The 61,495-nt window shown below is 45.0% G+C and overlaps 1 protein-coding gene across 1 annotated transcript; it reads left to right on the forward strand.

The window, feature by feature from the left end:
- Positions 1-5,316: 5,316 nt before the first annotated feature.
- On the forward strand, positions 5,317-44,129 carry LOC149433195 (vomeronasal type-2 receptor 26-like; the record flags this gene model as incomplete). The annotated part of the gene is made up of 3 exons (XM_089664530.1): positions 5,317-5,544; positions 26,828-26,951; positions 43,123-44,129. Coding segments are annotated over 3 exons (1,260 nt in total), but the record flags the coding sequence as incomplete, so codon positions are not given.
- Between the last annotated feature and the right edge of the window lie 17,366 nt (positions 44,130-61,495).

A 61,495-nucleotide genomic window follows, 5' to 3' on the forward strand; every position in this document is an offset into this window, starting at 1 on the left:
TGTTCCTGTTTAGGTTGTACTCCACTGTGCGTGCGTTTGGGAATCAAATCTATTGGCGCCCTTGTCGCTTGCAGCTGTTGATCACTCCATTCAGATGCATCGTCATTCAATTGGACATCTGACATAGGTTTGGGAGTCATACCTATCGGCATCCTTCCTGCTTGAGGTTGTTGATCATCCGGCTCAAACGCATTGTCATTCATATATCCAGCTTGTGAATGTGACGCTTCCATATTGGGGAAAACGGGAGTGTGGTAGGAACCATCCTGGTTTAGAACAGGGAGAACTGGGTATATGCCTTATTTAGGCCTTCCGGGTGTAGCAAGATGGCTGCTAGCAGGAAGTGTACTGGGCAGGGCAGGAAGTGACAACACAGGTGTAGCAAGATGGCTGCTAGCAGGAAGTGTACAGGGCAGGGCAGGAAGGGACAAAGCAGGAGTATCAAGATGGCTGCCATCAGGAAGTGCACTGGGCAGGGCTGGGGTGGTGGGCATAAAGTAAGTGTTAGACAAAGGGCAGGGCTGTCCCTCCCCTCCTCCACCCAGGGCTGTCCCTCCCCTCCTCCACCCCACATTCCAACATAGGGCGGTGGTTTTAGCAAACTTGAAATTACAATTTTGTGATACAAATACATTATCAATTGCCATTTTCTTGAATTTCTTCCAACTATCCTTCTTTATACAACACTTTCCAGTTCTGTACAAAACTTCTGTCACGTTCAGCAAACCTTCATCACATAACATTCCTCTCTGTTCCTACAATGATTTATGCCAATCCTGACCTTCAGCTTACAAACTTTCGCTACTTTAGATAACTTTTTAACTGCTTCACTTCCTTCTCTCCTTTTTACAATATCACATACTAATAATCCTTTCTGTGGCTTGACTATCTTCTGACCCATCTTCCCCCCTCTCTCTGGGTCACCCAACTTCTCACTCTGTTCTGTTCTTTCACCTTAGTCTCAGCTAACGGTTTCAGAGGCAGTGAGGGCAACTATTAGATTAATATCCCTATTCCGCTGCTTTCTGTCTTATCTCAGAACAAACACTAATCCACAAATACACTCAGAACAGGACATTACACCTGCCGCCCCTTGCTCCGTGAAGCCTCAGCAGCTGAACTAAACCCTCAGGGGTCTCACACCGTCAACCCCGAGTCACCGTCCGTAGACGCTTGTTGCAAGGTTCCGTCTTCCAGGGGCCCACAGCTCACCTGGTCAGGACACTCATTGCAACATATTGCAAGGTTCCGTCTTCCAGGGGGCCAACAGCTCACCTGGTCAGGACACTCATTGCAACTTATCTATCAGTCTACTGAGTTATCACAGTCGCACAGGACGACAGACACTGAACAAATACACAGTCAGCAGAAATCCAGTGGCAGGTTTGTTAAACATCCCCAGGCGAGCAATAAAAATTACCTGCCGCTCTTGATGACCTCTGGAAGCCGACAAAACTGGCGCCAAGGCTGGACAGAAACAAATCGTACAGTGGTAAGTATAAAAAGTACCTACCGTACTCTCAGGGGTGCGCAAATCCCTTTTGGTCTGTCCTGGCCAGCCGCTCAGTCTCACGTGCGGACTTCCATCGGTCACAACCTGGGGCCCCGCGTGGGCGCCAGCTAAAAAGGTTGGGAGAACCACAATCGGGCTCAGGGGTAGGATTTCTGCTGCTGTTCCTAATTTTGAGATATGAATTGCGTGCACGCCGGAAATAATTACACGGACAACTGTCCAGTACAACCACTTTCACTTCATCTCATCTCTGTTTATTGCAGGGCGTTGCTTAACCTTTTATACATAGAAAACAATAGAGTATACGTCACTATTACGTATATACAGTCACATTCTCAAAGGCACTATTGCTTGGTTGAAATATAGGAGAAATGTAGAAACTTGATGCTTGCTTCTCATCCCATTATCTCTGTTCACTCCCCTTCACATTCCCAAAGTCTAAGTAAAAGGTCCTCTCAGTGCGAAGGGAGGGGTTGTGAGTATCGCTCTGAACAAAACAAGTTAAGGAGGACTGCAAAGCCCAGCAGACAAAATATATATATATATACTCACAACACATATATTTAGAAATATAAAAAAGTATAAAAGTAAATATGTATAAAATGTATATCCTAAACAGGAAACAGAATAGGCATTTTACCAAATCCATCACAACTGTATGGCGGGTGGGAGGTTGTTAAAGGAGATGTATAGCCAAAGCTACATCTCCTGTGGAGCGCAGGAGTGCAGTTAGGTACCATCCAGGCTATGAAAAGATCCTGAATGTAGGCTCAAAATCTGTCCTGAAGCCTGGGCTGGCAGCTGGATGAGCTGCTCAGCAAGCTGCTGAGCAAGCTGCTCCCACCCCTCCACAGCCCAATGCTCCAGTGAGCTATGAAGAGGCAGAGCAGAGAGCCGGAGTGGACCAGAGAACTGAGAGATCAGCAGTGTACGATTGCTCAGTTTTGAGTGCAGAACCAGAGGAGACAAGTGAATATCATTTTTTTTTCAAGAATCCCATACTTCTCTTTTACCTTCATTTCAGATGGGTAGGGATGAGCTTGGGTTCACTCCAAAATGGAAGGAAGCCGATAGTGTCTGTCTAATGAATATTGACTGCCGCTTTATGTACTTGTAGATGTGTCGCAGGGAATTCCCCGGCTGATTGGCACAACAACTTCCTTCTGACCTCGGCTGAGCCCATATTCATCCTTAATGATGGGTATACAGTAGGAAATGAAGCATCGGGTCCAATTCCTCCTCAGTAGGGGCCAACCTACAGTCATCTCACAAATATCACTGATCTGATTGGTCAGACCATGTACTGCCAATTTTGTTTCTCTGTTAGGCAGTTCTGTGTTATTACTGTAGCTGGTTGTAGCGCAGACCAATATAATAGCCTGACTCAACAATTATATATGAGTCTAGTATGATATCCTCTTCAGTACTTAGATTTGCAAGCCCAAAACTAAAATACAGATCAGAACTTTCTATAACTTCGCAGAGGACACAGACTGTGTCCAGTGAATGCGCAAATACAGGCAAGTGGTCGCAAATCGCTGTCAGCCTCCCATTGTTTTCAATGGGGCTTCTGTTCACAGCTATTCACAGGGAATGCTGGGTGTCCCAAATATAACTAGTGGCCCATTTGCAAGTGTGCATACACACTATATTGCCAAAAGTATTGGGAAACCCCTCTGAATCATGTGATTCAGGTGTTCCAATCCCCTCCATGGACACCGGTGTATACAATCAAGCCCCTAGGCATGCAGACTGCTTCTACAAACATTGGTGAAAGAATGGGTCGCTCTCAGGAGCTCAGTGACTCCAAGCGTGGTACCGTGATAGGTGGCCACCTGTGCAATAAGTCCATCCATGACATTTCCTGGCTACTAAATATTCCACGCTCAACTGTTAGTGGGATTATAACAAAGTGGAAGCAACTGGGAACAACAGCCACTCAGCCACCAAGTGGTAGGCCACGTCACATGACAGAGCGGGGTCAGCGCATGCATGCATGGTCCTCTCCTCATTCTGACAGTGAGTGAGAAGAGCAGTAAGTGGCATTTCTCAGGGGGACATCACAGCACTGATCATTAGTGCCCCAATGATCAGTGTAGCCCCATCAGTGCGCCCATCAGCGCCTATCTGTGCTGGGTTTCAGTACCTAGCAGTGCTGGCTATCAGTGCCCATGAGTGCTGACTATCATTGTCTCCTCAGTGCTGACTGTCAATACCCATCAGTGCTGGCTACCAGTGCCCATAGGTGCTGGTTGTCAGGGCCCATCAGTGCTGGCTATCAGTGCCCCAATGATCAGAGTAGCCTCATCAGTGTGGCCAATAGTGTCCATCAGTGCCTATCTGTGCTGGCTTTCAGTACCTTGATGTGCTGGCTATCAGTGTCCAACAGTGCTGGCTGTCAGTGCCTCCTCAGTGCTGTCTGCCAGTGCCCATCAGTGCTTGCTGTTAGTGCCCACCAGTTCTGGCTATCAGTGCCCATCAGTGCTGACTATCAGTGCCTCCTCAGTGCTGGCTGTCAATGCCCATCAGTGCTGCCTACCAGTGCCCACCAGTTCTGGCTATCAGTGCTCATCAGTGCTGGCTATCAGTGCCTCCTCAGTGCTGGCTGTCAGTGCCCATCAGTGCTGGCTGTTAGTGTCCACCAGTTCTGGCTATCAGTGCCTATCAGTGCTTACTATCAGTGCCTGCTCAGTGCTGGCTGTCAGGGCCCATCAGTGCTGGCTATCAATGCCTCCTCAGTGCTGGCTGTCAGTGCCCATCAGTGCTGGCTGTCAGTGCCCATCAGTGCTGGCTATCAGTGCCCATTAGTGCTGGCTTTCTGGGCCTGTCAGTGTTGGCTATCAGTGCCTCCTCAGTGCTGGATATCAGTGCCTCCTCAGTGCTGGCTATCCGTGCCTCCTCAGTGCTGGCTGTCAGGGCTCATCAGTTCTGGCTATCAGTGCCTCCTCAGTGCTGGCTATCAGTGCTGGCTGTCAGTGCCTAACAGTGCTGGCTATCAGTGCCCAACAGTGCTGTCTATCAGTGCCTCCTCAGTGCTGCTGTCAGTGCCCATCAGTGCTGTCTATCAGTGCCCATTATTGCTGGCTGTCAGGGCCAATCAGTGCTGGCTATCAGTGCTGCCTCAGTGCTGTCTGTCAGTTCCCACCAGTGCTGGCTATCAGTGCACATCAGCGAAGGAGAAAAATCACTTATTTACACAGCTTTATAACAGAAACTAAGAAAAACTTTTTTTTCAGGATTTTTGATATTTTGTCGTTTGTTTAGCAAAAAATAACCCCCCCCCCGAGGTGATTAATACCGCCAAAAGACATCTCTATTTGTCTAAAAAAAAATTCTAAAAATGTAGTTTGTGTACAGTGTTGCATGACTGCACAATTGTCAATCAAAGTGTGACAGCGCTGAAAGCTGAAACATTGGCCTGGGCAGGAAGGGCCCATCAGTGGCCGGGAGGCGAGGGGTTAGACTGGTGCATTTTACCTTGACAGCATATCATTCAGAAAAAACAATTGGGATGAATGATAGACGTGTGGATGCTGAGATCTCTTATTACATACAAAATGATACTTACTACTGGTGACATCACCGGCTGAGGAGATCTGATGGAGTTTACTGAGTATTTCTACAAAGTCACCGACTTTCCTTTCAGTGAAGCTGGAAGGATTATCTTGGCTCCCTGGATCTTACACCTTGTGGTGGGGGGAGGGGTGGAGAATGACTGAATCCTCCAAGATAAATGTTTCTTTCCCTGTGACCAATGTATTTTCCCCGATTAAAACTGAACTTTATGTATTTTTTTTTTTTAGCTGTATAACCATTTCAAAGCGATTAAATATTCATTTGATTCAAATGATTCAGTGTCATTATTTAATGAAGACGGAGAATTGGTTCATAAGTACAAAATAACAAATTGGGTTCACGAAGATGACTTGAATATGGTCTATAAGGACGTGGGGGACTTCACACCCTGGGCTCCGGAGGATCGGAAATTAGACATCGACATCAATGCCATAACATGGACGTTCAGCAATGGGGTAGGACCATCGTAGAAACCAAGACTCATAATAAAGAGAAAGCCTTTGGGATTCAATGAACTTCCACTTTGCCCTCCAGAGGATTTACCACAACCCCACCCCCCCTTCCTGACAAAAGTCTTTTTTTGCGATACGGCGCTGCGTTATTTTAACCACTTCCAGTCCGGACACTTTCACTCCCCTTCCAGTCCGGACACTTTCCCCCCCTTCCTGTCCGGACACTTTCACCCCCTTCCAGTCCGGACACTTTCACCCCCCTTCCAGTCCGGACACTTTCACCCCCTTCCAGTCCGGACACTTTCCCCCCTTCCAGTCCGGACACTTTCACCCCCTTCCAGTCCGGACACTTTCACCCCCCTTCCAGTCCGGACACTTTCACCCCCTTCCAGTCCGGACACTTTCCCCCCCTTCCAGTCCGGACACTTTCACCCCCTTCCAGTCCGGACACTTTCACCCCCCCTTCCAGTCCGGACACTTTCCCCCCTTCCAGTCCGGACACTTTCCCCCCCTTCCAGTCCGGACACTTTCACCCCCTTCCAGTCTGGATACTTTCACCCCCTTCCAGTCCGGACACTTTCCCCCCCTTCCAGTCCGGACACTTTCCCCCCCTTCCAGTCCGGACACTTTCCCCCCCTTCCAGTCCGGACACTTTCCCCCCTTCCAGTCCGGACACTTTCCCCCCCTTCCAGTCCGGACACTTTCACCCCCTTCCAGTCCGGACACTTTCCCCCCCTTCCAGTCCGGACACTTTCCCCCCTTCCAGTCCGGACACTTTCCCCCCCTTCCTGTCCGGACACTTTCCCCCCCTTCCAGTCCGGACACTTTCACCCCCTTCCAGTCCGGACACTTTCACCCCCTTCCAGTCCGGACACTTTCCCCCCCTTCCTGTCCAGACACTTTCCCCCCCTTCCAGTCCGCACACTTTCACCCCCTTCCTGTCCGGATACTTTCACTCCCTCCCAGTCCGGACACTTTCACCCCCCTTCCAGTCCGGACACTTTCCCCCCCTTCCTGTCCGGACACTTTCCCCCCCTTCCTGTCCGGACACTTTCACCCCCTTCCTGTGCGGACACTTTCACCCCCTTCCAGTCCAGACACTTTCACCCCCTTCCTGTCCAGGCCAATTTTCATCTTTCAGTGCTGGCAATGACAATTGCGCGGTCATGCAACACTGTACCCATATGAAATTTTCTTGCATTTTTTTGAGACAGATAAAGCTTTATTTTGGTGGTATTTATTCACCGCTGGGATTTTTATTTTTTGTTATATAAATGAAAAAGTCCAAAGATGTAGAAAAAAAGTGTTTGTCTTATAAAATTTAGTAAATAAATAATCTTTCTTCATAAATCTTGGGCAATATGTATTCAGTTATCTTTTTGGTAAAAAAAAAATGACCCAAATTAGTTTATAACAAAAAATTATAATTTTTCCAATTTTTGTTTACATTTCTATTATATTTCTTTATATTATTATTTATGGGTTTTTTTTTTTTTTTACATACTGTCACCCTAGCAGTACAGTGTCACCATAGTGACACTGTACTACTTGTGGGGGTGATGATTTTTTTTTCCTTTTTTCACTGATTGCTATTAAACCAATAAAGGCTGTAAAAGCAATCATTTCTCCTCTGTGGCTGTCACATGGTACAAGTCTGTTGTGAATAGCCTTGTACCATGTGACGTCTGTGATCATTCACAGATTTCACAAGTAGTAAGCAATGATGTCAGAAGTCTTGCTTACTACTCTTCATGTGAGCACTAATTGACCAATCAGTGATCACATGATCGGGACCTCACACAGAGGTCCTGTACAGTGATCGGTGTTCCGCTGTGTCCTCAGGACACAGCAGGCACCAGATCGCGGTGCTGTGCGCTCCCAGGGAGTTTGCACAAGCAGGAAGTACGGCTACCTGTCCCTGAACTGCTCCCGTCCAGCCGTTTATATACATGGACCGGTTGGCAAGTTGTTAAATGACGCTCACTCATGCAACGCTGTACATAAATTACATTTATGTCCTTTTTTCCCCACAAATGGAGCTTTCTTTTGGTGGTATTTGATCGCCATTGCATTTTTCATTTTTTGTGCTATATACAAAAAAAGACCGACAAATTTGGAAAAAAAAACCAATATTTTTGACGTTTTGCTATAAAACATATCCAATAAAAAGATAAAAAAATAAAATTGCTTCATAAATTTAGGCAAAAATGTATTCTGCTCCATGTCTTTGCTAAAAAAAAATAATCCCAATACATGTAACATTTTCTTTTCCTGACAAACAGAGCTTTCTTTTGGTGGTATTTGATCACCTGTGTGTTTTTTTATTAAAAAAAAATGACAATTTTGAAAAAAAACAAACAAACAATATTTTTGACTTTTTGCTATAAAACATATCCAATAACAAAATGTAAAAAATCAAATTGCTTCATAAATTTAGTCCAAAATGTATTCTGCTCCGTGTCTTTGCTAAAAAAAAAAATCCCAATACGTGTAAATTAATTGGTTTACGTGAAAGTTATAGCGTCTACAAATGGCGGTATATATACTGGAATTTTTGTTTACATTTTTTTTATACTAGTAATGGCGGTGATCAGCGACTTATAGCGGGACTGCGGTGGAATTCTGACACTGGGGGGGACTGACTAACTGCCAATGACATCCCCAGTGACACCAATACAGTGATCAGTGCTAATAAAAAGCACTGACACTGTAGCGGCAACTTTGGGAATACCAGGTAAACTCCGGACATGAACTTGAGGAAAACAAGCTTTATTAGCCACCTGGGACCTAGCCAGACTCATGTCTGCAAAGCTAAGTGGCTTGAAAAACATCTCATAGGGTATACATATTAACAATTACGTTGCAATGCATATTTTTCCTCTTTGACTTTCTGTACATTCAAAAGGCTTTCTAAACCATGCAAAATATAGCCTTGAATACCAGCTACAGAAAAGAATACCAGCTACAGACTGGAACACATTACTTCACAGGAAATAAGGGAGGGGGGAAAGTGAGCTGGTGACCTTGCTTTTGCAAACAGAGTCTGCTAGAAATGTTAAAGTTTAAAGGGGAACTCTGCAATATTTGGGTGCTGCCACAATACTGTACTAATGGCACTGGGCAGGAAGGGGTTAACATGTGGGGCGACCAAAGGGATAACTGTGTGCTGTTTTACATTGTGTGATGTGTGTTGTACTTGGGAAACATGCTGCTTTGTATCTCTCCGCTGTGCAGAGAGATACAAAGCAGCATGTCCATGCTGACAGGAGAGAGATATGTGTTGTTTACACACTGGTCTCTCTCCTGTTAGCTTTCCCGATGATCGCTGAGTGCCAGCCGGGAATCGCTGGCCGGGACACGGTGATTGACATCCCTAACCACCAATAGCAGCACGGGTAGGGCGGCGCACGCACCCCCTACCTGGAGATGTAAATCATGAATATATACGTGATTTTACGCAGCTGTGCCGCCCTGTAGCAGTACTTCTGCTATAGGGCGGAGGAGAAGAGGTTAATGAAACACAGCCCAATACTTTGTAACCGCTTCCGGACCGCCCCAAATATTTATACTGCAGGCAGGCCGCTCAGCTGTGTTGGATCATTTACATATATATGATCCAGCATTTCCGAGAAGAAGGCGCATGCGTGTCAGTTGATCAGCATGCTTGGTCAACGATTTATGGCCGAGACCCATAGGTTGGCTTAGTGAATCACAGCACAGAGCTCTGTGTTTGTTACCAACACAGGGCTCTGTACAGAGAGCAGCTATTTTTTTCTCCCTGAAAAGCAGGGACAAATAAGTCCAAAAATGCGGTTTACTGCGTTTTTCAGCTTTAGAGCGCTTTTACAGCTAAAAAACTCCACTAGAAATCCACAAGTCCTGGGTTTTTTCCAGCCAAAAAACAGCCCAGCCAAAAAACGTTGATTCCAGTCTATGTGTGTATGGACACATAGGATAACATGCTGGGGGGTTTACTGGCTGTAGAAAAAAACCTCAAAAGCCAAAAACAGCCGCTGTAAAAATGTCCCGTGTGCATGAGGACTAACCAGTATTGCGTCATAGCGGTGTGAATTCAATATATATATATATATATATACCATCATTTTTAGACATTATGGGGTAGATTTACCAAAACTCAGAATCTGGTGCAGCTGTGCATGGTAGCCAATCAGCTTCTACAATAATTCCGGCTTGTTCAGTCAAGCTTTGGCAATCAACCCTGGAAGCTGATTGGTTTCTATGCAGAGCTGACCCAGATTTTGCACATTTCATTTATAGTAAGTAACCCCCTATATCTTTCACACAAACCAATTCATTTACACTTTTTTTTACCAAAGACATGGAGCAGAATACATTTTGGTTTAAATTTATGAAGAAATTTGATTTTATTATTTTTTTATTGGATATGTTTTATAGCAGAAAATAAAAAATATTGGCAGTATATAATAATAATAATAATAATAGTAATAGAAAGAAAAAAATAAATAAATAAATAAATACCACCAAACGAAAGCTCTATTTGTGTAAAAAAAAAATAATAATATAAATTTCATTTGGGTACAACGTTGCATGACCGCCCAATTGCCAGTTAAAACAGCGCAGTGCCAAATAGCAAAAAAAGTCCTGATCATGAGGGGGATAAAACCTTTCGGAGTTGAAGTGGTTAATGAATGAACGGTATATAATTGACCTCAATGATGAATCCAGGCAGGGCCACTAGAGTTCATTTTGATACTGCCCTAAAATAACCTCTCAAGGGCCACTTCACACTCCATGCGTTTCAGTTTTTTTTTTCTACATTCAAAATGCACAGGAAGTAGGTGATACGGTTTTCAATGTCATAGTTGACATCAGTGCTTGCAGTTCCAGTGCGTTCCGGATGCAGAAAAACAAAGTAGAACAGGCTGCATTTTTTCTGCACAGAACTGTAGTGGAACGCAGTAAAACACTTCCAAAACGCATCACTACATACAGGAGCGCACCAAAACGCACCAAAAACGCACTGAAATACACTTGTCCCTATTTAATTTGAAGAAAAAGCGAGGGAGAAAAATGAACTGTAATGCATAAAAAACCCTGGAATACATCAAAAATGTGCCAAAAACGCGCAGGCAAAAACGCACCAGGAACACATCTGGACTGGGTTTCTATAGTGTGAACCGGCCCTAACAGTGTAGCACAGCGGAATGCAATGCTCAAGTGTTAAAAATGTTCCCGAAAAAAATAATAATAAAGTGTTCTTTCTTTTTTTCTTTTCTATTTTTGGTGCATTTTGTTGTCTTGAAGAGGTATTAGAAAATGTGAAAAAAAACAAAAAAAAACAAAACAAATAGCAATTTTGAAAAATAAAAGATATTTACACAAGTATGGTTCAAATGTTAGAAGTTCAAGTCACGTTTTTCTGTTTCCGTGTCGTCCAGAGACCACGAATAGACACAAAATACAATGGAAAATGATGGAGAAAAAAAAGGAAGGGGACAAAAATGTTATCATCTGTTTTCTCATTTTCTGGGGTATTTATTGTTACTTTTTATATTTTAACATCACATGGCATGATCACAGCCACTGAATATAATCCACATGAATGGGAGCAGCTACGAGTACTTAATTCCCAGCCCCTACTGGACCTCCAGATACTATTACTGAACCCCCCACCCCTACTGGACCTCCAGATACTATTACTGAACCCCCCACCCCTACTGAACCTGCAGATACTACTACTGAACCCCACACGCCTACTGAACCTCCAGATACTATTACTGAACCCCCCATCCCTACTGGACCTGCAGATACTACTACTGAACCCCCCACCCCTACTGAACCTCCAGATACTATTACTGAACCCCACACGCCTACTGAACCTCCAGATACTATTACTGAACCCCCCACCCCTACTGAACCTCCAGATACTACTACTGAACCCCCCACCCTTACTGAACCTCCAGATACTACTACTGAACCCCCCACCCTTACTGAACCTCCAGATACTATTACTGAACCCCACACCCCTACTGAACCTCCAGATACTACTACTGAACCCCCCACCCCTACTGAACCTCCAGATACTACTACTGAACCCCCCACCCCTACTGAACCTCCAGATACTACTACTGAACCCCCCACCCCTACTGAACCTTCAGATACTACTACTGAACCCCCCACCCCTATTGAACTCCCCACCCCTACTGAACCTCCAGATACTATTACTGAACCCCCCACCACTACTGAACCTCCAGATACTATTACTGAACCCCCCACCCCTACTGAGCCTCCAGATACTACTACTGAACCCACCACCCCTACTGAACCTGCAGATACTTCTTCTGAACTCGCCAACCCCTACTGAACCTCCAGATACTACTACTGAACTCTCCACCCCTACTGCACCTCCAGATACTATTACTGAACCCCCCACCCCTACTGAACCTCCAGATACTACTACTGAACTCCCCACCCCTACTGAACCTACAGATACTACTACTGAAACCCCACCCCTACTGAACCTCCAGATACTACTACTGAACTTCCCACCCCTACTGAACCTGCAGATACTATTACTGAACCACCGACCCCTACTAAACCTCCAGATACTATTACTGAACTCCCCACCCCTACTGAATCTCCAGATACTACTACTGAACCCCCCCCCAACCCTACTGAACCTCCAGATACTATTACTGAACTCCCCATCCCTACTGAACCTCCAGATACTACTACTGAACCCCCCACCCCTACTGAACTCCCAGACACTACTAATGAACTCCCCACCCCTACTGAACCTCCAGATACTACTACTGTACCCCCCACCCCTACTGAACCTGCAGATACTTCTACTGAAGTCCCCACCCCTACTGAACCTCCAGATACTACTACTGAACCCCCCACCCCTACTGAACCTGCAGATACTTCTACTGAAGTCCCCACCCCTACTGAACCTCCAGATACTACTACTGTACCCCCCACCCCTACTGAACCTGCAGATACTTCTACTGAAGTCCCCACCCCTACTGAACCTCCAGATACTACTACTGAACTCGCCACCCCTACTGAACCTCCAGATACTATTACTGAACTCCCCACCCCTACTGAACCTCCAGATACTACTACTGAACCCCCCACCCCTACTGAACCTCCAGATACTACTACTGAACTCCCCACCCCTACTGAACCTCCAGATACTACTACTGAACCCCCCACCCCTACTGAACCTCCAGATACTACTACTGAACTCCCCACCCCTACTGAACCTCCAGATACTACTACTGAACCCCCCACCCCTACTGGACCTCCAGATACTTCTACTGAACCCCCCACCCCTACTGAACCTCCAGATACTACTACTGAACTCCCCACCCCTACTGAACCTGCAGATACTACTACTGAACCCCCCACCCCTACTGAACCTGCAGATACTACTACTGAACTCCCCACCCCTAGAGAACCTGCAGATACTACTACTGAACCCCCCACCCCTACTGAACCTCCAGATACAACTACTGAACCCCCCACCCTACTAAACCTCCAGATACTACTACTGAACTCCCCACCCCTACTGAACCTGCAGATACTACTACTGAACCCCCGACCCCTACTGAACCTGCAGATACTACTACTGAACCCCCCACCCCTACTGAACCTCCAGATACTACTACTGAACCCCCCACCCCTACTGAACCCCCAGATACTACTAATGAACTCCCCACCCCTACTGAACCTCCAGATACTACTACTGTACCCCCCACCCCTACTGAACCTGCAGATACTTCTACTGAAGTCCACACCCCTACTGAACCTCCAGATACTACTACTGAACCCCCCACCCCTACTGAACCTGCAGATACTTCTATTGAAGTCCCCACCCCTACTGAACCTCCAGATACTACTACTGAACTCCCCACCCATACTGAACCTGCAGATACTACTACTGAAGCCCCCACCCCTACTGAACCTCCAGATACTACTACTGTACCCTCCACCCCTACTGAACCTCCAGATACTACTACTGAACTCGCCACCCCTACTGAACCTCCAGATACTATTACTGAACTCCCCACCCCTACTGAACCTCCAGATACTACTACTGAACCCCCCACCCCTACTGAACCTCCAGATACTACTACTGAACTCCCCACCCCTACTGAACCTCCAGATACTACTACTGAACCCCCCACCCCTACTGAACCTCCAGATACTACTACTGAACTCCCCACCCCTACTGAACCTCCAGATACTACTACTGAACCCCCCACCCCTACTGGACCTCCAGATACTTCTACTGAACCCCCCACCCCTACTGAACCTCCAGATACTACTACTGAACTCCCCACCCCTACTGAACCTGCAGATACTACTACTGAACCCCCCACCCCTACTGAACCTGCAGATACTACTACTGAACTCCCCACCCCTAGAGAACCTGCAGATACTACTACTGAACCCCCCACCCCTACTGAACCTCCAGATACAACTACTGAACCCCCCACCCTACTAAACCTCCAGATACTTATACTGAACTCCCCACCCCTACTGAACCTGCAGATACTACTACTGAACCCCCGACCCCTACTGAACCTGCAGATACTACTACTGAACCCCCCACCCCTACTGAACCTCCAGATACTACTACTGAACCCCCCACCCCTACTGAACCCCCAGATACTACTAATGAACTCCACACCCCTACTGAACCTCCAGATACTACTACTGTACCCCCCACCCCTACTGAACCTGCAGATACTTCTACTGAAGTCCACACCCCTACTGAACCTCCAGATACTACTACTGAACCCCCCACCCCTACTGAACCTGCAGATACTTCTATTGAAGTCCCCACCCCTACTGAACCTCCAGATACTACTACTGAACTCCCCACCCATACTGAACCTGCAGATACTACTACTGAAGCCCCCACCCCTACTGAACCTCCAGATACTACTACTGTACCCTCCACCCCTACTGAACCTCCAGATACTACTACTGAACTCGCCACCCCTACTGAACCTCCAGATACTATTACTGAACCCCCCAGCCCTACTGAAACTCCAGATACTATTACTGAACTCCCCACCCCTACTGAACCTCCAGATACTACTACTGAACTCCCCACCCCTACTGAACCTCCAGATACTACAACTGAACCCCCCACCCCTACTGGACTTCCAGATACTTCTACTGAACCCCCCACCCCTACTGAACCTCCAGATACTACTACTGAACTCCCCACCCCTACTGAACCTGCAGATACTACTACTGAACCCCCCACCCCTACTTAACCTCCAGATACTACTACTGAACTCCCCACCCCTAGTGAACCTGCAGATACTACTACTGAACCCCCCACCCCTACTGAACCTCCAGATACTACTACTGAACCCCCCACCCCTACTGAACCTCCAGATACTACTACTGAACCCCCCACCCCTACTGAACCTGCAGATGCTACTACTGAACCCCCCACCCTACTAAACCTCCAGATACTACTACTGAACTCCCCACCCCTTCTGAACCTGCAGATACTACTACTGAACCCCCCACCCCTACTGAACCTGCAGATACTACTACTGAACCCCCCACCCCTACTGAACCTCCAGATACTACTACTGAACCCCCCACCCCTACTGAACCTGCAGATACTTCTATTGAAGTCCCCACCCCTACTGAACCTGCAGATACTACTACTGAACTCCCCACCCCTACTGAACCTCCAGATACTACTACTGAACTCGCCACCCCTACTGAACCTCCAGATACTATTACTGAACCCCCCACCCCTACTGAACCTCCAGATACTACTACTGAACTCCCCACCCCTACTGAACCTGCAGACACTACTACTGAACCCCCCACCCCTACTGAACCTGCAGATACTACTACTGAACTCCCCACCCCTAGAGAACCTGCAGATACTACTACTGAACCCCCCACCCCTACTGAACCTCCAGATACTACTACTGAACCCCCCACCCTACTAAACCTCCAGATACTACTACTGAACTCCCCACCCCTACTGAACCTGCAGATACTACTACTGAACCCCCCACCCCTACTGAACCTGCAGATACTACTACTGAACCCCCCACCCCTACTGAACCTCCAGATACTACTACTGAACCCCCCACCCCTCCTGAACCCCCAGATACTACTAATGAAATCCCCACCCCTACTGAACTTCCAGATACTACTACTGTACCCCCCACCCCTACTGAACCTCCAGATACTACTACTGAACTCCCCATCCCTACTGAACCTCCAGATACTATTACTGAACTCCCCACCCCTACTGAACCTACAGATACTACTACTGAAACCCCACCCCTACTGAACCTCCAGATACTACTACTGAACTTCCCACCCCTACTGAACCTGCAGATACTATTACTGAACCACCGACCCCTACTAAACCTCCAGATACTATTACTGAACTCCCCACCCCTACTGAATCTCCAGATACTACTACTGAACCCCCCCCCCAACCCTACTGAACCTCCAGATACTATTACTGAACTCCCCATCCCTACTGAACCTCCAGATACTACTACTGAACCCCCCACCCCTACTGAACTCCCAGACACTACTAATGAACTCCCCACCCCTACTGAACCTCCAGATACTACTACTGTACCCCCCACCCCTACTGAACCTGCAGATACTTCTACTGAAGTCCCCACCCCTACTGAACCTCCAGATACTACTACTGAACCCCCCACCCTTACTGAACCTGCAGATACTTCTATTGAAGTCCCCACCCCTACTGAACCTCCAGATACTACTACTGTACCCCCCACCCCTACTGAACCTGCAGATACTTCTACTGAAGTCCCCACCCCTACTGAACCTCCAGATACTACTACTGAACTCGCCACCCCTACTGAACCTCCAGATACTATTACTGAACTCCCCACCCCTACTGAACCTCCAGATACTACTACTGAACCCCCCACCCCTACTGAACCTCCAGATACTACTACTGAACTCCCCACCCCTACTGAACCTCCAGATACTACTACTGAACCCCCCACCCCTACTGAACCTCCAGATACTACTACTGAACTCCCCACCCCTACTGAACCTCCAGATACTACTACTGAACCCCCCACCCCTACTGGACCTCCAGATACTTCTACTGAACCCCCCACCCCTACTGAACCTCCAGATACTACTACTGAACTCCCCACCCCTACTGAACCTGCAGATACTACTACTGAACCCCCCACCCCTACTGAACCTGCAGATACTACTACTGAACTCCCCACCCCTAGAGAACCTGCAGATACTACTACTGAACCCCCCACCCCTACTGAACCTCCAGATACAACTACTGAACCCCCCACCCTACTAAACCTCCAGATACTACTACTGAACTCCCCACCCCTACTGAACCTGCAGATACTACTACTGAACCCCCGACCCCTACTGAACCTGCAGATACTACTACTGAACCCCCCACCCCTACTGAACCTCCAGATACTACTACTGAACCCCCCACCCCTACTGAACCCCCAGATACTACTAATGAACTCCCCACCCCTACTGAACCTCCAGATACTACTACTGTACCCCCCATCCCTACTGAACCTGCAGATACTTCTACTGAAGTCCACACCCCTACTGAACCTCCAGATACTACTACTGAACCCCCCACCCCTACTGAACCTGCAGATACTTCTATTGAAGTCCCCACCCCTACTGAACCTCCAGATACTACTACTGAACTCCCCACCCATACTGAACCTGCAGATACTACTACTGAAGCCCCCACCCCTACTGAACCTCCAGATACTACTACTGTACCCTCCACCCCTACTGAACCTCCAGATACTACTACTGAACTCGCCACCCCTACTGAACCTCCAGATACTATTACTGAACCCCCCAGCCCTACTGAAACTCCAGATACTATTACTGAACTCCCCACCCCTACTGAACCTCCAGATACTACTACTGAACTCCCCACCCCTACTGAACCTCCAGATACTACAACTGAACCCCCCACCCCTACTGGACTTCCAGATACTTCTACTGAACCCCCCACCCCTACTGAACCTCCAGATACTACTACTGAACTCCCCACCCCTACTGAACCTGCAGATACTAATACTGAACCCCCCACCCCTACTTAACCTCCAGATACTACTACTGAACTCCCCACCCCTAGTGAACCTGCAGATACTACTACTGAACCCCCCACCCCTACTGAACCTCCAGATACTACTACTGAACCCCCCACCCCTACTGAACCTCCAGATACTACTACTGAACCCCCCACCCCTACTGAACCTGCAGATGCTACTACTGAACCCCCCACCCTACTAAACCTCCAGATACTACTACTGAACTCCCCACCCCTTCTGAACCTGCAGATACTACTACTGAACCCCCCACCCCTACTGAACCTGCAGATACTACTACTGAACCCCCCACCCCTACTGAACCTCCAGATACTACTACTGAACCCCCCACCCCTACTGAACCTGCAGATACTTCTATTGAAGTCCCCACCCCTACTGAACCTGCAGATACTACTACTGAACTCCCCACCCCTACTGAACCTCCAGATACTACTACTGAACTCGCCACCCCTACTGAAACTCCAGATACTATTACTGAACCCCCCACCCCTACTGAACCTCCAGATACTACTACTGAACTCCCCACCCCTACTGAACCTGCAGATACTACTACTGAACCCCCCACCCCTACTGAACCTGCAGATACTACTACTGAACTCCCCACCCCTAGAGAACCTGCAGATACTACTACTGAACCCCCCACCCCTACTGAACCTCCAGATACTACTACTGAACCCCCCACCCTACTAAACCTCCAGATACTACTACTGAACTCCCCACCCCTACTGAACCTGCAGATACTACTACTGAACCCCCCACCCCTACTGAACCTGCAGATACTACTACTGAACCCCCCACCCCTACTGAACCTCCAGATACTACTACTGAACCCCCCACCCCTACTGAACCCCCAGATACTACTAATGAACTCCCCACCCCTACTGAACTTCCAGATACTACTACTGTACCCCCCACCCCTACTGAACCTGCAGATACTTCTACTGAACCCCCCACCCCTACTGAACCTCCAGATACTACTACTGAACCCCCCACCCCTACTGAACCTGCAGATACTTCTATTGAAGTCCCCACCCCTACTGAACCTCCAGATACTACTACTGAACTCCCCACCCCTACTGAACCTGCAGATACTACTACTGAAGCCCCCACCCCTACTGAACCTCCAGATACTACTACTGTACCCGCCACCCCTACTGAACCTCCAGATACTACTACTGAACTCGCCACCCCTACTGAACCTCCAGATACTATTACTGAACCCCCCAGCCCTACTTAACCTGCAGATACTACTACTGAACTCCCCACCCCTAGTGAACCTGCAGATACTACTACTGAACCCCCCACCCTTACTGAACCTCCAGACACTACTACTGAACCCCCCACCCTACTAAACCTGCAGATACTACTACTGAACTCCCCACCCCTACTGAACCTGCAGATACTACTACTGAACCCCCCGTCCCTACTGAACCTGCAGATACTACTACTGAACCCCCCACCCCTACTGAACCTGCAGATACTACTACTGAACCCCCCACCCCTACTGAACCTGCAGATACTACTACTGAACCCCCCACCCCTACTGAACCTCCAGATACTACTACTGAACCCCCCACCCCTACTGAACCTGCAGATACTTCTATTGAAGTCCTCACCCCTACTGAACCTCCAGATACTACTACTGAACTCCCCACCCCTACTGAACCTGCAGATACTACTACTGAAGCCCCCACCCCTACTGAACCTCCAGATACTACTACTGTACCCTCCACCCCTACTGAACCTCCAGATACTACTACTGAACTCGCCACCCCTACTGAACCTCCAGATACTATTACTGAACCCCCCACCCCTACTGAAACTCCAGATACTATTACTGAACTCCCCACCCCTACTGAACCTCCAGATACTACTACTGAACTCCCCACCCCTACTGAACCTCCAGATACTTCTACTGAACCCCCCACCCCTACTGAACCTCCAGATACTATTACTGTACCCCCCACCTCTACTGAACCTCCAGATACTACTACTGAACTCCCCACCCCTACTGAACCTGCAGATACTACTACTGAACCCCCCACCCCTACTGAACCTGCAGATACTACTACTTAACTCCCCACCCCTACTGAACCTGCAGATACTACTACTGAAGCCCCCACCCCTACTGAACCTCCAGATACTACTACTGTACCCTCCACCCCTACTGAACCTCCAGATACTACTACTGAACTCCCCACCCCTACTGAACCTCCAGATACTATTACTGAACCCCCCAGCCCTACTGAACCTCCAGATACTATTACTGAACTCCCCACCCCTACTGAACCTCCAGATACTTCTACTGAACCCCCACCCCTACTGAACCTCCAGATACTACTACTGAACTCCCCACCCCTACTGAACCTGCAGATACTACTACTGAACCCCCCACCCCTACTTAACCTGCAGATACTACTACTGAACTCCCCACCCCTACTGAACCTGCAGATACTACTACTGAACCCCCCACCCCTACTGAACCTCCAGATACTACTACTGAACCCCCCACCCTACTAAACCTGCAGATACTACTACTGAACCCCCCACCCCTACTGAACCTGCAGATACTACTACTGAACCCCCCACCCCTACTGAACCTCCAGATACTACTACTGAACCCCCCACCCCTACTGAACCTGCAGATACTTCTATTGAAGTCCCCACCCCTACTGAACCTCCAGATACTACCACTGAACTCCCCACCTCTACTGAACCTGCAGATACTACTACTGAAGCCCCCACCCCTACTGAACCTCCAGTTACTACTACTGTACCCTCCACCCCTACTGAACCTCCAGATACTACTACTGAACTCGCCACCCCTACTGAACCTCCAGATACTATTACTGAACCCCCCACCCCTACTGAACCTCCAGATACTACTACTGAACTCCCCACCCCTACTGAACCTCCAGATACTACTACTGAACCCCCCACCCTTACTGGACCTCCAGATACTTCTACTGAACCCCCCACCCCTACTGAACCTCCAGATACTATTACTGCACCCCCCACCTCTACTGAACCTCCAGATACTACTACTGAACTCCCCATCCCTACTGAACCTGCAGATACTACTACTGAACCCCCCACCCCTACTGAACCTGCAGATACTACTATTGAACTCCCCACCCCTAGTGAACCTGCAGATACTACTACTGAACCCCCCACCCCTACTGAACCTCCAGATACTACTACTGAACCCCCCACCCTACTAAACCTCCAGATACTACTACTGAACTCCCCACCCCTACTGAACCTGCAGATACTACTACTGAACCCCCCACCCTTACTGAACCTGCAGATACTACTACTAACCCCCCACCCCTATTGAATCTCCAGATACATACTACTGAACCCCCCACCCCTACTGAACCTGCAGATACTACTACTGAACTCCCCATCCCTACTGAACCTCCAGATACTACTACTGAACTCCCCACCCCTACTGAACCTCCAGATACTACTACTGAACTCCCCACCCCTACTGAACCTCCAGATACTACTACTGAACTCCCCACCCCTACTGAACCTGCAGATACTACTGCTGAACCCCCCACCCCTACTGAACCTCCAGATAGTACTACTGAACCCCCCAACCCTACTAAACCTCCAGAAGCTATTACTGAACTCCCCACCCCTACTGAACCTCCAGATGCTACTATTGAACCCCCCACCCCTACTGAACCTCCAGATACTACTACTGAACCCCCCACCCCTTCTGAACCTGCAGAAACTACTACTGAACTCCCCATCCCTACTGAACCTCCAGATACTACTACTGAACTCCCCACCCCTACTGAACCTCCAGATACTACTACTGAACTCCCCACCCCTACTGAACCTCCAGATACTACTACTGAACTCCCCACCCCTACTGAACCTCCAGATACTACTACTGAACTCCCCACCCCTACTGAACCTCCAGATACTCCTACTGAACTCCCCACCCCTACTGAACCTGCAGATGCTACTACTGAACTCCCCACCCCTACTGAACCTCCAGATACTACTACTGAACTCCCCACCCCTACTGAACTCCCCACCCCTACTGAACCTCCAGATACTACTACTGAACTCCCCACCTCTACTGAACCTGCAGATACTACTACTGAACCCCCCACCCCTACTGAACCTCCAGATAGTACTACTGTTCCCCCAACCCTACTGAACCCCCAGATACTACTACTGAACCCCCCCACCCATACTGAACCTCCAGATACTGCTACTGAACCCCCCACCCCTACTGAACCTCCAGATACTACTACTGAACTCCCCACCCCTACTGAACCTCCAGATACTACTACTGAACTCCCCACCCCTACTGAACCTCCAGATACTACTACTGAACCCCCCACCCCTTCTGAACCTCCAGATACTACTACTGAACCCCCCACCCCTACTGAATCTCCAGATACTACTACTGAACCCCCCACCCCTACTGAACCTCCAGATACTACTACTGAACCCCCCACCCCTTCTGAACCTCCAGATAGTATTACTGAACCCCCCACCCCTATTGAACCTCCAGATACTACTACTGGACCCCCCACCCCTACTCAACCTACAGATAGTACTACTGAACCCCCCACCCCTACTGAACCTACAGATAGTACTACTGAACCCCCCACCCCTACTGAACCTCCAGATACTACTACTGAACCCCCCACCCCTACTGAACCTACAGATAGTACTACTGAACCTTCAGATACTTCTACTGAACTCCCCACTGCTTGAAGTTTGTGTGCCTCACTGCAAACGTTGACCCCCCCCCCCCCCAGACAATAATGAACTCCATTTTTTTGGAGTTTTCTTATGAAAACAAGAAAAGCAGTAAAATAGATCCTCTGCAGCCAGCAACAATAGACCCCCTAAGCAATAATAGGACCCCTTCAGCAACAATAGACCCCTCCAACAACATTAGATCCCCCAGCAACAATAGGCCCCTCCAGCAACAATAGAACCTCCAGCAACAGTAGAAACACCTAGCAACAAAAGACCCTTGAGACCCCATCAACAATAGACCCCATCAACAATAGATCCCACAGCAACAATAGACCCCCAGCAACAATAGACCCCCTAGCAACAATAGACTCCCCATCAACAACAGACCACAGCAACAATTGATCCTCAGAAGTCAGCAATATTAGATTCCTCAATCAAAAGTACAGTAGATACAATTTACTCCGCAGCAACATAAGAACCACACCCAGCAACAACTGATCCCCCATCAACATCAGTAGACCTCCCCAGCACAATAGACCCCCCTGCAAAATAGATTCCCCTCCCCAGCAACAATAGACCCCCAGCAACAATAAACCCTCCAGCAACAACAGATCCCTCCAACAATAGTAGATCCCCCAGCAACAAAAGATCCATACAGCAACAGTAGACCCCCCAGCAAAAGCAGACCTCAAGCAACATAGACCCCCCAGCAACAATATACCCCCAGCAACAACAGATCTCCCCAACAATAGAGTCCCAATCTACAATAGACCCCGGACAACAATTGATCCCCAGCAGCAATATTAGATTTCTCAATCAAAAGTTACAATTTACCCCCCAGCAACATGAGACCCACCCCAGCAACACTAGATCCCCCATCAGCATCAGTAGACCTCCCCAGCACAATAGACCCCCTGAAAAAATAGATTCCCTCCTCCCCAGCAGCAATAGATCCCCAGCAACCAGCATCAATAGACCCTTCAGCACACCCTAGCATCTCTTGCCATTACGTACATTCAGTGCTGGAGGTGCCGGAACTGCGTTCCCGCTGAAGTAAAACCTCGGCCAAGATACTCCAAATGGCTAAAGAGTGATTTCAGATCTTGATTTATATATATTTATCTGCATTAAATCAATAGTGACACAAACACAGCATAACTTTCAAAATCTAGAAGATAAAACCGTATTGAGGTAATAAATAAAGTCGTGTATGTGAATGAGGTCTTGGAGCTCCTTCACACGGGTTCTGTGGCCTGTAAAATGCCAACCAGATTCTTTTTTTATGTGACCGGAGCTGTTTGCAGGCAGCCTTTTATGCTATGGGGACACAGCAACTGTACAGACACAGCCAAAGGTCCTAATCTGACAGGCGTGTGGACCAAAACTATTCTCAGATTTTCTATTCCTTTCTATTCTATTCTTGTCTATTCTTTTCTAATCTATTCAAATGTATTCTATTCAAAATTCCTACTTTCAGAAGACGGTTAAAGTCTGTCTATTCTACTCTATTGTTTTTTTCTATTCTAGTCTATTTATTGTATTTATTTACTTTAATGTATTCTATTTGAAATGAAAATTTCGGAAGACAGTTATATTCTTTCTATTTTATTCTGCTCCATTCCTTTTCTATTCTAATGCATTCTATTCAAATTCAATTTTCAATTTTTGAAAGACAGTTATAGTCTTTCTATTTTATTCTGTTCTATTCTTTTCTATGCTATTCTTTTTTATGTGTTTCTATTCTTCTTATCTATTCTCTTTGAAATAAAATTTAATTTATTTGAAATTAGAATTTCAGAAAACAGTTATATTCTTTTTATTTTATTCTATGCTATTGATTTTTCTATTCTATTCTTTTATTTTTATTCTATTTTTTCTATTCTATTCTAGTCCATTTTTTATATTCTATTCTTTTATTTTCTATTCTATTCTATTCTTTTATGTTCTAGTCCATTCTTCTAGTTTTCAAATTCAGTTAGAATTTGAGTCAAATTTGAGTTGAATTTGATTCAAATTCAAAGTTTGTCCAAATTTCGTTTTGTTTCATTATTTCAAATTCATTACTATTGTATTGGATAATCCAAATTTCTGAATAACGAAAAATTTGGTTGAATTTCGATTCAGAATGAAATGAACCACACATTTCTAGTATAGCTAACCAGGGGCGGACTGACCATTTGGGAACTCGGGCACTGCCCGAGGGCCCGTGGTCAGAAGGGGGCCCCATGAGATGCCCCTGGTACCTTTCATAGGCTTTTTTGGGTGTGGTTTGAGTGTGGGCAAGGACACAGGGGCCCCATGATCCCCTATTGCCCGGGGGCCCCATGAGTTGTCAGTCCGCCCCTGTAGCTATCAAAACTCCATTGTCCAGAGAATTTGTTCTGTAAACAAGCTTGTTTACAGACTGAATTGGTTCAGTCTCAGCCTTTTGGTATATGCAAACTGAAGCTGGCACTGTCCCTTGACCTGTTTGAAATCCGGTTAAATGTTAATGATTCTATTGTGGCTCATTTAACATGAAGTGAGCCACTTATCCCCAAGTATACACTCCACTTCCCTGTTTTACCTTACCTTAAATCCTCCAAACCTACCCCCCCCCCCCCCTTTTATTTATTTATTTTTTGATATTTATTTATTTATTTTTATTTATTTATTCATTCTCTCTCTCTATCTCTCTCTATCTCTCCCTCTCCCTCTCTCTCTCTCTCTCTCTCTCTCTCTCTCTCTCTCTCTCTTTCTCTCCCTCCCCTTCCTTTCTATTCTATGTATTTACCTTTACCACTACTCTATATTATATACCCTTTTCTAACTCACCCTTTCTCTATCTGATCTCTAGCTCACACCTGTTTTCAACTCCTATCATCATTTTTCAGAGCATTGACCTTCAAACAGGTGCACAATGCTCCATATAACTCATGTATCCAATTCATGGACACACAAAACAGAACTAATGCAGGCCATAGATGGGGAGAAAACCAGACGATTTTTCTTTAAAAAACCAAAAAATCAGTCGTTCAATCTGCCGATGTTACCAGGAACGGTAAAAAAAACCTGCCGATTTTCATCCCGTCTACATCCGGCAAAAAGTGTCCCTACAGAGAGCTCCGCTATTTCTTTGACAGTTCTTTGACATTTATAGCAGCTGTAACATTGTATCTATTTGTATCCATTTCGGATACAGATGTTTTTATTCGGAAACAAATAGATACAATGTTGCAGCCGCTATAAATGTCAAAGAAATAGCGGAGCTCTCTGCAGGGACACTTTTTGCCGGACTGGAATTCTTCTTCTTCTTCATCCTCTTCTTCTTCTTCATCCTCTTCTTCTTCATCATCCTCTTCTTCTTCTTCTTCTTCATCCTCTTCCTCTTCTTCTTCTTCATCCTCTTCTTCTTCTTCATCCTCTTCTTCATCCTCATCCTCATCCTCTTCTTCTTCATCCTCTCCTTCTTCTTCTTCTTCTTCATCCTCTTCTTCTTCTTCTTCTTCATCCTCTTCTTCTTCATCCTCTTCTTCATCCTCTTCTTCTTCATCCACTTCTTCTTCATCCTCTTCTTCATCCTCTTCTTCTTTTCGTCTTCCTCTTGCAGGTCACTGCTCATGCGCAGATTTTATATCGGTAAAAAGATCGGCCGATTTGCCCATCATTGCCGCGAAAATCGGCCGATCGGCAAAATCGGCCGTTTTTTTCCAACTTTACCGATAAAAAAAATCTGCCACAATACCGAAAAACGACCGACCTATTAACCCACTAACGATCCGAAAATCTGGCGATTTTATTTTCTGCTGAAAAATCGGCCGATTTTCGACCCATCTATGGCCTGCATAAAGCTGCATCCTGTGCGATCTTACTCACTACTCCACACTTCATACTCCCTTGATATAAAATCCTGCTTATAGGTCAGAAGACAATATATCTCCCTGCTTCTCGCCTATACTCTGTACATTTACTGGATTGTAATATTATGTTGTCATAATGCTTACACTGGTATATTCTGTATTGCCTTTTATGCTTTGACCCGTCTGTGCAACGGGAGGTGACATGCTATGTTTTGTTCACATTTGGATCCATAACTGTATTTGCATTGTTATGCCTGTTTTCTTCTAATAAAAAATTTTTTGGGGAAAAAAAAAAAAATATGAATAGGGCCATGTCTCTATCTTAGTTAGAAAACTCATATAGTCCAAAATTAAAATAATAAAATATATATAAATAGATCTCTTATAACAGTTCTGACAATTCTGAGGACGGGTGACCGGAACTGGACAACATACTCAAGATATGGCCAAACAAGTGGAAATAAAATGTTCTTTTTACTTTTTAAAATAAAAAATTATTTACAATATTCAACCTTCATACAGTTTATTGAGTTGGATGGACCTATGTAAATAATAATAATAATAATAATAATAAATCAATATATTTTTCAGGTTCCGGTATCTCAATGCTCCAGACCCTGTTTACTTGGCAGCAGAAAAAAATTGGTATCTTCAATTCACAAATGTTGCTATGAGTGTGTCTCATGTCCAGAGGGAGAGATATCCAACACAACTGGTAGAGTTAACAATTATTGTTCAAATGGGAAGAAGTTGTACAGTAGCTATAAGGGAACGTGTAATGTGTTCTATGTTTTTTCTTTTTTACTTGTTACATTCAGAAAATAACATAAATGTATATAAAACTTTATTCATAGTTCCGGAAAATTTGACATTTTCAATTTTTACTGCTTTGCTTTAAATTGACTGTGCCTAGAAAATTTTCTTCCCTCCCCTCTTTTGTACGCATACAATCTCCGGCCACTTTATTAGGTCCACCTTGCTAGTCCCGGGTTTGACTCCCTTTTGCCTTCAGAACTGCCTCCATTCTTCGTGGCAAAGATTCAACAAGGTGTTGGAAACATTCTTTAGAGATTTTGGTCCATATTGACATGATAGCGTCACGCAGTGGCTGCAGATTTGTCGGCTGCACATCCATGAACCATTGATACAATGCAAGATGGATCCATGATTTCATACTGTTTATGTCAAATTTTGACCCTACCATCTGAAATCGAGGCTCATCAGACCCGGCAACATTTTTCCACTCTTCTATTGTCCGAATTTGGTGAGCCTGTGTTAATTGTAGCCTCCGTTTCCTGTCCTTAGCTGACAGGAGTGGCACATGGTGTTGTCTTCTGCTGCTGTAGCCCATCTGCTTCAAGGTAAGACATGTTGTGCATTCAGAGATGGCATTCTGCATACCTTGGTTGTAATGAGTAGTCAATTGAGTTACTGTTGCCTTTCTGTCATCTTGAACCAGTCTGCCCATTCTCTGACATCAACAAGGCATTTTCCTCCACCCAACTGCAGCTCACTGGACATTTTCTCTTTTTCGGATCATTCCCTGTAAACCTTAGAGATGGTTGTGCATGAAAATCCATTAGATTATCAGTTTTTGAAATATTCAGACCAGCCCATCTGGCACCAACAACTATGCCACGTTCAAAGTCACTTAAATCCCCTTTCTTCCCCATGCTGATGCTCGGTTTGAACTTCAGCAAGACGTCTTCACCACGTCTAGATGCCTAAGTGCATTGAATTGATGCCATGTGATTGGCTGATTATCAATTTGTGTTACCAAGCAATTGAACAGGTGTATCTAATAAAGTGGCTGGTGAGTGCATATACCCATGGGCTGTCTGTTCTGGGTGTTATCTTCATAAAATGATATAAACTTTAATCTCTGAATTTGTTAAACTTGAACTTGTTGAATAGCTTTCCTTTATAGTGAACCCCTGAGGGTAGAAATTTGGGAGCTTCCACTACTGAATAGGCTTTAAAAATATCAGCTTCAGGACTGTCATGGGAATCATGGTTTTGCTAATTAGTAATTTGCTGACATGGAAACAATCCTGTGGAGTCTCAAATGTCTTAAAGTGTAGTTAGTAGGAAATATTTTTGTGTCAAGTATACACTTCCAAGTACTTTTTGCCTCTCCCATAGATCACAGTACTGCATCTTACAAAACCTTTATTTGCTTTTTACTCCAGAAGGATGGAACCAACTTTGTTGAGGCATCGTCTAGTGTCAGTACATCATCTAGGGTCAGTATCCTGTTCCTTGACTGTGATAAAGCGGTTGATTTACTAAAGGCAAATAGGTTGTTCACTTTGCATAGGAAGTTGCACTTTGTGAGGGCAATTTCCTCAGAGATTAGTGAATGTGGGGAAATGTATTTTTGCAAAGAGTACCCAATCATACGCAGAGAAAATAAATACAACATTTTTGATTAGATGATGGAAATTAGCAGGTCTTCACCTCATTCACTAAGCTAGCTAGCATCAGAACAATACACACAGACACACACACATATATACTCACACAATGTGAACAGGCAGCAAATAGAAAGAAGCAAGATAGGTTTTTTCTTGTGATAGAAATTAAATGGATTATGAGAAAGAAAAGGAACAAATATTGTTCAGTGGTTGGACAGCATGTATGCAGCTTGTTAACCCCCCTGGCAGTATTCCTGAGTGTAGCTCGGGGTAAAGTTTCAGTACCACAAGCGGTAACCCCAACCTACACTCGGGCTTACCATGCGGCGCTGCTCCGGGATCCCTCGATCACTTACCTTGTCCTGAGCTCCCGCGATGTCCCCCCTGCAGTGTCCCTGGCAATGTCCTCCGGCGGATGCCGGCATCTCTCTTCTGGGTTCCATTCCCTGCGACGTCGGGACGTACGGGGGGACAGAACGGGGGGAAATTTGAAAATGACAAAAAGTGACATTCACTAAAATCACATAGTAAAACATTACTGTATCAAACCATTTCACATACATTTTGTCCCAAGTGCTTTGTCCTGTGCCCTGCCTGCATTTTTACCGCCCTTTCTGCCTGGAAACTGAGAAATGTCCATGGCGTCCAAAAAGCGTCCCTTTAGGTCAAAAGCGGTTTTAGACCGGCTAGAGAACAGCGATCGTAAATCAGAACCAGAATCAGAATGATTCATGGGGGAAACTCCTCATCAGACACTGAAAACGATTCTGTGACTTTGCTCAGCGATGTGCGAACTTGGCACTCTATTTCACATTTCAGTGTTTTTGGTTTCATTATATTATTTAATTAAATTTATTATTAAGTGTTCTTGCATGGCAAGACCACTTATTGTTATCTCACATACACCGTGTTCCAAATTTTTATGCAAATGATATTTTTCTCATTTCCCTCAATAATTGATGTAAATAACAGTCGGCATAATTCTCATGTTATCAACTATAAGAGTACAATTCACATTTTATTGAACAAACCTCCTAATGATAACAGGATTTTTGTTCCAAATTATTCCGCACAGGAATTTTCAAAACACTTTACAGGTTGTAAAGAACTGAAAATTGTCATTTGTTGTGTTTGCAGCATATTTACTGAAATCAAAAGCTATTTCAATCAAACTTTTAACAACATTGTAACTTTGTAAACATTTGAAGCGGTCACGTTACATTGTAACATAGGACCCCTTATTTGATAGCAGCTTCACAAGTCTGGCATCCATTGAACTTGGGAGTTTTTGGACAGTTTCTGCTTGAATTTGTTTGCAAGATATCAGAATAGTCTCCCAGAGCTGCTGTTTGGATGTAAACTTCCTCCCACCCTCATAGATCTTTTGCTTGAGGATGCTCCAAAGGTTCTCAATAGGATTGAGGTCAGGGGAGGATGGAGGCCACACCATGACTTTCTCTCCTTTTATCCCCATAGCAGCCATTGATGCAGAGGTATTCTTTGCAGCATGAGATGGTGCATTGTCATGCATGAAGATGATTTTATTATGGAAAGCATAGTTCTTCCTTCTGTACCAGGGAAGAAAGTGGTCAGTCATAAACTCCACATACTTTGCAGAGGTCATCTTTACACCTTCGGGGACCCTAAATGGGCTGACCAGCTCTGTTCCCATGATTCCGGCCCAAAACATGACTCCACCACCGCCTTGCTAACGTCGCAGCCTTGTTGGATCAGGGTGGCCGTCCACCAACCATCCACTACTCTATCCATCTGGACCATCCAGGGTTGCACGGCACTCATCAGTGAACAGGACTGTTTGAAATTTAGTCTTCATGTATTTTTCTGCCCAATGCAGCCGTTTCTGCTTGTGAGCTTTGGTTAGTGGTGGCCGAATAGAAGGTTTATGCACAGTTGCAAGACTCTGGAGGACTCTACACCTTGATGTCCGTGGGACTCCAGAGGCACCAGCGGCTTCAAATATCTGTTTGCTGCTATGTAATGGTATTTTAGCAGCTGCTCTCTTGATCCGATGCATGGATCTGGCAGAAATCTTCCTCAATGTGCCTTTATCTGCACCAATCCGTCTGTGCTCTGAATCAGCCACAAATCTCTTCATAGTGCGATGATCACGCTTAAGTTTTCGTGAAATATTGAATGTTTTCATACCTCATCCAAGGCATTGAACTATTTCACTCTTTTCGGCAGCAGAGAGATCCTTTTTCTTCCCCATATTGCTTGAAAATGGTGCTCTGCTTAATAATGTGGAACACCCTCCCTTAGTAGTTTTTCCTTAAATTGGGCTCACCAGCCAATCTAATTATCACAGGTGTCCAAGATTGTTATCAGTGATCAAAAGAGCCCTGACACACAATGCCATCCATGAGTTACACGGAAAAACAAAATATTTCATCTTTGTGACACTTAAATAGAATTTGCATAATAATTTGGAACGCAATGTATATATTCTTATTCTTATTATAGCCAAATTTACCACCCTAACTCCTACCACAGTTTTTACACTACATAGACAGTAATATACAGAAACGTGCGGATTGTTCCCAATCGGATTGCTATTACTTTGTGGAACGTTTCCCCAAATGGTTCACAAAATATCGCCGTTTTTGTGGTGAACTTTTCCCATAGGAATGAATGGCAGAATGTTCAAAACTAGAGTGGGAGCTGAAAAATCAGGACATGATTTCTAAACTGCCATCACTGCCTCATTTTTAAGCCCACCTACACAAATCTTATATCAAAACGTTCAGCTATCCCTGCTGCCGCTAAAAATGTTCACAGCTAAGCCATAGTCCTGATAATTTTCACAATATGACCATTTGTTTGCAACTAATGCCGCCCATTGACATTCATTGAAACTGCACTCTAGACACCTGAAATTTGAAGGGCAATTTCTAAACAGCGACTGTGCCTTCATTTTTAATATATCAGAGACATACTATGCATCAAAATGTAGGTCTGGGTCTTGTGATTCTCACAATATACACTGTAGGATTTATAATTTTAAAACTACAACCATTCTAAGATGGCAACTGCCAGTGAAGTGAGCAAGTTGGAGCAGTTTGTTTTTAACCGCTCTTCTCTGCCCTTGCTGTAGAGTGAGTTGCCATAAGAACCCATGTGTGTGAGCACCCAGTTACTCCGCCCACTCCAGTTGTAGACTACTGGTGGAGGCAAGAACACTTCACACAATTTCCCCAGAAATTGTAGATTTTCTAGTTATAACATTATTATTTTTTATGATTATTTATTAAATTATACTTTATGATTTCGTGTTTCAAGTTTTATCCTACCCGGGATGTTTTCTAGACTCTTGTCCGGACAGATTTCAGTGAGTTATTCCTAAGAATTACAGGCCTACAATATAAAACACCAAATTTCCATGCAAAATAATGGTACCGCTTTCAGCACCAAAAATCTGAAATAATCATACCGCCAGGGAGGTTAAGGTCAAAATATAGAAAGGTCAGATGAGGTAGATTTTATTCTGAAAACAACAACTAGCACTTGTTATTTCAGAGACAATAGCCATACATATTGTACAGTGGCTGGGCTGTATGTATGTAGCTTATTAAGGCCACAAAGTAAGAGAGAGAGAGAAACAATGCAGTTTTTATTTTGAAATAATCATTAGAGCTAGCAGAACAATGCACACGCAGACATACACACACACACACACACACACATATATATACACACCGCACTTGAATAGGCAGCAAACAGAAAGAAGCAAGGCAGGCTTTATCTTGTGATAAAAATAAGAATGCATTATGAGAAAGAAAAGGAACAAATATTGTTCAGTGATTGGACAGTATATACGCTTGTTAAGGTCAAAATATAAAAAGGTCAGATGAGGTAGATTTTATCCTGAAAACAAAAACTAGAGCTTGTTATTTCAGAGACAATAGCCATACATATTGTACAGTGGCTGGGCTGTATGTATGCAGCTTAGTAAGGCCACAATGTAAAAGAGAGAGAAACAATGCAGTTTTTTATTTTGAAATAATCATTAGAGCTAGCAGAACAACTGTCAGGGACCTCGGGCTCCGCCGCGGCGTGCGAATCTGCGCATGCGCGGATCGCCCAGGCACATCAGTATGCGGGCATTAGGACCTGAGCGTCCGTGGCGGCAATTGCGGCCGCGCATGCGCACTCGAGCACGCGGGCGCGCCTGGCACCAATGACGGTGCAGGGCGCGCTATTTAAACTGGCCAGGCAATGTTCTCATTGCCGCAAGGTCTAGTTCCTGTTACCTGTGTTCCTGTAGTGCGTTCCTTGTTGCCGACCCTGCCTGTTCTGATCCATGCTGACCTTCTCCTGCTCTGACCCCCGGCTCGTCCCTGACCATTCCTCTGCCTGTCGTTACTGTTATTTGGACCTCCTGTTACTGAACCCGGCGTGTGACCTGACTTCTCTTTGTCTACTGCTTTTGTACCGCGCATGTCCCTACTGTTACCGACCCGGCTAGTCTGACCACGCTCACTCCTGGTGGTGTTCCATCCATCCCGCTCGGACCTGGACCTGTCAACCCCTTCACAGCAGGCTCATCCCTGGCATATACCCTCAGCGGGACCCCTCTACCATAGTTGGGTGCACCCAGGGGTCGCAACCTGGTTTCAGTCTTGCACCAAGTCCATCCCCACCATCAGGGGCCCTGGTGAAAAGGCAGACTGGGACTTAGACTCCACGTCCCGGGGAACCCCGTTCTGTGGACCAGTAGAGATCCCGTTGGGCGGAGCCTGACAGTACCTTGCGGCCATGACTGAGCCTGGATGCCAACATCTGGCGACCCTTACACAAGGGGTTAGGGCCCTACAGGAGGGTTATATGGAGTTGGGTGGTCGCATGCAGACCTTAGCCACACCAACCAGGCGGACTGGGGAAACACCGGGGTTGTTACCCGCTCCGTGTCCCCACACCTGAACGTTTTAATGGGAACCAAAGTAGATTCAGGGCATTTCGAAGCTCCTGTCAGCTATACTTCAACCTCCAGCCTCGGAGGAATCTCTCAGAATCTGTGAGGGTCGGGTTCATCATTTCTTTACTACAGGGTGAACCCCAAAACTGGGCCCACCGGCTCTTAGAGAACCGAGACCCACAGTTGGAATCGGTGACAGTATTTTTTGAGGCGATGGCACTCTTGTATGACGACCCCCAGCAGGCAGTGACAGCCGAGAGGGCCTTACATACACTGAGGCAAGGTCACCGAACAGTGAAAGACTATGCCGCCGATTTCAGGCATTGGTGTAATGACACCAACTGGAATCAGGCGCCCCTGCACCACCAGTTCCGCATAGGTTTAGCTGAATCATTGAAGGACGAGTTTGCCCGAGTAGACATACCCAGTACTTTAGAGGCCTTAATAACCTTGACTATTCAAATTGACCGCCGGTTGCGGGAGCACAGGCAGGAAAGGTCCAAACAATGAAAGAGGCCAACTAGAATACCTTCTCATGCTCTAATCCAGTCTCAGTTTCGGCAGGTCAACCAGAATCAGAAAGCTATGGATACACCGAGGCCCGGGTTTCCAGGAAGGTTACGGCAGACACTTACACTTGAGGAATGCCAGAGGCGTCAGGTAAACCATCTTTGCCTTTATTGTGGGGAAGCAGGCCATGTGGTGCGTACCTATCCAGCCAAGATGGGTAAGTGTTCTGCTGTTTTTTCTACGGTCACTTCTAAAGGTATGGGCAACACCAGTTATCTAGCGGTACCTGTTTCACTTCAGCTGCCTGGGAGAACGGTGGTAACTACAGCAATTGTGGACTCTGCGGCATGTAGCTGCTTTATAGATTTGGACTTTGCAGCTCAGCAGTGGATTCCCCTACAGACGAAGGAGGTTGGATTAAATATTTTCTGATGGGTCCCGTATTAGGTCAGGGGTGGTGGACCACAAAACCCCACCTATCCGTACTACAGTGTCGACCCATCATCAGGAACTCCTTCGTTTGGATGCCATAGCATCCCCATTATTTCCAATTATCTTGGGGCTCCCTTGGCTACAAGCCCACAATCCCCAGGTTGACTGGAAGGCGGGATCTATCCATTTTCATTCAACCTATTGCCAGCAGCATTGCCTCCCTAAGACCTCCCCTGTTCCGCAGGCCTTGTTATGTCTGGAGACGGATGCAGAGCTGGCTCAAGTAATTCCTTCAGCCTACCACAGCTTTCTAGATGTGTTTAGTAAGCGGGGGGCAGATACTCTTCCCCCGCACCGAGCTTATGACTGCCCAGTGGACCTCCTCCCAGGGTCTGAAATTCCATTTGGGCGGATATTTCCCTTTTCCGAACAAGAGTTAGGGGTACTAAAGGAGTATATAGATGAAAACCTCCGTAAGGGGTTTATTCGACCCTCCACATCACCAGCCGGGGCTGGCATTTTCATTGTGGAAAAGAAGGACAGGTCCCTGCGGCCCTGCGTAGATTACCGGGACCTAAATAAGGTCACAGTCAAGAACCGCTACCCGCTGCCACTGGTCCCGAACTTTTTCAAAGGTTGAAGTCAGCCTCTGTCTTCACTAAACTAGATTTGAGAGGTGCCTATAATTTAGTCCGTATCAGGGAGGGGGTTGAGTGGAAGACAGCATTCCGTACCAGATTCGGACACTTCGAATACTTGGTTATGCCCTTCGGTCTATGCAACGCACGCGCCACTTTCCAGCATTTCATAAACGATGTGTTCAGGGACTACCTGGATATCTTTGTCGTCGTATACCTAGACGATATCCTCATCTTTTCCACGACTTTGGAGGACCATAGAGGTCACGTGAGGTGTGTGTTAGAACGGCTGCGCCAACACAGCCTGTATGCCAAGGCAGACAAGTGCTGTTTTGAACAGCGTAGTATTTCCTTTTTGGGTCTAACCATCTCCACCACGGGAATAGCCATGGATCCCCAGAAAGTTTCAGCCATCTTGGATTGGCCAGTACCCACTGATAAGAAGGCGGTCCAACGCTTTATTGGCTTCACAAATTTTTATAGAAAATTTATTAAGAACTTTTCGGGCCTGGTGTCCCCTATCACCCAGCTGACTAGGCAGGGGGTTCGCTTCCAGTGGACACCTGAAGCACAGAAGGCATTCGAAGCCTTAAAAGAGTTGTTTACTGCAGCTCCTATTCTGAGCCACCCTGATCCATCCTTACCATATATCTTGGAGGTAGACGCATCCGAGAACACAGTCAGGGTGATCCTGTCTCAAAGGAAGGGCATCAAGGAGCTCATGCACCCGGTGGCCTTCTTCTCGAGAAAACTAACTACTGCAGAAAGGAACTATGATATCGGGGATCGGGAGCTCCTGGCGATCAAGGTAGCACTTGAGGAATGGAGATACTTATTAGAGGGGCGGTACACCCAATATTAATTTTCACTGACCACAAGAACCTAGAATATCTGAGAACAGCTAAGCGCCTAAGGCCACGTCAAGCCAGGTGGGCACTTTTCTTTTCACGGTTCTCATTCCATATCACCTATAGGCCGGGGTCAAAGAATACGAAGCCAAATGCACTCTCCCGCATGTTTGGGGACCCTGAAGAGATTCCCAAGCCGGATACTATCCTGTCCTCGGGGAATTTCCTGGTCCTCCAATCTGAGCTCCGTTCTAGATTACAGACCGCGTCTGCGAGAATGCCAGGTCTACCTGGTGTCCCCTTACTAAATAGGGAAGGGCTGCTCTGGAAGGAGGATCAGATTGCGGTTCCCGAGGAAGCCCGTACGTTAGTGCTAGGATATTGCCACGATCATCCGTTGGCAGGGCATTTTGGAGTATGTAAGACCCTGGAGCTGTTGCAGCGTACATTTTGGTGGCCTAATATGGCCAAAGATTGTGAATCATACGTTAAGACCTGTCCCGTTTGTTAGAGAAACAAACCGACTCGGGACAAGGCTTGGGGCCTTTTGCGTCCATTACCAATACCTGACAGACCATGGACAATGATCTCCATTGACTTTATTGTGGAACTTCCACCCTCTCAGGACCACACAGCAATCTTTGTGATTGTAGATCGCTTGTCCAAAATGGCCCATTTTGTACCTCTGAAAGACACACCTACGGCCTTTGAGACAGCACAAGTTTTTATTAAGGAAGTGATGAGACTCCACGGGATTCCCAGGGATATTGTATCTGACAGGGGGGTTCAGTTTACGTCTAGGTTCTGGAGGGCTCTATGTGAAACCCTTGGAATTAAGCTATCATTCTCCTCAGCTTACCACCCACAGACCAATGGTCAGACCGAGCGAACAAATCAGACCCTAGAGCAGTACCTCAGGTGCTATACCACCTTCCTCCAAGATGACTGGTTAACTTTCCTGCTACTTGCGGAGTTCGCATATAACAATGTGAGTCATTCTGCTACAAAACAATCCCCGTTTTTGGCGAATTACGGGTTCCACCCTGTATTCCTGCCAGATCTGATCCCGGAGGTTGCGGCCCCGGCCACGCAGGATATGTTAATTTTTTTGTCTTCCAATAGCAAGGTACTACAGGAAGCAATGGCAAAGGCCCAGGGTGACAACAAGAGGGCGTTTGATAGGAAGAGAAGAGGGGAATAAGGCTTGCACCCAGAGGACCAGGTCTGGTTGTCCACCGCAAATCTAAAAATGTCCTGTCCATCGAGGAAACTGGCACCCAAGTTTCTGGGCCTTTCCGGGTAAAACGTAAAATCAATCAGGTGGCATACGAGCTCACACTTCCCGAGTCCCTGAAAATCCATCCAGTCTTCCACGTGTCTCTATTAAAACCAGCGACACCAGACCCCTTTCCAGATTGGAGGTCTAAACCACTGGAAGAAGTAAATGTGGACGAGGAGGAGGAGTTTGAAGTTGAAGCTATCTTAGATTGTAGGAAAAGGAAAGGCCAAACTCAGTTTCTGGTTAAATGGAAGGGATATGGGGCTGAGGAAAACTCGTGGGAGCCGGCCCAAAATGTGCACGCCCCAAGACTTGTGCAGGAATTTTTTCGGAACCAGCCGTCAAGAAGGGGTCGGTTGGGCATCCGGAGGCTGCCCGTAGGGGGGGGGCCATGTCAGGGACCTTGAGCTCCACTGCTGCGTGCAAATCTGCGCATGCGCGGATCACCCAGGCAAGTCAATATGTGGGCATTAGGACCTGGGCGTCCGCAGCGGCAATCGCGGCCGCGCATGCGCACTCAAGCATGCGGGCGCGTGCCTGGCACCAATGACGGTGCAGGGCGCGTTATTTAAACTGGACAGGCAATGTTCTCATTGCCGCAAGGTCTAGTTCCTGTAAACCTGTGTTCCTGTAGTGCGTTCCTTGTTGCCGACCCTGCCTGTTCTGATCCATGCTGACCTTCTCCTGCTCTGACCCCCGGCTCGTCCCTGACCATTCCTCTGCCTGTTGTTACTGGTATTTGGACCTCCTGTTACTGAACCCGGCGTGTGACCTGACTTCTCTTTGTCTGCTGCTTTTGTACCGCGCCTGTCCCCACTGTTACCGATCCAGCTAGTCTGACCACGCTCACTCCTGGTGGTGTTCCATCCAACCCGCTCGGACCTGGACCTGTCAACCCCTTCACAGCAGGCTCATCCCTGGCATATACCCTCAGCGGGACCCCTCTACCATAGTTGGGTGCACCCAGGGGTCGCAACCTGGTTTCAGTCTTGCACCAAGTCCATCCCCACCATCAGGGGCCCTGGTGAAAAGACAGACTGGGACTTAGACTCCACGTCCGGGGAAACCCCGTTCTGTGGACCAGTAGAGATCCCGTTGGGCGGAGCCTGACAACAACACACACACACCATTTGAATAGGCAGCAAACAGAAAGAAGCAAGGCAGGTTTTATCTTATGATAAAAATTAGAATGCATTATGAGAAAGAAAAGAAACAAATATTGTTCAGTGATTGGACAGTATATATGCAGCTTGTTAAGGTCACAATATAAAAAGGTCAGATGAGGTAGATTTTATCCTGAAAACAAAAACTAGAGCTTGTTATTTCAGAGACAATAGCCATACATATTATACAGTGGCTGGGCTGTATGTATGCAGCTTACTAAGGCCACAATATAAGAGAGAGAAACAAATCAGTTTTTTATTTTGAAATAATCATTAGAGCTAGCAGAACAATACAAAAACACACACACACAAATATATACACACCGCACTTGAATAGGCAGCAAACAAAAAGAAGCCAGGCAGGTTTTATCTTGTGATAAAAATTAGAATGCATTATGAGAAAGAAAAGGAACAAATATTGTTCAGTGGTTGGACAGTATATACGCAGCTTGTTAAGGTCACAATATAAAAAGGTCAGATGAGGTAGATTGTATCCTGAAAACAAAAACTAGAGCTTGTTATTTCAGAGACAATAGCCATAGATATTGTACAGTGGCTGGGCTGCATGTATGCCGCTTAGTAAGGCCACAATGTAAGAGAGACAGAAACAAATCAGTTTTTTTATTTTGAAGTAATCATTAGAGTGTATTTTTTCGGAGACAATATAATGCATTTGCTGGACAGTATATAAGCAAGAAGTAAGATTTGTTCCATATTCCGCCTGTTCAGTGTTCAGAAAACAAAATAGGATGCTCCCCTGCATGTCTAGCCAAACCTCTGCTGCAGCAGGAAAGCATATTTAGCTGTGGTATTACTACTGCTGCCAAATGTCACAGCTTCCCTTTCAGGGTTCTTAGTTTCTAGCACCAATACAGTATCCCTGGCCCCATTCACCTCTCAACAGAAGATTCCTAGCCCACATCTGAAAGTAAACAAATGGGCAGAGAAGCTGGTTGACATAAATGAATAATAATGGATATGGCCATATTTGGTCAATGACATCAGCCTTTACATTTAGATGGGTCAGCTTTCAACATGATTGAAAATGGATCCACATTGCTGGACATCATGGTTGCAATGAATTTGTGAAGTGGGAGGTTTTTTTTTAAATAAATAATTTTTCAAATGTGTCTGGGTGTTTGTTTACATACTGTATGTACACCTCATTCATGCAGATGAAGGGGCAGGTTTCTGAGGGTGCCCTTATCTTAAATGGGGCCTCCAGATTCCATTAAGCCCCCCGCCCACAGAGCCCCACGCACATCATGCCAGGGGGGTGTGGAAGAGGCTCTTATCCTCGTCAACTTGTGGACAAAGTGATTTGCCAGGCAATCTTTCTGGTAAGGTATGCTCCCTGTGTTGATGGCATGTGGTCCAGTGTAGTTTTGGTTGGGGGCATGGCAAATACTTGCTGCCCCCTCTTTCCTTGCCAGTCAGATTGAATGCTCCAATATGGGTTTTGGATACACCATGCTTTTTTGGTGATGTTCCCCCTTAAGATTTATACCACCCTCTTATCAAAGATACAGATGTGTTGTTAGCAGCAATTTTGTTTTTTAAAAAAAAACATGGGATTCCCCCTAAAATCTATACCAGATCCTCATCCTACATAGTATTCTGGTGTCAATTTTGTGGAGGACCCCACAAAAACAAAAACAAAATCTTTATGAAACCCTTCTTGTCTGGGATGAAACTTTAGGTGGTACCCCACCTAAAGAAACAAGAAAGAAAACCAGGAGATTCCCCCAAATTGCATACCAGACTCTTATTCATGCATGCAACCTGGCTGGCTAGTGAAGGGGAATGGATGAGTGTGCAGGTTCCCCTCCTAAACCCTACTAGACCACATGTTCTCAACATGGGGAGAGTATCTTTCCAGGAGGGACACTTCTGACAAAGCATCATGTTCCCATATTGATGAGAACAAGGGCCTCTTCCCCACATCCCTGGCCTAGTTGATGTGAGGTTCAGTTGTGAGAGACTTATTAGAATCTGGGGCCCCCAGATGAGTAAGGTTAACTCATGCACGAAAAAAGTGAACAAAGAATTAAAAGAAAGTAAACATTTAGAAAGTCCTTTATTCAAAAGAAAAAACAAAACAAAAGGCCCTATCATAAATTCATATTTAATCATTTGATGGAAAAGAGAGAAGTGCTAGAAGTCGCACATCTCTGCAAAACTTGATAAGAAGGTGTATGAAAGCCTCAGACTGGGCTCCAACCAGGCCATGCCTGGTTGAGGGTGTGGCCTGGTTGGAGCCCAGGCCTAAGCTGTCATACACTTTCTAATGGGGTTTTGCAGAGATGTGCGACTTCCAGGACTTTTCCCTTTTCATTAGCTGTCTAGAGCTGGGGCGAGAGCTAGCTCTAGAGCTGGTGGCCCACCGAAAAAACCCAAAACACTCCAGCATGCTGACACGTTTGCCCCTGATGACTCCTGATGGCTCCTGATGACTTATGGTGGCTCCTGATTACTCATAATGACTCCATAACAGTAACTATTTTGCACTCTTACTCTTGGACCTCTTTGCAGCCTTTGACACAGATGACCACCCCTTCTTTAAAAAGAAAAAATACTCCAATCTCTTGGTCTCTGTCACTGTACTCTTCGTTGGTTCTCCTCTTACCCATCTCACTGCACCTTTAATGTCACAATTCTACCTCGGCCTCTCTTCTACCTTTTTCTGTCAGGGTCCCCCAAAGTTCTGTTATTGGACCTCTCTTATTTTCAAACTACATCTCCTCCCTAGGTCAGTTGATATCCTCCCACAGCTTCTAATACCATTTCTATGCAGACAAGACCCAAATCTAACATTCTACCCCTCAGCTCATCCCATCAGTATCCTAACTCATCAATAATTTACTAACTGACAACTCAATGTAGCCACCTTGCCCTAAGCAGAAGTGTCTATCTAAGTTTAGTTGGGCTGCGCTGCAGTTAGCTTGTCTGAATTTATAGTTCAGATTCTTTAGGTTTCTCCTAGGTTCTGGTTACTGTATGTGTCTTTCTGTTTCCAGTACGTAGCACTGCTGCCTATGATAATAGCATGAGAGTTGCTGTAACCAGAGTTGTGAATATTTGTCTCACCCTGCCCAACCAGTAGGAGTTTCCTTGCCACTGATACTTACTGGAAGAAGATGTAAATATTCAGGGAGTGACTTTGGGAGGTCAGCCTGTTCTCCCTTGGGCTTCTTGCCTGGGGAAGGTGTATGCTTGCTGCTAAAACCTCCTAGGCCTGCTGCCTAAGGTGGTGACCATGTGACATGTGGACAGAGGCCAGGATTTGGGGCCTAGCCTAATGAGCCTGTGGACTGAGTAGCCATGGAGGACCTACTGATGTCTTGAAAAGCTGGGAAGCTTGGCTGTGCAGCTTGGACCTCATTGGACTATAGTGTCTTCTATCCAAGGTGCTGATTTTCTAGTACCTTACAGTCAGGAGCCACTATCACACAATGCCAGGTCAGCTTGAAGGTTCTCCGTGAAAACTGTGAGTACTATGTTCCTTTTTTTTGTGGAGTCTGCTTTTTTTTGGGTGTTCTGTGCCCTTACCCTTTCTCTCCCTGGAGTGTTGAGTGTGAGCAATGAACTCCTTTTTTGTCTTGCATCTTAAAGTGACTGGTGCCCAGCTGTTCACTACCTACTATTGCCTATGAATTGTCAACCCACCCCTGTCTCTGGGGGTACCACCATGCTTCTGGGGGTCATAAGGGGTGCTACATCAATCTATCAAAAACTGAGTTCATAATATTTCCTCCACTAGGTGCCCCTTCCCCTGACTTCTCTGTTGGGACTAATGGCACATCTATCAGTATGTCCCCACATGCCAGAGTATTAGCTGTAAAACTGGACTCTGAACTCTCCTTTCAGCCCTACATCCAAACACTGTCCAAACCTTGCCACCTCAGCCTCTGCATTATCTCTGAAATAGGTGGGCATGACATGTCTAAAGTAAATCTGCAATGTGTTCAGCAGGTGGCAATCTCTTGGGTGTCTCCAATAAACACAGATAATAGAGAAAAAAACAAAGGGAGAGCGTTCACCGCATTTCTTGAAACTTTGATAATGATAAATGGGCAGTATTACACTTACATGTAAAGAATAGTGTAGCACCCTCCTAGGTAGATAGGGGGAGCTAAAGTTAATTTTTTTAGTCTGGAGGGCCAAGTAGCTGCCTGGGTGTAGTAGTTAGCAAGGTTAAATTTAGGTCAGGACTGAAAGGCTCTGCAGGCCAGTTCCCTGATACCTCCCCCTGCTCTGGAATTTTGGAGAAAATTATAGAAGCAGTGGGCTGGCCTGCACATTTAAGGGACTCTGGCCAATCCCTAAGCAGAGGGCTTGGCATAGGGCAAGGGCAGCCCTTAAATGTGACAGAGCCTGCTCAGCAGCAGGAGAGTTCAGGTGGAAGATGGAGAGAGAAGGCTGAGGAGCAGGAGCCTGGAAGGGGGCCCAGTTGAGAAAGGGTTCACCTCATTGGTGCTGGAGAGGAGGAAAACTCAGACCTCATTGGCCCCCAGAGAGAGTACCACATGTTGCAGAGTGAAAGTAGATTATATCATGTACTACTCATGTACAAATGAAAGTTTCAAAATAAAAAGTGAGGTGTGGTGACAGGTTCTCTTTAAAAACATTGACAAAGAGGATCATTGTGTTTGTATTGATCTGCCTGCAGACAGTGAAAACTGCATCAAATGTCCTGATGAAGAATGGCCAAATGAGAAGAAGGATCGGTGTGTTCCAAAATCAGTGGAATTTCTCTCCTACACTGAGGATACAATTGTTGCAGTATTCTCAGCTGTCTCCATCCTCTGCTGTCTTCTGACTGGTTTAATATTGGGATTATTTGTACATTACAAGGACACCCCCATTGTTAAAGCTAATAACCGGAACCTGAGCTATCTCCTCCTGGTCTCCATCATGCTGAGCTTCCTCTGTGTCTTCTTGTTCCTCGGCCGTCCAGTAGATGTAACCTGCATGCTGCGTGTAACCTCTTTTGGTGTCATCTTTTCAGTTGCCATATCTTCTCTACTTGCCAAAAGTATCACGGTGTGTATTGCTTTTAAAGCCACCAAACCTGGGAGTTCCTGGAGAAAATGGATGGGAGCCAGATTTCCCAGTTCTATAATGTGTGTCTGCTCACTGGTTCAAGTCATAATCTGTGTCACTTGGTTGTCTATTTCTCCTCCCTTCCAGGATCAGGACACTCACTCTTATCAGGGAAAGATCATCATTCAGTGTAATGAGGGTTCAGTTATCGGCTTCTACTCTGTCCTGGGATATATGGGGCTTCTGGCAGCTGTGAGCTTCATTATAGCTTTTTTAGCCAGGACATTACCGGACAGTTTTAATGAAGCCAAGTACATCACCTTCAGCATGCTGGTGTTCTGCAGTGTCTGGATTGCCATGATCCCGGCCTATCTGAGCACTAAAGGGAAAGACATGGTGGCTGTGAAGGTTTTTGCTATAATGGCATCAAGTACTGGACTTCTTGGATGTATTTTTTTCCCGAAATGTTACATAATTCTGTTCAAAAGTGACCGCAATACAAAAATAGGCTTGCTTAGAAATAAAGGACAATAAACTTTTTGTATGATGGCAATAATACATATAATCAAAAAATACAGAATTACTTTGCTTGTAATACACTTTAATCCATAGCATTTTGCTTGTCTTTTAAGAATAAAGTCTGTTGAAAATATTGTATTTAGTTTTATGTTTCCATAATTATAAATACATTTTGTTTGGTGTATTTGTAGTGCATTACCCTTGCAGGAGCTGCTGGATGATGAAGGGTTCTCTGTTCTGCAGCAACTCTAAAAGCTGCTCAGTCCCTATTGACACCTGGTTACTGCTTACACCTCTGTAAATGAAGTGTTAGTATACTATACAGGTAGTATACTAAAATGGTACAAAGAAAATAGGCCACAAGTAGCTGTTGGTAGATTAAATGTAAGTATTAAGGTAATGCATTAAACAATACATGAATCAATAAACAAGCAATTAAACGGGTCTGGAGATGCTGTACTAGATAAATGGACACTAACCCAAAAGATAGCAGCCAACAAGATAGCAAACTGTAGTAATGTTAAACCAAATTATAACTGGTGCAAACAGGATTAAAAGTATTGGCATCAACTAACCAAGAAATACTGGTCCTCATGTGCACACTACGCATGGGTGGGCATATGTGTTCCTGAACAAGGGTACCACCGAAGATGATTGCAAAGTACTTGGTGCCTAAATGTCAGAGTTGGCTGGTTTTCATTGGGGCCCTCCTGTAAGGTGGTGCACGTGTAGCTGTTCCTTTATGAGTGTGTAATGAATGGCTAGTGGGCTGTGAAACAGGAGCAGTCTCTGTTGCATAAACTTTGTCAGTATTGAGACAAACATAGCTCAGCTCACTCATTCTGGTACACAGGATGCCTGTTCAGAATGCGTGGAAGTCTGCAGTCCTCCACGTCAGGTCGCAGTGGCTCAGTCTATCAGCTCTGGTCCTCACAAGGTGCAGTCTCTAAGCTTTGGTCCTTAGAAAATTGCAGCCTATCAGCTCTGGTCCTCACAGGGCTGTAGTCACTCGACTCTGAATTTGGCAGACAGGCTCATGAAGCAGGTCCGCTCTTGATTCCTGTGCAAGGATGCATGTGACAGTCTTTCTGGTGCAGCTGTGACAGATCCAGCAACATATCTGCTCAGTTCTGCTTCCCCTCAGCAAAGCCCTGCTTTCTGCAGATTTGCCCAGGAAAAACTCAGTTCTCATCTCATCCATGTTTGAAGAGCATCTTGGGTGTCAAAGTCCAAGCTGCATTAGACTCCATGTCCCAGCTCTCCCATGAGCCCATGCCACCACATATCAAGTCTCCTCTGCCTGCTACTGATTGGCTGGCCATCTCTGCCAAAGGTGGAGCTGAGGAGCAAGAGGAGATTTCACGTCGACACAGCCGCTGCTGCACACTCTGTTCCTCTATGCAGTGATGGTGAGGGACAAGCGGGGGACCACCCACAGAGACAGTTGATCCTGCAGCACCGCTGTTCCTCATATGTAATATACAGAGCACAGGAGTCACAACCACAAAAAATGTCAACGTGTCATATCGAGTTGATCAAACCTAGCAATTTATGTCCATTGGGCTAAGCCACAACTGCAAGCCAAACACCTGCCTCGCAGTTCTGCCACATTAGCACCATTGTAAATTGCCTTTTGACAAAACAACAGGCATTCAGGGGCAACAGGACCACCTCCTGAACATCTGACAGTAGCTGCTTAGATGCACTCCGAAAAGTGATCCACTTTTCAGAGCTTTGGCTAGTGTGAACCTAGCCTAATATCAGTCATTTTAATACCACCTATGTTCCTTTCCTTTTAAAATGGTGGAAGTAAGCTGAGACCTATGCTGCACAAGTGTCAGGTTGCTGTCACCCTGTTAAAAAGAACAGTATAATTAGCATTAAATTGACTGGCAACATGCACTTCTAGCAGCTTCCTATTCTTTTTTCATTTCTACAAGGGAAAACATGTTTCTGCTTTCTCCCTCCTTGCCTCAATCACTGCAGGAGTTTCAAGTGCTTGTGCGTAGTCTTCTCCCATTAGTCTTCTCCCCTCATCAGAGCCAGCACTGAGACCTGCTCCATCCTGAACTACATGAAGCCGCAGTGTGGGATAGCAGCTACACACTAGCCTGGCTGCTGTGCAGTTAATGGATGCTCTGGGTGGGTTTGGACCCCCTGACCCCCCCTCTTATCTACGCCCTTGTTGTGTGCCGTCAGATTAAAGATCTATATGGTACTGTTCCATAACACCATGTGGATTTTAAAGACTTCCTCCAAGCATCATAGTGAAATAACAACAAAATTCCACTTTTGCAACACCCCTAAGAAATGAGGGGGCTACAGCAGCTAGCCTAATGTTTGCATATTACAAACATAAACAAAATGTGCTTATAAAGGCTGCGCTACACCCCAAATTATAACATGAAAATGAAACCAAAATAAACTCAGTCACACAGTATATCACAGGTCATACAATAAAAAGTGTGTCTTAAAACACCCAATAAAAAACAGTTGCAACACTGCAATATAAACAGCAGCATAACAGTGATATATGCCACTCTTGAAAATATAGTGCTCCGAAGTGAATGTGAATGCTTCCACCTTCCACAGTGCCCAGAGAAGCTTATTATAAGCTTGCCATAATATCATGACCCTCTACAGGACTGGTCATGATAAGAACGTATATGTATCTCCAGACTGCTCCATTCCTCAACGCTACTCAAGGTAGTCTCAGACCTTGGCTCCCAGATAGTATTTTTTAAAACAGGGGTCTCTAAACTTTCTAAACAAAGGGCCAGTTTACTGTACTCTAGACTTTGAGGGGGACAGACTGTGGCCTGTGGTAGTAGAAAAGGTCCAGATGTCAGTGGGAGTAAACCATGCCCCTTCATTGGTGACAGTGGGAGGAATAGCACCCCACCGTTGGTGCCATTGTTAGGAATAGTGCCCCATAATTGGTGTCAGTGGAGGGAATTATGCCCCATTGTTAGTATCAATGGATTAAACAGTGCCCCAAGGGCCAGATAAAAGCAAGCCAAGGGCCACATCTGGCCCCCAAGCCACAGTTTGGAGACCACTGTTTTAAAACACAAAGAAGCCCTCAATAGTGTAAAATCTTTAAGGACACATTTATTGACCAAAAATTGCACTCACATGATTTATAAAGTCTCAACGCTTTAAGAAAAAGTTCTGGCCAACATCCAACATAGACGGCAATCGGCGTGCATGATGATGTCATTGTATAGTTCATGCCTCAAGGTGGAAGCATTCACTTTGGAACGGAACACTATATTTTTAAGAGTGGTGTATATTATTTTCACTCTAGACTTTATATTGCAGTGTTGGAACTATTTATTGGGTGTTTTGAGACACACTTTTTATTGTATCACCTGTGATATATATATGCATTTATTTTTCTTTCACTTTAATGTTATATTTGGGGTGTAGCGCTGACTTTATTAGCACATGATATTGAAATTATTTGTGTATGCTCAGTGCTGCCCGCAAGGCACACAAAGCCACTGAATGTGTTATTTTTTGTACATTTTTTGGTATATGTCCATTGTGGCAGTGCCTGTCTCTCCATGTCCTCTTTTTGATAATTACGTGCTTGCCTATTAGTCTTTAAAATGGCCAGAAAAAACACGGTTCAGCTTCTATAGACTTCAGTGGAGTTTGGCACTAAGTGTGGGGCTCATGAATTTCCATTTGGCTTCACCAAGTCTAGCTTGAAAAAAAACCCAGCCAGGTTTACTCATTCCTACTCTCAGATCCCAAATACTTCAGTGTGGTGATGACATCATGACAGAGGGACCACTGGCTGTGAGCACAGACTGTAGAACTGGGTCTCCGATGTCCACTCCTGAAAGAGGAGCTGAAGTGGATCATGTGATGGTGGGCTTCAGTAAGAATAAATTCTTTACACAGTTTTAAAAATAATCTCTCCTCAAGATGGGTTTTACCAAAGCTGTAAGAAACACATTTATGAGATCTCCTTTTCATCACCAATCAGATATGAACTTTCCAAGCAGGTTTGATTCTTATTTGTGGCTGTAAGAAGCTTCTTTGCAATATTTACTTTGTAAGGAACCCAGGGTGTATTTGGTCTCAAAAGACATCTTCAACTTCTCAAAGACTAAATCACTGGAACAAGGGTGGACTGACAACTCATGGGGCCCCCAGACAAAAGGTGATCATGGGGCCCCTGTGGCCTCACCCACACTCAAGCCACACCCAAAACAGCCTATGAAAGGTACCAGGGGCATCTCATGGGGCCCCCTACTGATCCCGGGCCATCGGGGCAGTGCCTGAGTTTCCAAATGGTCAGTCCGCCCCTGCACTGGAAATGTAGCCAGGTGCTGGACAACAGAAACATGGAGAAGGAGACATTGTCCTCTTTACAGTCAGTTTTACTGTATTTTCACTTTATACTGCTATGCTGGATGTTTTGTTGCACATCTCCTCCAGCCACCAGGGGGAGAACTATGATCAGGAAAGCCTATGGACGTCTATGCAGAATGCATAGAATTGATGTCTGGAACATCAAACATAGAATGGAACTCATGGAACCTGACCCTACAATTCCCAGAGGACACTGAGGCAGAAAGAGAGAAGTGGAAGAACTTTTACTGGACTGATCTAAAAGACTTCTTCCTCTTGGCAGAGTGAAAGTCCATGTGGAGCACATCTGCCTATGTGCCCACATCTGTGGGAAACCAGACCAGCAGGGAACGGAGTGTGAGACCTGAGAGTGGTGACACAGGTGGCAGAGCTGCATGGATTGCGGCAATCCCATCCATTTCACCCTTGCTTCATGGAGACTGGAACATCTTCCCACTCTCTCCTTTTTCATTTCTAATTACCGGAGCCTTTTGCACAGAGGAATTGGACCCCTTTCCAATGGCAGGATTCTGCAGTCATGCTGCACAGACTGGTGGGAGTGCTCACTGCCCACCATTCATACACTCCTAGCAGGGACTGAGTTACTAGAGGCAGGACATTTAATACATAGCACCTACACTGCATGCTAATTCATCAAGACTGTTGATAAGTGTACCAACGCTGCTTATGGGCCCCAACTATAGCCAGTAGAAGAACAATAAAGGATTGAGCCTCTACAGAGCAATTCTACTAACTCTGATCTATTATTTATTCAAAGGGAACCTCTGCCCAGTTAGCCTAGGCCTAACAAAGCTACAATTAATGCAATTTAGCAGTATAGTCTCCTGAATGCAGTTAATTCTATTCTTTTACTGTTCATTGTTGCAGAGATTCTTCTACTGTTTAGGCTGATCCAGGTGCATAGTGTTCTCCTATTCCTGCTGCTTACTATTGATCATAGTGTATGTTGAGCGTCAGTACTACTATTGCTAATCCATTTTTATGCCTTTATCCTTACCAATCATAATGTATCACAATATGTTAAAGGATAAGCTCACCTTTTGCACAAAAATAATAAATGCACAGTTTTTGAAGGTAAAAAAATGTGCATTTATTATTTTCGTATGCAGGAGCCTGTAAAGCATTGCACCTGCAATCAGCAGATCACTGGTACTATGCAGGTCTCCTGCAGATCTGTCAGTATATCCGCTTGCCAGTACAGGATGTATGGGGTATATGGGATGTATGGGGTGTACGGAATGTATGGGGTGTACAGGGTGTATGGGATGTATGGGGTGTATGGGGTGCACAGTGTGTACGGGATGTATGGGATGTATGGGATGTACATTATGTATAGGGTGTACAGGGAGTACGGGATGTGTGGGATGTATGGGGTGTACGGGATGTATGGGGTGTACGGGATGTAGGAGATGTATGGGATGTACAGGGTGTACGGGGTGTACGGGATGTATGGGGTGTACGGGATGTACGCGATGTATGGGGTGTACGGGATGTATGGGATGTATGGGGTGTACAGGATGTACGGGGTGTATGGGATGTACAGGGTGTACGGGATGTACGGGATGTACGGGATGTATGGGGTGTACGGGGTGTACGGGATGTACGGGATGTATGGGGTGTACGGGATATATGGGGTGTACGGGATGTACGGGATATACGAGCAAGCAGATATACTGACAGGAAGAATCAATGAACTACCACAGCGCTCCACAGTGCAATGGTAGTTCATTGAAAACTACAAGCAGACAGCCGCTAAGGCAGTTGGGACTTGTAGTTCATTCATTCACAGAACTCTGCGAATGAATGTTGCGGCTGTGTGGGCGGAGCCCTGCACCACCGCGCCATTTTCAAATCTGACAGCTAGTACGGGGTACTTCTCCCCATAATTCTGTCAGAGGGAGGGGAGGCAACGGGTGCCGCCTGCACAAAAATGGGTGGACCATGTAACGTTTCCAAAGGTGAACTTATCCTTTAAGACTTGCTTTTACTAATACATTCAGCGTCTGTTTCCTGACCCGGCATCAATATTGTGTACCTGGTATTGCCTTCAGTGATTTCTGTCATATTACAAGCTTTGTTCACTAATCCTAGTGTGTCAGAGAGGCTGAAGTCACTGTGGAGGTTGTGGCAAAAACCAGAGGACCCATCCTATGTATCGGTTCCTGCAGGGGTAGCTCTACAGAAAAAATTGACTAATTCTTTTACATTTTGTAAGTTGGAAAAAACGTTTTGCTGTTGTGTGATTCCTTACAAGAATGTTCAATCAATTTGAAAATGTTCAGTAAATCTTAGTTTGAATACAAATTTTTTGTTAAATCTTCCTGATGGTCATCCTTGGTAGAAATAAGAAGCAATGTACCTGCAGTGGGCGTGTTTTGGAATCTCTCTACTGCATTACAAATAGGTCAGCCAAAGGGGTTCCTATATCATCAGATGCCTTAGAATAGGGGGTGGGGAGGACAGAGGTCCACTATAGCCTGGCCTGAATGTAAAACTAAAGCATTGAGCAGGTAAGTAGTGCTCCAGGTAGGCACTTCAAATCTTTTTTTTTTCTGGAGTTTGCCTTTAATAATATTTGGATTATAAGCACATATACAATATTTAAAGCACAATAACAATACATTCAAATGGCTGCTGCATTTCTGATTCAACATTATTACATTTAGTCTGACAGTTCATGGTTTGTACTTTAGATTCATAAAATTATAGCATCTTTTTCATTTGCGGTTTATAAAATAAAAGTTTCTTTCACCAGAAGTTCATGTAAGTCCCTGAGGGAGACATTGAGGCTTGTCCTACACCACCTGCTCCGAGGCTCTCTTGTGGTTTCAGTTCAAAGCAGTGTATTATTTTTTATTGTTAGATCGATAACTATCCCTCTTCAGGTTTCCCTTAGGTAACGCCAGCCGTACGCGTAATTATAATGTAGAGACAATGTCATTTCAGCAATAGGTGTTTGTAAAGTAAAAGTTTCTTTCATCAGAAGTTCATGTACGTCCCTAAAGGGAGACAGCAAACTCTGTACTAAACCATCCGCTTTGAAGGAAACGTCTATTATAATGTGTTATACAGTACACATGTTATGTTATGCCTACTATTACTGCAATCAATAATAATAATTGTTATTATTATTTAATAATTGTCAAAGTAAGTAATAATAAGAATAGTTATTATTATTTAATAATTGTAAAGGTAAGAAATAATAATAATAATAATATGTGTTATTATTATTATTTAATGATTGTCAAAGTAAGAAATAATAATAATAACAATAATTATTATTTTTATTATTAGTATTATTTCTTACTTTGGCAATAAATAAATAATAATAATTATTATTATTATTTTTAGTTCTGATTTTGGTAGCTATTAAATAATAATAATAATAATAATAATAATTATTAGAATGATACTATTATTTATTATTATCATATCGTAATTATTATTACTGCCATTACTACTATTATTAATATTACTTGAAAGTGACTGCTAGTCTATAAAACATGCACACGATAAGTAAAAATTAACACATGCAGTTTGTTTTGTTTAGTACTAATGGTGACGTTGAATAGGTGCAGCATTATTATTATTATTATTATACAGTATTTATATAGTGCCAACAGTTTGCTCAGCGCTGTGCAGCGTGGTGCGGCAGGCAGACAACACACAGAGTTTTGATTTGCCAGAAATGGTGTATTGCAGAACTAGTAAAATTAGTACAAACAAACCTATTGGGGAGGTTCAACTGACCGGGGCACTCACAATAGTTCAGAGAGGAGATAGCGGGATGCAAGTTCCAAGCTGCAGACAGCATCTGTCACGAGCAGCAGGATGTGGCCTGGCCAGTCCAACACAATGGGGAGCTTCCTGAGAAGGTGAACTTAGTCCCTACTCTTCCCTACTCCACCACAACCTTTCCCTGCCTCTAATACTGTTTCTGACAGATGGGAGACCTGTCCCTACACAAGACACTCACATAAAGCGCACCAAAACCCGGGGTGAGAATCTTAACCAATTCAATACCGGGCAATTTTACCCCCTTCCTGCCCAGGCTAGTTTTCAGGTTTCAGCGCTCTCACACTTTGAATGACAATTTCGCGGTCATACAACATTGTACCCAAACTAAAATTTTAGCCTTTTCTTCACACAACTAGAGCTTTCTTTTGGTGGTATTTAATCACCGCTGGGGTTTTTATTTTTTGCTAAATTAACAAAAAAAGACCGAACATTTTGCAAAAAAAACATGTTTTTCTTTGTTTCTGTTATAAAAGTTTGCAAATAAATAATTGTTCTTCATAAATTTAGGCCGAGATGTATTCTGCTACATGTCTTTGGTGAAAATAACCCAAATTAGGATGTATTTTTTAGTTTGTAGGAAAGTTATAGAGTTCACAAACTATGGTATAGATCTGAATATTGATCAATCCTGAAGTACTGACGGCCAATCTAATTTCTTGAGGTCCAAGAATGTCAGGACAGTACAGATATCCCCCAAATGTCAGGACAGTACAGATATCCCCCAAATGTCAGGACAGTACAGATATCCCCCAAATGTCAGGACAGTACAGATATCCCCCAAATGTCAGAACAGTACAGATATCCCCCAAATGTCAGGACAGTACAGATATCCCCCAAATGTCAGGACAGTACAGATATCCCCCAAATGTCAGGACAGGACAGATATCCCCCAAATGACCCCTTTTTGCAAAGTAGACAGTCCAACGTACTTCATAAGAGGCATGGCGAGTTTTTTGAAGTTGTATTTTTTTTGTCATAATTTTTCGGAAAAATAAAAAATTAAAAAAATGAGTTTCACTATTTTTTTTTACATATTGTCACCAGTGCAGTACAGCGTCATCATATAACTGGCATGGCGGTGATCAGGGACACTGACTGGTGACAGTATGAAAAAAAAAATATATATATATATATTTTTTATTATTTTTTATTTTTTTTATTTTTTTTAAGATTTTTTTTTCATATTTTACTATGTCCAAAGTAGTACAATGGTACCATAGTAACATTGTACTACTTTGGGGAAGTGATCAGTATTTTTTTTTTTTTACACAATTGCTTATAGCAAAGAATTACTTTTGCTATAAGCAAGCATTTACCTGAATGACATTGATTCATTCAGGGATTTTTTTTTTTTTTTTTTTTTGTGCTTAGCTGTGATTTGGCCACAGCTAATCACATGACATGTGCATGTGATTAGCTGTGACCATTCACAGCTAGGCACTAGTATACAATGGATGGCATGAATGAAGCCATCCATTGTATACAACTGTCATGTGGCCTGCTGTGATTGGTCACAGCAGGTCACATGGTACCGGCAACAGGGCCGACACTCAGATCTGTCATCGGCTGTGTCCGAGGTACATGGCCGGTGACAGATCACGCCGCTGCGCCGCTCTGCAGGAGCACAATCTCCGCATGTGCGGGAGGATGCCATATGGCGTCCACCCGAAACGCTGGTGACATTTGCTGCCCGCCATTCGGCCATAGGGCGGGCGGCAAATGATTAAATAAACTCTGCCTGACCCAAGATGGCCACCAGGGTCACATGGGGCCAGAGCATCCAACCAGATCACTGCCCTATGTGACCGAGGAAGTCATAGAGAAACCCAGTTTTCTTCCTCTCCCCACTGCCATGTCGCTGCAGTCCAGCGCCACCTACAGTGGACAACACAGACTGTACCTGCCTACAGGGACATGAGAGATATAAATTAGTAGTAGAATTAAGATGATATAAGTAAAAATAATCAGTACTAAACAACATATTATTATAGTTATTAACCACTTTAGCTCCTCCCTATAGCAGGATTACTGCTACAGGGCGGACTTCCTGCGCAAAATCAAGTATGCTGACCCGGCTGTGCCGTGATTCAGTGCTGCACCGATCAGTCAGCAGATTCAGGCCAGTAATGTTGGGCCTGGATGTGCTGATTGATCACTGCCCTATCAGAGATATTCCTGTTCCTGTGTCTACAGAACACAAGCACAGGAAATGATGCAATCTTCTCTCCCTGGGCACATTCTGTTCCAGAGAGAGAAGAAAGTAGATCTATGTGAATAAAAACAGCACACTTTTTACAGTAACAGCACAGCTAGGTCACATTTAACCCCCTGATTGCCCCCCAGTTAACCCCTTCACTGCCCTGTCATCAGTGTCATTAGTACAGATTTTTCTACTGATCACTGTATTAGTGTCACAGGCGACTTCAGATAGCATTAGCATCAGTTAGCGTCCCTCCCAAATAGCGTCAGATTGCCCGCCACTACATCAGTTATCATATTTAACCCCCTGATTGCCAGCAACACACTCACATACACAATAAACCTCCATTGCTAGTATATTGTCTGAACGGATCAATATCTTTGATCAGATCAGCACTATACCAGCGTTCACATTAGTAGAGTTTCCCCAAAAACGCAGTGTTAGCAGGATCAGCCCCGGCAACTGTCAGCACCTGCATTTAGCCCTACACTTACCCCCCTCTACTCCCCCAGCAAGTGCAGTGTCAGTAGATCGCTGTCACTCATTGCACACAAAACTGCAGTGTTCGCAGAATCAGGCCTGATCTCTGCTAGCACTAGCCGGTAATGTTTTTTGTAGCACTTCAAACAGTCCCTGACAGCCAGGTGCTCTTTTTCCCATGAGTCGCACTAGGCACCTACAAATTTAGTGGCCAAAATGTCCAACGAAAGGCACTCTAGCGAAGAGGCGTACAGGATTCTGAGTATGTCAGGTGAGAGCGAACGGGCCGCTTCATTGATAGAATCAGGATCAGAATATGAACCTGTAGACAGCAGCGACACCCAGACAGATAGCTCAGATGATGAAGTAGAGGTTCCTGCTAAGGTAAGGCGTAACTGACCCCATTCCCAGGTAGCTGAGGTGGTACAATTGCATGATCATTCTTATACGTAGCAGAGTGCCAGGCCTAGTGCCGCTTTACCTTTTGGTGAACTGGCGAGCACCAGCGCCTAGTACATCCTGGTCTTTCACATACCAGCACTGCAGTATCACTTGGTGATGTGGCAAGTCTCATAAGTGCAGTACAAGCTGGTGCGGTGGCGAGCACAAGTAGTGTCCTGCAGCCACCAAGAATTCGTACTCAGGCCCATAGAGCCCATAGTGTTCTTCCGGATGTGCTTTCAAATCCTGATTGGCAGCACAAAAATTCTGCAGCATCCGTACTTCCCCCATTCACTGCCCAACCCAGAATTCAGGTGGAAACAGCAAATTTAACTACCCCCCTTGATTTTTTGGAGCTGTTTATCATGGAAGATCTGTATGTATTGATTGTAGATCAAAGCAATTTATATGCACAACGATTTATCGCCTTTAACCCAGATTGAAACCTTGCAGACCACCTGCATTATTACTGTTTCCAAATTTAAAGTTTCTTTGGGCCTGACCCACAACATGGGCATTACTGAAAAAATGAATTGTGGTTGCATTGGTCCACATATCCGATTGATCATATGCCCGTGTTCTCTGCTGCCATGGCCAGGTATAGATATGAGAATATAATGCAATTTATGCATTTCAATGACAATACACTCTGTCATCCTACGGGTGACCCTGAATTTGACCAGCTCCTCGTAAATCACCTTAACCACAAATTTGCAGATGTGTATACTCCCCAGCAAATCTTAGTGGATAAGTCCCTCATTAGTTTTTCTGGCCGCCTTGCATTCAATTTTCTCTCCTGCAAGCCTGCCAGATATGGGGTCAAGGTGTATAAGACCTGTGAGAGGGCAACAGGATATACATGTGATTTTCAGATTGATGAGGGAAAAGATAGTCACGTGGAGCTTCCTGGATACCCAGACTGCATGGGGAGCAGTGGCAAGATAGTTTGGGACTTGGTGTCATTCTTTTTGCATATGGGGTACCACTTATATGTGGACAATTTTTATAGAAGCGTGACACTATTTAGACATTTATACAATCTTGGAATTGGCGCATGTGGCACTGTGCGACCTAACTGCCGCGGCTTTCCCCTCTATGGCTTGTAAATACTCATCTTGGAAAGGGGGAAAAAGCCTGCTTGAAAAATGATGAATTACTTGCGGTGAACTGGAAGGACAAATGGGATGTTTTCGTCCTGTCTTCCATTCACACAAACACGACCATCCACATTTCCATGGCAGCTGGTGTTGTTGAGAAGCCCCTCTATGTCCACGACTATAACCTTAACATGGGAGGGGCAGACTTCAGAGACCAGATGATGAAGCTGTACTTAGTTCCCGAAAAGCCAGACGCTGGTACAAAAAAATGTCTGTTTATTTATTTCAATTGTCTCTATATAACACTTTTGTGCTTTACAAAGCAACTGGATGTAGTAGATCCTTCCTAAAATTCCAGGAAGAGATCATCACGGCCCTTTTGTATCCAGCAGGTGGTATGCCCCAAACCCCAACCTAGATGCAGTTAGCCAGCTGCATGAGAGGCATTTTCCTGATGCCATTCCTGGTACTCCAACCCAAAATACAACCCAAAAAAGATGTGTCTGTAGCAGACACTGAATTAGGTGTGACATTTTTTTCCCCCTCCTATCCTGGCCAACCTGGTTTCTGCCTCAAGGACTGCTTCCATTGCCATCATACAATAGCGTACTATTAGTAAAGGGTACAGCACAGCACAGTCCAGGGCACATATATGCACAGGGTCTCAAAAGATGTTAGGTAGTCAGGAAACTGGCTATCGCATTTTGAGAGACCCTACCATTTGGTTAAAACTTAAAAAAAGTTAAAAAAAATAAAAGAAACTGTTACTGTTTTACTGTTATGGATTTATTATTTCTGTTTTGTTGTTAACCATTGCTGTTTTCTTTCTTTTTACTGTTTTCTTTCCAGGAATGACATTCAGCTGCAGCACTGATCTGTTTATTCTTGGCCCTTACATAAGAATCTGCAGAGTGGCCCTTACATAAGAATCTGCAGAGTGGCCCTTACATCAGATTCTGAGAAAGTCCTCTTCTTTCATCAGAGTCTGGCAGAGTGTCCCCTTACATCAGAGTCCCCGTCTTTCATCAGAGTCTGGCAGAGTGTCCCCTTACATCAGAGTCCCCTTCTTACATTAGAGTTTGGCAGAGTGACCCTTTTAAACATACATTAACCAGTATGGGGGACAGCTGGCAGGAAAAGGGTTACAAAATAAATGCCCTTGTTGTCGGCTCTGAACTCTGCATACACAGTTCCAAAGCGAGCCAATCAATGAACTGCTGGGCTCAGCCTCAACTTGTGTGGCAGGGTGTGTGTATATAAGCCATGCCTAAAAAGTGCCATGATGTCACTGCACGGGTGCACACCCAGTTCTCTAATTGGCTGGCTGAGGTACTGTGCATGCACAGTTCAGAGCCCATGGCAAGGGGGTTATTTATGGCCACTTTTCTCCTGTCTGTGAACATTTATGGCCAAGAGTAGAGATGAGCGAAGAAATGAAAAATTCGATTCGGCTGATTCGGCGAATTCCAGTGTGAAATTTGATTCGATGCGAATTTCTCCGCTACGAAGATGACTTATTTAAAGGGTTTCTAGGCTTCAGAGAGCCTTTAAATTAGTGCAGAACACTGTACCTTTAATTTAAATGCCCTTGGAGATGAGGAAGGAGAAGGAGAAGGAGAAGGATGAGAAGAAGGAGAAGGAGAAGGATGAGAAGAAGGAGAAGGAGAAGGATGAGAAGAAGGAGAAGGATGAGAAGAAGGAGAAGGATGAGAAGAAGGAGAAGGAGAAGGATGAGAAGAAGGAGAAGGAGAAGGATGAGAAGAAGGAGAAGGAGAAGGATGAGAAGAAGGAGAAGGATGAGAAGAAGGAGAAGGATGAGAAGGAGAAGGATGAGAAGGAGAAGGATGAGAAGGAGAAGGATGAGAAGAAGAAGGCTGAGAATAAGGAGAAGGATGAGAAGAAGGAGAAGGAGAAGGATGAGAAGAAGGAGAAGGATGAGAAGAAGGAGAAGGAGAAGGATGAGAAGAAAGAGAAGGATGAGAAGGAGAAGGATGAGAAGAAGAAGGATGAGAAGAAGAAGGATGAGAAGAAGGAAAAGGATGAGAAGAAGAAGGATGAGAAGAAGGAGAAGGATGAGAAGAAGGAGAATGATGAGAAGAAGGAGAAGGATGATAAGAAGGAGAAGGAAGAGAAGAAGGAGAAGGAGAAGGATGAGAAGAAGGAGAAGGATGAGAAGAAGGAGAAGGATGAGAAGAAGGAGAAGGATGAGAAGAAGGAGAAGGATGAGAAGAAGGAGAAGGAGAAGGATGAGAAGAAGGAGAAGGATGAGAAGAAGAAGGATGAGAAGAAGGATGAGAAGAAGGAGGAGAAGGATGAGAAGAAGAAGGATGAGAAGAAGGAGAAGGATGAGAAGAAGGAGAAGGAAGAGAAGAAGGAGAAGGAGAAGGATGAGAAGGAGAAGGATGAGAAGAAGGAGAAGGATGAGAAGAAGGAGAAGGATGAGAAGAAGGAGAAGGAGAAGGATGAGAAGAAGGAGAAGGATGAGAAGAAGAAGGATGAGAAGAAGGATGAGAAGGATGAGAAGAAGGAGAAGGATGAGAAGAAGGAGAATGATGAGAAGAAGGAGAAGAAGGAGAAGGATGAGAAGAAGGAGAAGGATGAGAAGAAGGAGAAGGATGAGAAGAAGGAGAAGGATGAGAAGAAGGAGAAGGAGAAGGATGAGAAGAAAAAGGATGAGGAGAAGGAGAAGGATGAGAAGAAGGAGAAGGATGAGAAGGAGAAGGAGAAGGATGAGAAGAAGGAGAAGGAGAAGGATGAGAAGAAGGAGAAGGATGAGAAGAAGGAGAAGGATGAGAAGGAGAAGGAGAAGGATGAGAAGGAGAAGGATGAGAAGAAGGAGAAGGAGAAGGATGAGAAGAAGGAGAAGGAGAAGGATGAGAAGAAGGAGAAGGATGAGAAGAAGGATGAGCAGAAGGAGAAGGATGAGAAGAAGGAGAAGGATGAGAAGAAGGAGAAGGATGAGAAGAAGGATGAGAAGAAGGATGAGAAGAAGGAGAAGGATGAGAAGAAGGACAGTTCTGTGACAGTTTCTGTCTATTTCTGACAGTTCTGGGACATTCACTCCATACAGCGGTTTCAACCGCTGTATGGAGGGAATGTCATAGAACTGTCAGAAATAGACTATTAATGACAGTTCTGGGACTGTCCTTCCATGCAGCGGTTGAAACATTGTATGTATTTGTTTCCATAAATGGATCCATTTATGGAAACAAATACATACAATGTTTCAACCGCTGCATGGAAGGACAGTCCCAGAACTGTCATTAATAGTCTATTTCTGACAGTTCCATGACATTCCCTCCATACAGCGGTTAAAACAGCTGTATGCAGTGAATGTCCCAGAACTGTCATAAATAGTCTATTTCTGATAGATCTGGGACATTCACTCCATACAGCTGTTTTAACCGCTGTATGGAGGGAATGTCATGGAACTGTCAGAAATAGACTATTAATGACAGTTCTGGGACTGTCCTTCTATGCAGCGGTTGAAACATTGTATGTATTTGTTTCCATAAATGGATCCATTTATGGAAACAAATACATACAATGTTTCAACCGCTGCATTGAAGGACAGTCCCAGAACTGTCATTAATAGTCTATTTCTGACAGTTCCATGACATTCCCTCCATACAGCGGTTAAAACAGCTGTATGCAGTGAATGTCCCAGAACTGTCATAAATAGTCTATTTCTGATAGATCTGGGACATTCACTCCATACAGCTGTTTTAACCGCTGTATGGAGGGAATGTCATGGAACTGTCAGAAATAGACTATTAATGACAGTTGTGGGACTGTCCTTCCATACAGCGGTTGAAACATTGTATGTATTTGTTTCCATAAATGGATCCATTTATGGAAACAAATACATACAATGTTTCAACCGCTGCATGGAAGGACAGTCCCAGAACTGTCATTAATAGTCTATTTCTGACAGTTCCATGACATTCCCTCCATACAGCGGTTAAAACAGCTGTATGCAGTGAATGTCCCAGAACTGTCATAAATAGTCTATTTCTGATAGATCTGGGACATTCACTCCATACAGCTGTTTTAACCGCTGTATGGAGGGAATGTCATGGAACTGTCAGAAATAGACTATTAATGACAGTTCTGGGACTGTCCTTCCATGCAGCGGTTGAAACATTGTATGTATTTGTTTCCATAAATGGATCCATTTATGGAAACAAATACATACAATGTTTCAACCGCTGCATTGAAGGACAGTCCCAGAACTGTCATTAATAGTCTATTTCTGACAGTTCCATGACATTCCCTCCATACAGCGGTTAAAACAGCTGTATGCAGTGAATGTCCCAGAACTGTCATAAATAGTCTATTTCTGATAGATCTGGGACATTCACTCCATACAGCTGTTTTAACCGCTGTATGGAGGGAATGTCATGGAACTGTCAGAAATAGACTATTAATGACAGTTGTGGGACTGTCCTTCCATACAGCGGTTGAAACATTGTATGTATTTGTTTCCATAAATGGATCCATTTATGGAAACAAATACATACAATGTTTCAACCGCTGCATGGAAGGACAGTCCCAGAACTGTCATTAATAGTCTATTTCTGACAGTTCCATGACATTCCCTCCATACAGCGGTTAAAACAGCTGTATGCAGTGAATGTCCCAGAACTGTCATAAATAGTCTATTTCTGATAGATCTGGGACATTCACTCCATACAGCTGTTTTAACCGCTGTATGGAGGGAATGTCATGGAACTGTCAGAAATAGACTATTAATGACAGTTGTGGGACTGTCCTTCCATACAGCGGTTGAAACATTGTATGTATTTGTTTCCATAAATGGATCCATTTATGGAAACAAATACATACAATGTTTCAACCGCTGCATTGAAGGACAGTCCCAGAACTGTCATTAATAGTCTATTTCTGACAGTTCCATGACATTCCCTCCATACAGCGGTTAAAACAGCTGTATGCAGTGAATGTCCCAGAACTGTCATAAATAGTCTATTTCTGACAGTTCTGGGACATTCACTCCATACAGCGGTTTCCGGCAAAAAGTGTATGTGCAGAGTTCCTCTATTCTGCAGATACACTTAGAGGAG

Source organism: Staurois parvus, unplaced genomic scaffold (genome assembly GCF_062004578.1).
Source record: "Staurois parvus isolate SC_StPar_1 unplaced genomic scaffold, SC_StPar_1.0 ptg001938l, whole genome shotgun sequence".
NCBI lineage: Eukaryota > Metazoa > Chordata > Amphibia > Anura > Ranidae > Staurois > Staurois parvus.